Source organism: Musa acuminata, chromosome BXJ2-8 (genome assembly GCF_036884655.1).
Source record: "Musa acuminata AAA Group cultivar baxijiao chromosome BXJ2-8, Cavendish_Baxijiao_AAA, whole genome shotgun sequence".
In the NCBI taxonomy this organism is placed as follows: Eukaryota; Viridiplantae; Streptophyta; class Magnoliopsida; order Zingiberales; family Musaceae; genus Musa; species Musa acuminata.
In genome coordinates, this window is record NC_088345.1 from 1,766,017 (window position 1) to 1,827,177 (window position 61,161).

At 41.1% G+C, this 61,161-nt stretch overlaps 9 protein-coding genes across 12 annotated transcripts in view; 6 read left to right on the plus strand and 3 right to left on the minus strand.

Annotated features, from left to right (window-relative positions):
• Positions 1–3,962, plus strand: part of LOC103994048 (pentatricopeptide repeat-containing protein At5g65560) — a 5,336-nt gene extending 1,374 nt beyond the window's left edge. The window contains exons 1-2 of the mRNA XM_009414315.3: positions 1–600; positions 3,595–3,962. The exon at positions 1–600 is cut by the window's left edge and continues 1,374 nt beyond it. Coding sequence (XP_009412590.2) covers positions 1–536 — 536 coding nt within the window. The 3' untranslated portion in view covers positions 537–600; positions 3,595–3,962. The remainder of the gene's footprint in view (positions 601–3,594) is intronic.
• A 972-nt stretch (positions 3,963–4,934) lies between these two features.
• On the minus strand, positions 4,935–10,369 carry LOC103994047 (uncharacterized). The gene is made up of 8 exons (XM_009414313.3): positions 10,264–10,369; positions 8,447–8,508; positions 5,996–6,139; positions 5,774–5,847; positions 5,606–5,660; positions 5,477–5,539; positions 5,279–5,406; positions 4,935–5,169 (listed from the first exon to the last, which is right to left on the minus strand). Exons 1-8 carry the CDS (start codon positions 10,307–10,309, stop codon positions 5,091–5,093), a joined length of 651 nt encoding a protein of 216 aa, XP_009412588.1. The 5' UTR covers positions 10,310–10,369; the 3' UTR covers positions 4,935–5,090.
• Positions 10,370–10,772: 403 nt separating this feature from the next.
• LOC135618575 (uncharacterized WD repeat-containing protein C17D11.16-like) lies at positions 10,773–19,180 on the plus strand. 2 transcript variants are annotated; one of them, XM_065119556.1, is made up of 17 exons: positions 10,773–10,900; positions 11,477–11,608; positions 11,734–11,924; positions 11,997–12,076; positions 12,164–12,262; positions 13,597–13,720; positions 13,828–13,886; positions 14,024–14,089; positions 14,495–14,565; positions 14,647–14,743; positions 15,667–15,741; positions 17,175–17,273; positions 17,746–17,886; positions 17,965–17,994; positions 18,067–18,129; positions 18,535–18,612; positions 18,688–19,180. In XM_065119556.1, exons 2-17 carry the CDS (start codon positions 11,490–11,492, stop codon positions 18,772–18,774), a joined length of 1,479 nt encoding a protein of 492 aa, XP_064975628.1. In that variant the 5' UTR covers positions 10,773–10,900; positions 11,477–11,489; the 3' UTR covers positions 18,775–19,180. The 2 variants fall into 2 exon arrangements, with proteins under 2 accessions (XP_064975628.1, XP_064975629.1); XM_065119557.1 differs by having other exon boundaries at positions 10,809–11,186.
• A 1,008-nt stretch (positions 19,181–20,188) lies between these two features.
• Positions 20,189–22,537, minus strand: LOC135618578 (ras-related protein Rab11C-like). 2 transcript variants are annotated; one of them, XM_065119560.1, is made up of 3 exons: positions 22,398–22,537; positions 22,083–22,283; positions 20,189–20,811 (listed from the first exon to the last, which is right to left on the minus strand). In XM_065119560.1, exons 2-3 carry the CDS (start codon positions 22,245–22,247, stop codon positions 20,326–20,328), a joined length of 651 nt encoding a protein of 216 aa, XP_064975632.1. In that variant the 5' UTR covers positions 22,248–22,283; positions 22,398–22,537; the 3' UTR covers positions 20,189–20,325. The 2 variants fall into 2 exon arrangements, with proteins under 2 accessions (XP_064975632.1, XP_064975631.1); XM_065119559.1 differs by having other exon boundaries at positions 22,083–22,278; positions 22,398–22,536.
• A 3,042-nt stretch (positions 22,538–25,579) lies between these two features.
• Positions 25,580–26,620, plus strand: LOC135619389 (L-type lectin-domain containing receptor kinase VIII.1-like). The gene has a single exon (XM_065121350.1). It carries the CDS (start codon positions 25,580–25,582, stop codon positions 26,618–26,620), a length of 1,041 nt encoding a protein of 346 aa, XP_064977422.1.
• Positions 26,621–27,977: 1,357 nt separating this feature from the next.
• Positions 27,978–30,502, minus strand: LOC135618577 (reticulon-like protein B12). The gene is made up of 4 exons (XM_065119558.1): positions 30,314–30,502; positions 29,685–29,865; positions 28,670–28,881; positions 27,978–28,299 (listed from the first exon to the last, which is right to left on the minus strand). Exons 1-4 carry the CDS (start codon positions 30,405–30,407, stop codon positions 28,112–28,114), a joined length of 675 nt encoding a protein of 224 aa, XP_064975630.1. The 5' UTR covers positions 30,408–30,502; the 3' UTR covers positions 27,978–28,111.
• Positions 30,503–35,523: 5,021 nt separating this feature from the next.
• Positions 35,524–36,965, plus strand: LOC135618368 (transcription factor DIVARICATA-like). 2 transcript variants are annotated; one of them, XM_065119250.1, is made up of 3 exons: positions 35,524–35,712; positions 35,812–36,234; positions 36,319–36,965. In XM_065119250.1, exons 2-3 carry the CDS (start codon positions 35,849–35,851, stop codon positions 36,806–36,808), a joined length of 876 nt encoding a protein of 291 aa, XP_064975322.1. In that variant the 5' UTR covers positions 35,524–35,712; positions 35,812–35,848; the 3' UTR covers positions 36,809–36,965. The 2 variants fall into 2 exon arrangements, with proteins under 2 accessions (XP_064975322.1, XP_064975320.1); XM_065119248.1 differs by having other exon boundaries at positions 35,524–36,234.
• A 9,819-nt stretch (positions 36,966–46,784) lies between these two features.
• LOC103994041 (uncharacterized) lies at positions 46,785–49,350 on the plus strand. The gene is made up of 2 exons (XM_009414305.3): positions 46,785–48,603; positions 48,796–49,350. Exons 1-2 carry the CDS (start codon positions 47,093–47,095, stop codon positions 49,037–49,039), a joined length of 1,755 nt encoding a protein of 584 aa, XP_009412580.2. The 5' UTR covers positions 46,785–47,092; the 3' UTR covers positions 49,040–49,350.
• A 7,617-nt stretch (positions 49,351–56,967) lies between these two features.
• Positions 56,968–58,666, plus strand: LOC135619391 (transcription factor MYB119-like). Its single transcript, XM_065121353.1, has 3 exons — positions 56,968–57,431; positions 57,533–57,659; positions 57,944–58,666. The coding sequence occupies exons 1-3, from the start codon at positions 56,968–56,970 to the stop codon at positions 58,664–58,666; spliced, it is 1,314 nt and encodes a 437-aa protein (XP_064977425.1).
• The last annotated feature ends 2,495 nt before the right edge of the window (positions 58,667–61,161 follow it).

Here is a 61,161-nt window from a genome sequence, read left to right on the forward strand (position 1 = left end):
AAAAGGGCATCACTCCTAATATTAGGACTTTCAACATTGTGATCCATAGCCTTTGCCATGGAGGAAAACTTCACATGGCAGTTTGTATGATGAATAGTGGAGAAATTATTGCAAACGTGGTGACATATAATACTCTACTTCATTGGTTTTACCTAGATGGAAGGATAAATGAGGCTCAACATCTGTTCTCTTTTATGAGTGCCAATAACATTTCACCAGATGGAATTACCTACAATACGATGATCGATAGTCTTTGTAGAGTAGGCAGGTTTTTGGAGGCTACTGACTGCTTTATCAGATCCTTGGAATACAGATTCTCAACTGATCTTCTTCTCCGTCTAATCCACAGGCTGGTTAGAAATAGAAGGTTGAAGGAATTGCTAAAGCTATTTAAAGGAATTGAGAAGCACAGTATTTCCCTTGACGTTCTCGTTTTTGACTCGTTAATTAAAGCAGCCTGCAAGGAAGGTTTTTGTGGAAGCACAGAGATCTATGTACTTTGCCTAATTCTGGATAAAATGCTTGCACGGAGATAGTGTTGTCTTAGCTGTTGCTCTAGACATTCCTCAAGCTGTGATGGTCTTGAAATCCTGAACTTAGGTCAGGTGAATTTTTTCTTCGATACGGTATAAAGCAACAACTAAACCAACTTTCGATTTCATCAGCAACAACTTTAATGCTGTTTTATAATTTTGGCCTCCATGATAAGCTTATTATGCAGTATAATTCGACACCTATTTATGGATCTATACTGATATATCTTGGCTATCTTGGTGTGAAACATGAAAAACAGTCAGTATTCACTTGATTGGTGCTTTTACTAGGAGACATTCTGTAATTAATTTCTTTATCTTATATTCATTGTTGTTATGTGTTTTCTTATGATTTTTTTCTATTATAATCGCTGCAAAAATGCACATGTTTTCTGTATTAACTTTTTTAATGTTCGTATTAGTTTTGAGCTTATAGTGCTTTGTGTGGAACCTGCATGTTGAGTTATATGTAGCATTTTCAGTAATAATAAACCTCTTCAGTATAATATTATATATCAGAATTATTTACACAGAAACACACAGAGAGAGTTATCGGCAATGCTGCTGCTTCATCATTCCTTGTAACTATATTGTCTATTTGGTGGTGCATGCTTGCTCCAGAATCTTGCAAGGGACTGATTTTAATTTAGTATCTATCTTAAGTGGTTGGTCAGCAGGCTTAGTTCTATTTACTCGGTTACCATCTGAAATATTTACCTGTTTATCATTCTGTGTCATATTACTTCTTATTTGATAACTCAGAAGCCGCATGTTACATGTAAGAAAAATCATATACTTTATTATATTATGTTCATGTTCTTTGGATTTCTTACATTTTAAACCCTGGAAAGCACCAATTGATAGCTCTGTTATTGAATGTGCCTCGGTGCCATCTCTTGTTCAGGGTAGACATATTGCCTTTTGTATTTGTAATTTACAGTCAATATTTGTAATTTACATTGCCTATCAAGTGTTTACTAAAATAGCTTCTTGTGAGATCTTGAGTTAAATGTTTCCACTAACTCGTATTCTCTTTTGCAGGTCTTTAAGAGACCATAAGAGGTTTCAGATAGGTTGATCCTTTATAGACGGACACTTAAAGAGTGTTGTACGACATAGGCTAAACTAGCTAATTCTATGACAGAATGGCATCACCTAATTGGTTTCTACTTAGAGACGTCCTTTTTTCATCAATTTGATAAAATTACCCTTGATCCTCCATTAATCGTCATTGATCGTTGTCGCCATCCCTTGTTCCTATTGTGAGTGGCGCCTCCTCTCCTCTTCCTCGTTACTCACCCTTACTTATCATAGTGGGAGCAATGGGTATAATAGAGGCGCTAATGTCCTTATTGTTCCGCCCTTTCTTGTTACGACAAGAGTAGTGACTAGGGTGGTGAAGGCAACAATAAGACGATAAAGACCCTCGCCACTAGCACCCTCGTTGGCTTACCCTTTCTCATTGTGATGAGAGCAGTGATGAGGGCATTGATAGGTAGATTCCTTGTTTGACGAGAGCACCCTCTAATAGAAAGACTAAAAGTCTCGATTCAAGAGAGCGAAGGAAAGGTTTCTCCTAATAATAAACTAGATTCCTTATTTGACAACCTCTGTCGGACCTACGTAAAGTTGAAATTTATGTGTTAGGTACCTGAACAGACTAGGGCTATAGAGTGGTGCTTGAGCTTGGTTCTCCAACCTCGCTCAACTCTATCATGCTCTCACTATCTCCGCCAAAAATGTGTTCCTTCTCAAGGAACACTGCTCTCTTGGCTACAAAGACCTTTTGATCCTCGAGATGATGGAAATAATACCCATAAGTTTCCTTTGGGTATCCCACGAACTTGCACCGCTCTGTCCTCGATTCTAACTTATCGGGGTTGTATCTTTTAACGTGGGCAGGGCAGTCCTAAATCTTAACAACCTTAAGATTGAGCTTCTTCCCTTTTCATATCTCATATGGTGTAGACACTACCGGCTTAGTTGGAACTCTGTTCAGAAGGTAAGCTGCGGTCTCCAGGGCATATCCCCATAATGAGATGGGTAGGTCAATGATGCACTCCAACAAGGTTTGGAACCTAGTTGATGCACCCGAAGGTATTGTACCCATCGGTTGCAAGTGAATATTTAAGAAAAAGATCAGAGTAGATGGAAAGGTAGAGACCTATAAAGCAAGGCTAGTAGCTAAGGGGTATTGTCAAAGGTAAGGTGTTGATTATGACAAAACCTTCTCACCCGCAGCTGTTCTGGTCATGATAAAATTTTCTTTACATTCACTATCTAAATTATCATAAAGTCATGTGCCAATTTTAACATGATTGCTCATTTTTTGTCAAATTAATTATGAAGTCATTAGTTGCATATCTAACTATTTAACGTATCGATAGATTGTCGTCAAGAAGTCAGTAGTTGCACAAAAAATGATTATGATAGAATCTCCACAGAAAAAAAGAAAAATATAAATAAATGCATGGACTTTTCTGAAGCTGTGATGTGTCATTAAATGTCTCAACTATTTTTGTTTCTTGTAATAGGAACCTTGTTTGGGAAACACTATAAAATACATGTTGTTTCTCCTTTGTTCATGTTAAAAGATGCCATGCATGTGGCCAAATTGCAAGGCTATCCGAAACACTTATTGTTCATTATAAATTATTCAGAACAAGGATTTTTCTGCCTGTTTGATTGTTTTTTTTTTTTTGCTTTTCTAATTTTGCTTCTACGTTGATTGGTTTTATTCTTTTCATTTAATCTTCGACGCATCATGCCACAATGTTGTAGCAGGACAAATGCTAGCTTAGTTATTGTATATTTTTCCACTTCGACACAAGATAAAACTAATATGTATGTTCGGAAAACATGACCACTTTTTTTGTCAGTACCATTATACACCACCAATGCAAAATTATGCATTCAAGTTTCTTTCCATGAAATCATCGAGCTGTATCTTTATTAGCAATCAACTTCTAATTTGATCATTAACGAGTAATTGGACAAACAGAGCCATCTGTTATTAGGTTACAACTACAAACACATTAAACTCGGTTTCCTTCTCTTGCAGGTGGGCAGAAGTTGACACGAAAGCTTTGTGCCTCTCTCTGTGTTCAGGCTTGTAATATTAAGCAAGATTTATGTGCAACTCCCTGTAGGCTCAGGAGAGGTGGAGGGTTTGCAACTCTACAGGGAACTACTTTTGTGGTATATTACGAGCAGCTATGCTTGCCCGTCTTTGGAAGTAAGGTTGTTCTCTAATGTCCAATACTTGCCTATCTCATCTTGAACACCGAAGGAGGTTAATATACATTCGGTGAAGGTGCTGATTAGCTTAGCTCTTGATAATTTATCTTAAAATTCATAAGATCTTGGGTTTGAATTTTGCATGTAGCTCTTATCTTTTTTGAGATGATGAGTATTCGAGCCCTTCATCAATTGTGGTAAGAATGAATAGTCGGTGTGTATCACTGGCCACGTTATAGTTGCATTTTGGCGCCAAAAAGAATGTAGTAGTCTGTCAGTCTCACCGGCCCGCCAAGACGAGAGAGAGAGAGAGAGGATTGTTTCCGCTAGTCGAGCTTTGATTGTACAGAACCTGAAGTCGTCGATTTGTGATGTGTACACCCTTAGATTCAAGAATGTACGGTTGCTGATAGCACAATATCATTGCTAGAATAAAGCAAAAGAAGAAAAAGGCCATTCTGTGCCTCCACGCTTTTTAAATAATCATCGGCGACAGCCTGACGACTTGGAGATGGTCGGAGATGTGTCGACTTGAACACATTTTAACGGGTTGGAGGCTGCTACATTTACAACCCTTTCCCCCTCTCCCAAGCGAAAAATATTGTATAATTGTTATCATTGCTTGCGTCTTCGGTTCTTATGCTTCACAACAACAGCATGTGAAGGCATAGATCTACCAATTCCAATCAAGATAATGCAAAATTCCGTTTGCAAGTGGAATATTTGTCGCGTTAGCTAATCATGGCAAAACAAACAAATGGGTTTGTTCTTACACTCGAGCACAGCAAGAGTGAGAAACTAACTCACTTGACTCGATCACAAGTATAGAGAAAGCGAGCATTCAACCTCCATCCAACCTTTTGGTGAGAAGAGAAAAACATGATTTTTTTTTAATAAAAAATAGTTTTCTTTTATTATACTAAACAACATGCAAGGCGTCGAACATGAAAGAAACTTATCGAGCGTAAAACAATGCCCTAACCAATAATAAATAAGATGTCAATAGAGCTGAAAACATAAGGATTTTCTATGTTGAGAAGATCGCTTAAAAAGGGTTGGCTTGATCAACTATCTCTTATTCTTAGCCCACAAAACCTGGACAATGATGCTGTTTTAGGATGACTGGTCTTAATCATGTTTTGAATGACACATATCTAGACACGATAAGCCAACTTAAGCTCCGACAAATAAAAGGCCAAATTTCAACATGTTTAAACCATCTAAGCAGCTTGGGAAGGCTTTAAAGTAATCAGAACATGGTTTCCAAGACATCCAACTATCTTTACACAACCCACAGATCTTTATTAGAAAATAAGACTTTTATAGCAGTTGATACGACGAGAAAGTATAACCTGAACAACCCCCGGGGATACATTTCAACTCAAGCTTCTGAAAAGGACTGCAGTTTACCAAACAAATGTTTGTTAGAATCAAATAATGTATTTTCAGGTTTGCAATGAATAATCATGTATAATGCAGATAGAAATGAGGGAGATTCGGGATGCAACCTGCTATTAGGATCGTAATAAAAGCCATTGATGGAACCATCACTACAGGAAAAGCAAACATAGTAGAAGCCCGCAATAGTCAAGCCACAGTCTATTCCGACATTAACAAAATACTGCTCCTTCCATCGCTGCAATATGTATGGCAAGTCAAGATATGATTTTAACAAGTACAAGGATTAGGATTAGGTAAGAGGCTACCATAAATATGTACGGATAGTTACTCAGATCCATGTTTTTACCACCATCAGCCTCAACCTGACTCTGACAAAGAAGAAATTTCAACTTGACAGAACCATATAGATCAAATTCGGATCAATGTTCTCTTACCAGAAGTGGAGCAAAAGATGGGAACTTGGACCAATGTCTAATATCATCCTCTGGCCTGTAAAGTGAGGAAAGGGTTTGCTTGTTAAGGAATATAAGTAAAGCTGATTATACTTTACAGTATAATCAATCAGCATCCGTGATAAATAAACTAAAAAGAAAGGGCCATACGTTGCTTCCCACTTCCTGGTGAAAAAAGTGAAATTATTTCCATCAACTAGTTCTCCCTCCCAAAAAGTAACTACCTGAATATGTGCAAAAGAAATATTTGCTTGTGAAGACTGCTTTATGTTGATAAAACGTTCTGGTTGGTAAGTAACAATCATGTGATAAAAGATGTTAAATAAATACATGTAAATAGCAGAAAAGATAAAGGTTGGTAAATCTTCTTACAGGCGTGTCTGCTAAGGGAACATTTAGTGCTTCCATTGTGCCACATAAATAGCCATTATCAAGGTCAATTCCTTGGATCCGCACATTAACCTTCCACGCTTCATCTTTTTGCAAACTTGAAACATTCTGAGTTCCGGAAAAAGCCTGCAATGGAAGCTAGCCGCTGAATTCCAAATAGAGGAAGAATCAAAAGGAGTTCTCGAGTTTGCCAGCAACCATTTCTATTTTCTAGGAAGTATACTGAGGTGAAAGATAGCATAACATAACGCAATATTCTTAATATGCGAAATATATCTTTAGCCTTCATAAGAAGGAAAAACCTCCATAAATAGTAACATTTGGAAACCTTCAAAGCATAATTCGATGGACAATACAGTTACCAGCATGATCCTTGGAAGCATATCCTGAAATATAGAGCATCCTGATGCTTCTTACCTATTATCCTTCATAGTAACCTAGAAAACTGACCAGTATAATAAAATGTAAGACTAACTGCACCAACAATTTCAAATGGTTTTCTTTTTTTCCATAAAAAATTTTGTTAGTTTATGATAAGACCTTTCAATATTTATTTTCTTTGATTGACTTACATTATTTAATAACATTTACTCTAATACATAATACTAAGAGACTCTTTCTTTATTTTGTGACAGAGTGCTCACCGCAAGAGCATCATATGCTTGGGGACACAAACATCTGCATAAAGGAGTTCTAAGACAAAAATCTACAGACAAACCCTGCCCTCAAACTTATAAAGGCAAGTCGATCCAATTCATAATCCCAAAGACAAATTGCAACCAAATGAGTGAATTAACAATGACAATGAATTATATTTTAATCCAGTAATTTGCTACAGTAAAAATTCACTATGGACTCTTCTATCATGAAACCACCCCCCGACATAGCTAAATACAGTAGGAAGAACTAAAGAGAGTACTCAAGTTGACAGCATTTGCGTTCTCTATTATAGTAGCCACTTCCGCTGTATGATGCAATAGTCAATTATAATAGGTTATATTTGTTTGAGATGAGTGTATTGATACATAGACTTCCTTTATAGAGATATTAAATATCCAACATTAGATGATCAATAAAATCCCAGCAAGGACTTCCTGGGAAGGCTTGTCCTTGGGTGAGACCTAACCATGTGTGAATATAATGATCTCAAATATTGGCAACTTTACTGGTCCATGATCTTTAGATCTGGTAAACTCATTCTTATACATCTGGTGACCCCATCCTCAGAACAGTCTAACTTACCAGCAAGCTTTTTTGTGCTGGTTATGTACTCCAGCTGCTTTCTCCTTTAAAGACATGGTATTTTCTACATTAACACTAGTTTATGACATTAAACTACCATTGCAAGCATCACACTGCGTAAGCTGAATTAATGCATATGAACTGCAGCTATGGAAAAGGTCTGAACTCTTCATTTTGAGTTTAACAAGATGCTCCATCACAAACAGGGACTCCAGTCATAACAACACTTACCCTGAATTGAAGAGAGTTCTTAAATAATATTCTCTGCGGGTGGTTATTTACACAAATTCATATGATGAAGAATTGTATGCATGTTTGACCAATTACCCTGACACCCCGATTAGTCTCACATTGGAAGTAGGTAAAAGACTAGGGTTGACCACAAAGGTATGATTGATGTACCACTGTAAACTTGAGATTATTAAGCATATTAAATCAGTAGTTCGGGATCAATGAGAGGCTCAAGTATTAGGTTAATAGGTTGGATCGTGATAATTGATATCAAAACCAAGTATTAGGGCAATATGAGAGGCTCAAGTAGGAAAGAGCTACCCGTGGACGAGACCAGAGGGCATGTCATTGCATGGAGCCACTACTTGGCTAAACCTCACATGCACTAGGATCTGATTAATGACGCGGACATCAAGCCAATCGGGGAGATTAGAACATCCCGATTAGTCCCATATTGGAAGTGAGCAAAAGATTAAGATTAACTAATAATGGTCTCATATTATAATAAACTTTGACTTAAGTATTTTGGACCAGTTGTTCAGACTCAACAAAATTAATGGATTAGTTATCCTATAAAACCAAGTCGTGACAATTATGAAGTGGTGAAAGGGAGAAATTGGGACAAGATAATAAAATCCATCACTATATGGATCCACGTATAAGTTGTTTGTCAAATAAGCAGCACAAAGCATCTGCCAATGTTCCCATGGCAAGTGAAGAAAACAGGCAAGCACATATTTTATAAAGAGAATGCCTCTTCTATCAATCTTCTCCAAAGGATGCCAAGTAGCATTATACAAGTATTACAGTAAAAATTTGGAGGTAAATATCTAAAGAAACAAGATAATAACTCTAACATGTGAAAACAAAGATCCCCTTGCATCACAGATAACTGAAATACCAACAAGTTTGATGAAACATCTACCCGTAACAGAAATTTTACAGAACTAAAGTACTCACCCTCCCAGCACTTAAAAGTGAACAAGAAGGAGGTGGAGGACGTCCAGTTCTTGATTCTAGTCCTGTACATGTTTTTATTCTTCAATATGGTGCCAAATTAGCTTTAAATATCATTAGAGCAGAAATTTGTTCACATGTCATGAAGATTGCATGCAACAATATGCACGTCATCTAAGAGTGGCTAACAAAAAATCAGCTCAAATAAGTGGCATCATCCAATATAATAAGATCCACATGCAAAACCAAACACGCATCAGTATGAAAGGACAGTGTTCATGTGTTTATCAATGTAAAGGAAATGTTAAACAGACAATGCAACCTCCTTATCAATATAAGGAAGCTCGAAACTTCATTCTAACAAAATCGCATTTCAAGATATATACAAGCAAAGAAACATTGTCCTAATACCCCACCATCATTTTTTAGTTCTGCAAAGGAATGAGAAACGAGAGACTACATGCGATTCATACTGAACAATGAAATCAACCCAAAAAATTTGCATCACATGAACAGGTTGAAAATCAGTGCCAAAATTGGTGGCATTTAGTGCATGTTTGCAATTGTATGAAGTGGATAAATTGTTATAATTATTTTTCGATTTAAATTATCAGCTTCATGTTAAACTCAAATTAAGAGATCTAAAAACTCAAAACATTGACTCAATATCAAAATGGGATTTCAACTTGCAATACTAGGAATCTAATATATTCCAAATATCACCACTGACGACTTCCATAGTAGTCCATGATCAAACCTATGCTTAATCTAGGTTAGCTACCCATCTTTTCCAGCTCCTCTTACGTCAATCACGATAGACATGAAGGCAATTGTCTGTTATTTATTCAAACTATAATGGGTCCCTCCAAGTGCTTCTTCAGCATGTTGTCATTCCATGTTCAAAATCAATGGATAATGTACCAGAAGTCATAATCTGAATCCCACTAATTTCGGCAAGCAAAACACAAACTTCATAGCTGATATCAACCAAAAAATAACTCATATCTCTTTCAAGTCAGAAATTATGAAAATATATAGACCATAGCTTATAAGCTAATCATCGTCAAATTCTGAACAAATAACCATATAGCTATTTGTACATATAATTTGAAAAGATACAAACTGTAAAGACATGTTAAGCATGAACAAAATGATTTAATCAATCTGCTGAATCAATGCAGAATTACAATTGTACATTTGAACAGTTTACCACTGTAATTTTACAGATTAGGTATTTAGAAGTCCATAAAATCTAAAAGTAATTGCTAATAAAAGGAAGCGGTTATGTTAAAAGAACACTACTTAAGGTTCCAGCAACTTTCTTCCTTGCTGGCACACCATGATCGGCGAACTCACGTACCTAATCAATCAACAAAGAAAATCTAAATTCGAACTCCCACAAGCACAGAAACATGGATGTAAAGATGACAGGATCGGCCTGAAGCAGCAAAATGGAAGTCTCGATGTCCTAATATAGAACAACTCTTCAAATTCCCGGGCAAAAGATGGTCGGTTGCAATACAACTACAACCTTATAATTCCACTCATCATATTTCTGTCATAACTGTGAGAAAACTTAACTGACAATGAGAAATCGACCACCACAAACAAACTCGTCAAAATGCAGTACAATCCTACGAGACACATCAGAAGGGCTAAAGTTAAGAAAGCCCTAAGAAGTCTCGTCTCAATGCAAATACAATCCTAAAATCGACATCAGAAGATCTAACCCTAGCAGACGATCGATCTAAGAAAGGCCTAGAAATATCTAGTATCGAAAGCAAGAAAAAGGAGGAAGCTCCCGGAAAGTAAAATCTAACCGGAGTCTTGCGAAGGCGTCGAGCTCTCCACCACTCTCACAGGCATCTTCAGCGACCTTTTCGATCTCGGTCTGAGGTGGAGGTGGGGCAGGTGGGCGTTTTATTGGCAGCTGCAACCTTCGGTCGAACTTCAACCGGTCACGCGGTTCGCGCGATTCCGAGTCGCCCGAATCATTAGCTGAGCTCAGATCGGCATGGACCGGCTCGAGCTTTCCCAGAGTCGAACCGAATCGGGCGAATCGTCGCTTGGTCGATCTAAACGGACCCGGAAAAGGCATGGACCAGCTCGATCGCTACCAGAGTCGAACCGGTTCTACCCCGGTCGAAGCTCCTCCAGTTCGACAGAGAAGCTCGTTGTCGGTGGACGTGATTGAGTGTTTTAGATTCAGTGCCTCGTGATCAAGTTTCCGTTCGCGGGGGCCGCTATGATGTGTGTTTTTGTTTCTGAAAACAACGATTATTGAACCGTTTCCAAGAACTAAAACCAGAAATGTTTTCAGGAGTTAAACCCTATTCCTAAACTTGTCCCTCGAACTCTCAAAGCCCGTCGCACGCAGCCACGCACGCACGCACGCACTCCTGCGGTCGCAATCTCTTGCCTATTCCTTCCGTCCCTCCCTCCGCCATACAACCGTCGGTAAGCCTCGATCTCGATCTCTCGATCCCGAGGAAAGGTTGAGGGTTCGTGTTTACGGTGCGCGGGTTGAGATTTGGATGTTACGTGCTTTAGTTGGTTGCTTATCTGCTGAAACCCTAGCCGTCGACTCTCTCTTTACCCCGATCTTGCCGTACTCCACCGTCGCCCTCATCGCCATCGTTGAAACGTCGGCGAGCGGCCGCATCTTTCGTGCTATTCCTTCCACAAGTCGTTGACTCTTTGTCTGCCCCTCATCTGTTGTCCACCATCAGTCCATCTTGTCGAGGTGAGCGGAAAAGGATTGTAGGAGACGTAGTTATGTTTTTCTGATACTAAGCTTTTGGGCGGTGATACCTTTTCATTTTCCTATGTAGTTTCTTCAATTTGACATGGAACACACCGTATCCCGAGTGCCCACATTTTAATTCTAATCTTTTTAGCTGTATGCATCCCAATCATGATTCTCTGTGAAGTAAAGTTGGGGAAATTTTATTTCTTGACCATTTTCTGAGAAGAAAATATGAAAAAAAGTGCTTCTGAATAATTTTGTTGCTGAATCCCTTTGCCTTTGCACAGTTTCCACGCTAAAATGATTTCGGCAGTGACTTGGGTCCCAAAGGGAGCATCCAAGAGCTCCCCAGTGGTTGCCGAGCCACCCTCTAAAGACGAAATTGACGAGATTTTGAAAACGGGAGCATTGAGAAGAAGGTAAAATCTTTTGCTGGACTTCTTCATGTCCACTCAGTGGTTCCAAAATGTGATGCTTGACAGTAAATTGCATCGTTAATTTTGGTTGGTGGCCTTGCAAATGATTGCCTGTGTTGATTGTGCAGCGGAGACAGTGACGAAGATGAACAAGTGGATATGGACGTTGATGATTCCAAAGATGCAGATGAAGTCACCCATGCATTAGCTACTGCTGAGGCTTTATCGAAAGACCAGGGGGATAAGGGTTCTCATTTCCAAGATATCGCTGATGGCCTCCGGGAACTTGACATGGACCATTATGATGATGAAGATGATGGTACCAACTTTTCCCCACTAATTATCATGATTTTACATTTTTAGTTCATTGTTGAAAATTGTTACTTTTCAGGCATCGAGCTATTTAGTACTGGTTTAGGGGACATTTACTATCAAAGTAATGAGATGGACCCTTATCTGCAAAACAAGGATGTGAGTTTTTCGTCATCAGTACAGCTAATGTATGTTTCTTTGTAATGTCTTAAAAGTAATAATTTTTTTAAAAATTTATTTTACTAGGACGACGATGATGATGAAGAGATAGAAGATATGACCATAAAACCAACTGATGCAGTTATAGTCTGTGCACGAAATGAAGATGAAGTCAGCCATCTTGAGGCATGTCTTTAACTTGATCTAAACCTTATCTTTTTTTCCTTTACCTTTCCAATATATATTTTGTCAACTTCCTCCATTTTTTTCCCACCTTTACTTGTATTTGTTCAGTACTCGTCTTATGTGTTTGTCTTTAGCTGTGATTTTGGCCTCGAAGAAAATAAGCATTTACCAAACTTACTAAGTCAACAGCTAATTGTTGAAATCATAGATTGTGTGGAAAACAACATTTGGTTTGATTTGTTGGAACATTGCATCTGTTCAGGTTTGCTGGCCTATATTTCTGCTGTCCTCTTATTGATATAATGCTTGATTACATGACCTAAGGAAGATGGTTTGCAGTAAGCTGGCATTCATGCAAGAGATGAACTGGGCTGCAATATCATAATCGGGCTTGCAGTCAGGACAACTTCTGATAAAAGAAAATAAATTGTGATGATTGATGTTAGTTATGGGTTTCCTCATGATCGGTCCAGTTACTGTGGTTCATGGACAGTTTCTTGTTTAAGTAGAGACAACTGAACTGGACCTAGAGGCATGACCTTGTGGTATCGTAATATATTTGATGCAATTTGCTTTTTTAATGTCCATACTAAAAATGTTCCTTTAGATAAAAAAAATTAATCCTTTGTTAAATAACTGCAATGCATAGTACATTTATATGGAGTTGTGACCCACTTGTGGGGAGCCAAAAAAAGGTTAAAATCACCTACCACCCACGCGATGTATCTTTTAGCACTGCTGACTTCTTGCCCTCTCCTTCCACGTTTTAATACAGAAATTGGCAAACACATTAAATCATATTTGTTATTCTTCAGGAAACATTTGATGCATGCATGCGGACTTGCCTGTTTTGACATTCTTCTCATCTTGCGGTAAACAAGGATGATGCTATTTCCTGTAATGGACTTGTGAAGGCATGAGATATGCCATACATGTTATTGTATCAATCCAGCATCTCTTATGATGTAAGGTGCTTGGATTGGATGATAGCTGGATAGTTGGAGCGGATGAGCCAATACCGCTGCTGAAATAAAGCCCACAAAAAAAGGACCTTTACTACCTTTTATAGGTAGTTGGTGTCTTGGTGAACTGGTTCTGTCCGCTTCATATTTGTGTTTCCCTCCTCTGGCCTAAATTGCATAGAAAGAAGAAGCTATCTAAATCTTTTGTAGGAATTACTGACATGAGTAGTTTTGATGTCAACACCCCGTTAAAACAATGCAAAGTTGCCGAAGCATGTATCCTATTTCCATATAAATTTTGTCAATGAGAATTTCTGCTCGTAAAATTCAAGCATGCTTGATAAGCTTAATTTGGTTTGAACCATATGGCAGGTTTGGATCTTTGAAGAATCAGAGGATGGTGATTCGAATATGTATGTTCATCATGATATCATCCTTCCAGCTTTTCCGCTTTGTACAGCTTGGCTTGATTGTAATCTTAAAAGTGGTGATAAAGGTGACCCATGCCTTTCACTTGTTCCTTATGTAATATACTATCTTTGTCTTACTATTGTTGAATAACTTCCTCAGTTCTTTGATTTTACATCATCATGATTTCTGCAGGAAACTTTATAGCTGTTGGCTCCATGGAACCAGCTATCGAGATATGGGACCTTGATTTGGTATGCATTTCCTGTTCATAATCTTATTGGTTGAGTGTCTATAATTCTGACAATATTTTGTGTCTGATTGTCTACATCCTTTAGTTCATTGGTAAGCATCGAGAACCTATTTACATTGTATAATATGACTTTGACAGATTGATGAGGTTCAACCTTTCCTAGTGTTGGGGGGTGTCTCAAAGAAGAAGAAAAAAGGGAAAAAGGTTTGTGTTTTTTTTTTTTGAATGAATCTGTAGCTGATGGCCTTGAGTTGCTTCAATCACCCCATGTGGTCATATTATTGAACAAATTAATGGGGCATATCTTGCAATCTTAAAGTAATTTACCTTGTGGTATTTCCTGGCAATTCAAAAGTACCTAATGCCCTTTTTTCCATCATATGCACACTTGAGGGATTAACTATCTATAACAATGTTATTCACTTGTCGGAGAGGACTTGAAGGTTCTAAATTCTTAGGCTATTAAACTCTGATGAATTACATTGTAATTTGATAGGTCATCTTATGCAGATTTCAATTCTTCATGTATTTTCATCTTATAAGATGATCTTTTACTGAAGCCTTTTACTCTGTTGGTTCTTACATGTTCTTTGAATGTGACATGTGTAGACATCAGTGAAGTACAAGAAGGGTAGCCATAGAGACTCTGTACTTGGGCTTGCATGGAACAAAGAAGTGAGGTGAGCATGTTCAATGATGATGCTATTCGTTTTATACTATGATTGCATCTGTTTCATAATGTTTCTTTTATGAAATCTCAGGAATGTTCTAGCTAGTGCAAGTGCTGACAAAACAGTCAAGATTTGGGATGTGGTCAGTGGCAAATGTGCTGTAACAGTTGAGCACCACAGAGATAAGGTAAATATTTTTTATAATGTACAGTGAAGAATATTGAATTTAATGTGTAGCCAAAACTTAATTTCTTGAAGAAAAGTATAAAACTAAAAGCTTAGTTTTTTTTTTTTACCTCAAATACTCCTTATATGTTTTAGGTTTGCTATTATTCTTTTCTTGTTATTGTTCTTCTTTCTACATTTCTGAGTAATTGCGTGTGTAAAAATACTACACTTTTTTTAGGTTGTCTTTAATTCATTGCATGCTATTCCAATTACAATGTTTATCTTAATCATTCCACAATATCAAATAAATGATCTTTGATTCTAGGAATTAAAAAAAAAACTCAATGAACGTTTAAGATCCAATGATGTTAGACAAAATGGAATAACATGTTATAAATTGATAGAGATTTCAAACGGCAATATTGTGCTAAATTGAGACAAGTGCCACAAAATTAACACCCAAAATTAGGTCAATAATTGTAAAGGTTTAAATGCAACTAGATAAAAAAACTAAAATTATCTTAGGGAAGAAACAGGGCTTATCTTTGGCAAGACATTCTGAGTTCTATTTTCATGCATCTCCACTACGTTGGAGCTCCTAGTCAAAAGTGGTCTTCATCTAAGTCACCTAAAAGAATCAGTTTAAATGCTCAGCCCTTGTCTGGGCAGAGGAAAATCTATTTTTCCCTTTGTGTGAACCAGAGTTAGAACATATTGATCTGACCGAGAAATGCTAGTCTTTCTTGCTTTTAGCTATTTATACTATGAACCTAAAGTTTGATGAAGCAAAAAAATGTTAAGTCTGTGAATCTGTCTTGTATTTTCTGTTTTCCATAGCGTGGACATTGTTTGGTAACTTATGACAGTATAATTTTTGTTTGGTTTCTCAAAACTAAATGACATTCTGCTGCATAGTTTGATAATTACTTCACAACTTTACAGGTTCAGGCAGTTGCATGGAATCATCATTCTCCTGAAGTTCTTCTTAGTGGTTCGTTTGATCAATCAGTAGTCATGGTAAGGGATGATTATGTTTCTAATTGATGCAGAGCAGTTCCATCATAACATTGCATAGGGTGCATAGGACACATGCAAATTAACCAAGTCGCTCATGAGTTGCTTGCTTGTTAGCTATTTGTTGATTGGTTGCTTGGGTTGTAAGCTTGATGAAAGCAACTGTCTGCTAGTTGTTACTGGCAGCAGTTTGGTTAAGAAAAGAAGTAACAGATGAAATTACAAAAAGGAAAAGAGTAGAGAGATAATTAGCGGAATAAGCTAAAGTACACTTTATTACTTGTAGTAATTTCTCTGTCTGTTCCTTGTTCTTCCAGCAAGTTGATCCTTGTAATAGACTAATAATGATATGATTTTGTTAAATTGGATGGGGGTCTATATGCTAAATAAATGAGATAGCATTATGGCTTATTTTAATTTTTTCCCCTCATTCAAAACTCTCTTTTATGATAATTCTGAGTCCTTTGGAACTCTTTTAGCTAGAAAGAGTAACTAGCCTTCCTTTTTTTTGAATCTTTACATCTACTAAATTCGGAAACAGTAAATATTATAAAAAAAATCAACAGACACTTCAAGAAAAAGAAGACAGAAAAATTATAATCTAAATCGAATTGATGGTTTATGAAATAATATTGACTTTTGAGCTTAAGACCACCAGACATATCATGACTCTTTAAGTTTGTTTAGAAAAAATAAAATGACCTCATTCATTCCATCATATAGATAGATATTGCAGAAATAAGTATAACAAGAAAGAATTGTTTACTTGTGCTGGGTTTGTTTGCAGACAATTTATAGTGCTTCTTTCATGTGCTCTTTTTTATGACCATCTGTTGCATCATAAAAAAAAAAGGGAACAAGCAGGGTGAAGTGTGCTGCAAATGTTGCTTGACAGCGGAAAACATGATTATGTGCATTGTACTTAATCAGCTCCATTTAGCAGCATTTGCATCAAGATGTAAGAAAATATTTAAGTGAGGACTAGCACCGTTGCTATTGATATTTGGTTGGTTGGCAGTGTAGCCCAAATGGGTACTAGCAAAACATTAACACACTATAAGCAATTTTTGGATTTCCAAAAGTTGTTTATCTAGAATATGCTAATATTTGGTTTTTCTATAGTTCCTGGTTTGTAAATGCTTGTTCTTTTTATCATCAAAGTCACATCAAATTCTTAAAATTTGTTCTCCAACGAGTTCCAAGAATCAAATTAAACTTTATGGACCATCTCTTAGTATTTTTCTTGCTGAGAAGCTTGCGTTTTCAGATTCTTTTTTTCTGGTCTAGAAGTGTTAGATTTTGAGTTTCTTATTGAAAATGAATGTTCAAGAACATTTTTTTGGCAGTTTCATGTAAATTGGTACTGTCAATGTAAATTGGCCATTCAGTGGTTGCCTTAACTTGTAACTAATTTTCTTATACCCTGTTATTTGCAGATGGATATGAGATCAAGTAATCAGGTCTCTAATGAATGGCGTGTCACAGCTGATGTTGAGAGTTTGGCTTGGGACCCACATTCAGAACATTCATTTGTGGTGAGTTTTCTTCCTCACCATATTAACTTTTTCTAGTTGTGGGATGTCTGAGACTTTGAATCTCAGAATATGGTTAGTGGTTCTCCCACCAACCCTTTTGTTTATCAATCAAAGCTCATCTGGTAAATGATATTTGGTGGTGGTGGCTTCACCATCAGACAGAATGACCTATCTCTTGATACCTTTATAACTATCTGCATAAGCTGATGGTGGACTTTGCACAATCACGGAAGATATCAGTTATCGGAAAGGAAACTTGTGTTCTATGACTGATGAAAATGTAGCTTTAGATGTGAAAGAATCTTGATCAAATTTGTAGAAAGGATTTTTATATTGTTGCTCTGGTTCTGGATTTGTCTAACTTGTTTAAATAATTCACAATTTAGGACAAAAAAAGTGGTACTTTATTTGGTGTACAATGCTCCTTCAGCTGCTTATGTGCCTTTTGAATGACCTGTCTAATATGCTTCAGGTGAGTCTTGAGAATGGTACTGTTCAAGGTTTCGATGTCCGGGCTTCATCAGATACAGATTCCAGTTCCAAGCCAAGTTTCACTCTCCATGCACATGATAAAGCTGTTTCTTCAGTCTCTTATAATCCTGCAGCTCCAAATGTATGTTGCTATTAATTCTTTTGCTTATTTCCAAGGAATTAATGTTGATGATGACTTATTGGCATATTATTCATGCAGTTTCTTGCTACCGGATCAACAGACAAGACGGTAAAAGATGGTCCTTATTTCTCATGAATTTAGATTATAAAATAATATGCTGATGGCCAATTGAAAAAACAGGTGAAGCTATGGGACTTGTCAAACAATCAACCATCATGTGTTGCATCTCAGAACCCAAAGGCGGTAAGTGTGATGTTACAGTTTAGTAGTTAGGAGACTTGATGTATCTTGAAATTTGTAATTAGATACGATAAATCTTTGGGCTGCATTCTTGTAGAAAACACACAATATTAATTTCTCTGAATCTGTGTTTTCATTCACATGTGATGTTAATACGCTGCCCCATGCTAGTTTGATGTTAATGCTATTATGTGTAGCAAAGTGCTTATCTTTCAAATGACTGCATTGTACAGTATCACAATTTTAAATGGAAAAATATGAAAATCCATGGAAAATAAATTGTGTCCTATAATAAGCAGATTGGTCTTTAAATGAAAATCATATGCTGATTAGTAACAAAGTTGTGTTCCTATGTTTTATTCAAGTTCATGAAGTGACAATTGTGATAATTTGATTTGATGTCATCAGGGAGCCATATTCTCTATCGCCTTCTCAGATGATAGCCCTTTCTTGTTAGCAATCGGAGGCTCCAAGGGAAGATTGGAGGTGAGTAACTACCATATTGAAATATTTATTTTTTTCATTTCTTAATTTCTCACAATTTGGTTTCCTTCGCTGTAGGTATGGGACACCTTATCGGATCTTGGGGTTGGTGGTAGATTTGGCAAGTACAGCAATCGAACAATTGATCCGCCACCAACCGATTGAACCTTAACCTTCCTATATATAGCCCAATACTAGAGATGGAAAATTAAAAGTTTTGTCCAAGACCAGAAAGCAGGCATATGCAGAATTTCTCCAGTGCATTCCCAATTGCACATTTTCCGTCACCTTTATTTAAGTGTGTGATTTGAATACCCATGTAAAGCATTTGAGTGGTGGCATGAAAATGTTTTCCCCATCTCAAGAACAAAACAGAACTGACGATGTGGAACTAAAATTTCGTCGCTTCATACATAAGTTGGCATATTTAGAGGTTGATTCAAATTGTTGGACCATCTAAGATATGTTCCTCATTTCTAAGATGTCACTGGCTTTGTGTAAAATTTATGCACTGAATTATGGAATAACGTTTGATAAAATGGAATGGTGATGTTTATGTCTTCTCATTGCATTCTTGCAGTTGTGGTTCCTCAAGTACACGAAATATGTATGTATTAGAGACGACTTGCAATGATCATTCTGACGGATGTCTCGTTACAGCCATGCATCACAACACGGTCAAATCAAATGCCTTCATCCTGCAGGTCTACCTGAATGGCTTGGTCGTCCATTGCTGAGGTCCATAGATCCCAAGACTGCCGTCATACCCGAGCACAAGTCTGTGGTGGAAGGACGTGGATCTTGCACCGTCCCTCCACAGAACCTCCCGGCGATTATGCTTCACGAAGAACTCCCCGCTGTCGTCGAGCGTCACAAAACAGTCGTTCGGCGAGCTCGAGGTGCTCCATTGCCACTTGATCTCCCCACTGTCTGTGTCTTGCAGCACCAGCATGTAGTGCTCGTCAGCGGTTTAAATAGGTGCCCGGGTTCTTACCCCCCCGGACGTGACTGCGAGAGTATGTTGTTATCGCACGTGTCCAACGTGCAACACGAGGTAGGTAACTCCGTACGTTGGTTAATAACCTGATCGACGTTGATATACCCGTACGGTGAATGTGCTGTGTGGGTAGATCGCTGCACATTGTAAACGTGCGTGTTATCAAACCAACCTCGGCTTATGTTATGTTGCGAGGATCACCACCTTTATGCAATAACCGATTGCCCCTTCGATTGATGCCCCTGCGACAGATGCCCACAAGTGGGTATCTCCAGAGCCTCCATCAACTTGCTGGGGATGCTGCAAATGACGAATCGTACCTTTTGGTAGAGCTTTGTTGAGACACCACCCTCGTCATTTTGTCTCTACTCTATTTAGCTTTTGTAGTGCGACATTATCTATTCGCTTTTTCGAAACAACACAAGAGAACACACATACGATGGAAACCACAATTTAGTTAATGGGGTTGAAAAGCACAAAAAGGGGATCTGTGACTCTTATTCTAAAGCGTCTTCCACAGCAAGTTCAAGTGATACCAAGAAATCAACAATTTGTCCTACACATGAATGGGAAATTGCTCCCGACAAAGAGAAATCTAGTCTCGCTATCTCCCAATCACACGCGAAAAGCAGGAAGCCAATCTACAAATCAATTGCACTCTATAGCTCCTCACAGCAGAACAAGTTTCGTGTTCAAGAACTCTTCTGAAAGGCCATCACCTACCTTGAACAACAAGCAGCCCTTGAGCCCCCAGCAGAGTTGGATACATCGATGGTTGTCCCTTGAACGGGAGGGCCTGCGGTCCTTGCTGCCTCTTGGGCTGCAAGTGCCTTTTTGTTTATGATGTGGTAAATCTCTGCTATAATCGTCTGAAACGCCTTGTCGACGTTGAGTGATTCTAGTGCTGAAGTCTCCAAGAAAGAAAGCCCCTCCTTCTCAGCCAATGCCCGGCCCTCATCTTGCGAAATTGCTCGTAGATGCTTCAAGTCTGACTTGTTACCAGCCAAGATGATGACAATGTTGGAATCGGCGTGATCTCTGAGCTCACGGAGCCACCTTTGGATGCTGTCAAAAGTCTGCTTCTTTGTTATGTCATAGACTAGGAGTGCACCCACTGCACCCCTGTAGTATGCACTGGTTATGGCTCGATACCGCTCTTGACCAGCCGTGTCCCAAATCTGTGCCTTGATTGTCTTCCCTTCGACCTGTTCATTACATCGATTTATTACTGTAATTAACATTTAACATACAGAAATGAGAGCAAAAGGTACTACTAGTATAAGAAAGCAAACATCACCTTGATTTCAGATCACACCATTTTTGTTGTGTCATACGGACACCAGCAACTATGCACATGACACTCAACTAGAATGCAAGTAATGTGCTTCCAGAATCGTGAAGCATCAACTTAAATCTATTTCACTCACAGCCCAAGGATCAAGGAGGTTCGGAACTCAGGATGAAACAGAAATGATGAGCAGATTACAAGGGTGATATACTACACATCCAGCTATTGAAATTTACATCTCAAACTCCATTTGCTTGGGTATTGAACTATCCTGCCAACCAGCTTAAGGGTTACATGAATATATCATCATACCACCATGATCAGCACCTCATGGCTGCAACCTTAATATGCAGACACACAGATTATTGCTGTGATGGTGGAAGGTGGTGATCTCGCTTTTAAGGTTAAAAACTAATTGTTGACAACACACATTCCTAGTCATATGTCGTCAACAAGAAAATCTGCATTATTCATCATTTGTGTACAGGATGCAGTATGATGAAAAAGAATCAATCTAGCTCATTTCCTTCGAATGATTCGACAAATCCACTGAAAAAAATAAATTGTTTTGGAGTCGGTATATCACGAACGACAGCAGGTATTATCTTGTCTATTCAGAATGAAAACTGCGACCATCACAATGTCAACGATTGAAAATGGCAATTAAGGTAACAGTGTATCTATCTCCATTAACAATGTCATGATTGAAAATGTTAATCCTGTAATTAAAAGAAACAGACTGAAGAGTGTCAATAATTTGTATTTACGACATGTTCAAAAGGAACAAGATGGTATGTCATACAATACAAATGCAAATGACAATTTGGCCAGGTATCTATGCAAGTGTTATGAGATCTGCAAATGCATCAGATCACCAGCATGGAACTATATGTTTCATACACATGCACCAGACCCGGGAAGCAAAAGAGCAAAAGCTTTGGAGTTGCTCTGCTTTTTTGGGGTCTTCGATTAACTAATTTGTCATTGGTAAAAAAAAAAAATATTTTCCAAAACCCTGAGAAGATTCAAAAGATAAGAAGACCTAATCGACACTATTCATCATCATCATCATCATCATCCGTCAGCCAACGGTCCTAATTGCTAGGAGGCATCCACGAATTCGCGAAGTAAGTCAATTTGTTTGTGTCATGCAAAGGAGGAGGAGGATTAGGGATTGGAAGCAGTCACCTGAAGGGTCTTGGTGGCGAATTCGACGCCGATGGTGGACTTGGAATCCAAGCAGAACTCGTTGCGCGTGAATCTGGAGAGGATGTTAGACTTCCCCACGCCGGAATCACCGATGAGGACGATCTTGAAGAGGTAATCGTACTCGTGATCCACTCGGTGCGCCATCTTCACCTCCTCCTCCTCTTCCTCCCGCTCCCTTATCTCCCACCGATCCGAACCAAACAATACAGATCAACATGGATTCCGAGAAACCGAAACGGAACCGAAACAGAAGGAGAAAGGAGATAAGGAGCGGGTTGGAAGACGGAGCCGCACCTGGTTCCGGGATGTGGTCCAAGGAAAAGAACGGAGAGCCCAGGTTTTGATGGGCGTCACCTACGTCCACGGTGCGGAACCGAAATGACAGAGGGCAGGGAAGAGCTCCTCCTCCTCCTCCTTCTTCTTCTTCTTCTTCTTGACCCGAAAGCTAATCGCCTTAGTATATGAATACTCTTCTTGGTTTGTTATTAGCACTTCGATGGCACGACACCGCAGCTTTTTACATTTTTATCCTTGTAAAAGGTAAAAATAATTATTTTACCCTTATAAATTTTAATATATATCCTTCAATATTAAGGCAGTCCATTTGTGTACGTATACACATTCGTTTCTGACTGTGGTTAATATTAACTAATTTTAAGTAAAATAAATAAATGAAATATATAAATTACTTCTAATCTTCTGTTAATAAACATTAATTTAGTGACATAAATGCAAAATTTTACTCACAAGAGCGCAGGAGAGCCCTATAAATATGCGAGGTTAATGGCATTTGTTACCCCTATGATTCCGCTCTCCGTTTCAAAAAACCCCTCTTCGGCGCCCAAATCATCTCCACGACGCCTTTCTTCTTCTTCCTACCATTTCCCCTCTCGCTTTGGAGGCGCCGTCGACGCTCTCAATAACCCGACAAACCCTAGTCTCCGATGGCTCACTTCACGGATCGTTGAGTTCTAGGATGGCGGCGGCCGCTCGATCCGGTGCGTTCTCTCTTCCCCTTTCTCGAGTGGGCTTTGGTTGCTTTCTTGGGTTCTGAAATGTTCTTGTGGGAGCAGATCGATGGTAGATCGCTGACAAACGAAACCATCGAAACGTCACCGAGACTCGTCTCCTATGGCTAATGTCTCGTGTCGTTCAACCTCTCGCAATAGCCGGCAGGGTGCGTTCTATCTTCCTCTTCTTTATCGGGACGCTGTCGGTTTCTTGGGTTCTTTTGAATTCTGAGGTGTTCATGGGAGCGGATCGTCAAGGATGTCGTTTTCATGCAGTAACGAAACGGTGGGCCACTTCCTGAAGGTCCCTACGAAACCCTTGAAGCCCCACGGATAAGGTCTCAGCTCGTCGAGCTCTCGCGACGGTGGCTTCTCGATCTAATGCCTATCTCCCTTTCATTTCTTGATTAGGATTGTGTCCGTTATTGAGTGCTTTTGAGTTTTAAGATGTTCTTGGGAGCCGATCTTCGAGGAAGCAATCGCCGTAGCGGCATGCAAGGCTCATACAGCTCGCCGTTTTCTCGACGGCGCCGACAAAATCCTTGAAACGGCAATTCCCGCTGGCTCACGTTTCGGATAGTCGTGCTTCCGACGCAGCAACTTGTTAAGGTCCGCTCTGTCTTCTTTTTTCTGGATGGAGATTTGATCCGTTTCTTTGGGTTCTGAGATGTTCTTGGGAGTAGATCGGTGCGGCCGGCAGAATATGATCGTGATGAAAGTGGTGACTAAGGCTTGCGTTTGTTGCTGTGACAGTTTCTACACGCTGGGTGCTTGAGGATACGTCCAGGCTGGATGGCTTCTGTAGTAATAGAATCATTATCTTTATCTTAAAGCTGGATGGCTGCAGTGTGGATCAAGTCTTCTTCTGGATCTTGTTAAAGGTAAATATAGAGTTGTAATTTATTGCTCAGGCTTTTGGTCAGTGAAAAGGAAAAGCAAAGGAGGCAAGAAATCAAGATTATTAACAAGACAACGAAGTGAAAAGAGGGCTAGGGTTTTGATCTGCGCCAATCTCGCGGATCAATACAAGGCAGACAAAGAAGAAAGAAAGAAATCAAGAGAAATAATAACGACAGAACAAGATGAAAAGAGGGTTAGCCTTTCGATCGATCGACATGGAAGATGATGGGCTTTACCCAAATCGGAGATGGAAGGGATTGCCCAGCTGCCGCCGGCTTCCATCTCAACCCCTTCCTCCACCGCCACAATTCTTGCTACATCGAGATCGGAGATCGAGTCGCATCCTGGGAAGCGAGGGCGGGAAGGGGAAGGGGGTTTCAATCAGGCTCGGAGGAGGCCATTCGATGCGTGATGTGCTCAGGTTTTGTAGGAAGGCCGCTACACGTGTTCTTATACAGGGCACGGCGTCTCTCTCTCTCTCTCTCTCTCTCTATATATATATATATATACACACCTTGTATGCATCATTAATGTGCTGTGTTGCGTTCATGTGTGTTCTTAATTGTGTGGTGGTCTCATATTGCCTTAGTGGATTGTTGGACCCGATTTATCATTTAATATTTTATTTTCACATCATATATGAAATGAATCTCATCGAGCTTGTAAAAATCTTGCACGAAAACTATTCATTTGATGAGATTGAGCATCAAATGTCCGGTGCATGCACATAAACTATTCGACGAAATGGGGATCCCACCGCGACTGATCCAGTATTATTGCATGTGAAAGCATCCATAACCAAACCTGCTCGTTATATCCATAACCAAACCTGCTCGTTCACCTGCTGTTGTAGTCCATTCGTGGAAATAACGAGGAACACTGTTTGTTCCTTGCATTCTTTTCTTTTGCATTTGGCGTGGACCTGAACAGCAACAACGAGACGCGCACGATTATGAAACCAGCTTCGGCTACCACCGTTGTGCCTCCTCCTCCAATGAGATCACATGAATTCCCGCAACACTGCGAGACGCAGAGCCGCGAATTCGAGCAGGAAAGGAGGAGGACCAGCTCGCCCAGCAGTCCCGTTGCTGGCAGCAGCGTGGCATCGAAAGCTAGAAATGTTAAGAGGTGGCGAAGCGGTAAGGTGACCGGGAAGCGCGTTAAACGCTGCATTTCTATTGGTAAATGGCTGGGTCCCACGATGGTAACCACGTCTGGAGACGGTATAGCAGGATCCGGACTTTATAGTGCGAAAAGATAAAAGTTCAACGGTACTCAGCATCCGTCCGTCCATCTGTTCAAGTGAGAAATCAGACGGATGCCCAGTCCCATCAGCGTCGATACTCTTTCTTTTCAACCATCGGAGATTCTTCTTGGGCTCTGTCCAGTCTCGCACGCCATTAATGCCCCTTTCTCTTAAGCACGAGCCCTAACCCTACCTCTTACCCACCCGCAGATCCACCGCTACAGCATTTTCTGGAATTGGGGCTTTCGTACCATGGAAGAAGAACACTGTGAGCTTTGAAAGGGAACTTACCCCTAGGCTGCCAGATCTTTGCGCTGGCGATGCCGTCTCCGGCCTCCACCTTCGTCGTCGTTGTCGTCTTTCTCTTCGTCGTCTCCTTGTCCGATAGAAATTGCGAAGCGGCTGACAAGGACCACGATTTCTGCTTCTCTTTTGATGGATTGGAGAAAAATCGGAGCTTTGACTCGGAGTTCGCCCTCTACGGGGACGCCGAGATGAGTGGCTCCGCGGTCAGGATCGCGCAGCCGGCGTACTCGAGCTCAGGGCGGATCGCGTACAGGAAAGCCATCAGATTCTTGGGGACCAAGCCTGGGTTTTCCTCCTCCTTCTCTTTCTCCATCTCCCGGGGCGACGGTGGTGCCCTAGCCTTCTTCTTGTCACCGAGCGGTCTTCCTCTGGTATCAGCAGAGAGGGATCGGCTTGGGCGCTCGACCGGTGATGTTGCAGTGAGGTTTGGGAGGTTCAACGTCGAGAAACTTGGTGAGTTAGGTGGAAGCTTCATCGAAATCGATGTCGAGGGAGAAACATTGACGAGGAGCAGCGACCTTACTGAAGTTGGTCTGATTCTGAACAGCGGAGAAAAGCTGCGTTCTTGGATTGACTACGACGGGGAATCGAAGAGGATAGAGGTGAGGCTGAGCCAAGCCAGGAATCCAAGGCCGAGGAACTCTTCCATCTCTTACTCGATCGATCTGTCTAATGTTCTGTGGCGGGAGGCAGTGTTTGTGGGCATCGGCTTTTCCAGTGGGAATTCAACTCACACCAGCAGTATATACTCGTGGAATTTTGCAGTGAAGCACGGAGCTCCGTATCTGATGCACTCGGAGCCTCTGAATCCCGATTCATTCCTTGTGCGATCCACCGAGAGCCCTTCTGTCCATCTAAGGAAGGCCTCTCCTTGGGGGGTTTTCACGGCGATGGTGTTTGCTGCTGCTTGTGGTGCAATGCTGGCGTTGTTCGTGATGCTCGTGTGGGCTGTGCTCGCCGCTCGGCGTCCGGTGGCTCCCGTAGAGTCTCCTGTGGGTGTTGCATATGGAAAGATCGTATCGGCTGGAGATACGTGTCTCGACAACGTTAAGTAAGAATTAGGCATTTGGAAGGTAAGAATGTCTTCTGGCTTGTGTACATTTGTGCTTCTATGGTACGTTGAACTTTCCATGTTGGTCTGTTTGATGGAAACTGTAGCTTTTGTAGCAAACTTCATCGAATGCTATGATCTCCATCAAGAAATTAACTGTTGCATTTGCACTCTGTTTATCCCTGTAATAGAAGTCAGCTGTTTCGTGCAATATTTTGTTAGACCTGATGATCTTGGTGTGGTAGTGCATATGCATCTCCAGACCGAAGTATGCAAAACAATCAACCTATCGATATTGGAAGACCAAAAAGATTCTTCCAATGTATTAACCCTCCATGTTTTGGCATGGATGGTGGATAGATTTCTAAGTTGAGGAAAACAGTACAAAGAATTGTTTTTTGGTAGATGATAAGTGTTTGGATTTAATCTAACCCCTGGATGAGACGACAATTCTACTTGGATCATTCGACTTTGCATGATCTAATCCTTACAATTTTGCATCATTCTCAAGATTTCCTAACATCTATTCATTGCTGCTCTGCATAAATCCAGCTGCTAATGTGGAGAACAATAATGCATTGCTCATTTTCACCAGCAACTTGCATGGATTGATACAATCTCAAGTACTTGTTTTGATCCAACCTATTTTGCTCGAATACCATGACTTGCCACTTCAGCCTTTTGATGTGGTGGTGAATCGTATACTGACTGATCTGGTACCTAGTCTCTCTACAGCCACAGTTCTTTGTTTTGCTGCTACCAGAGTTGACTCTGTTCTTGCTTTTATTAATATGAGCATTTCATTTTGCTTTTATCTGCATAATGATTTTTGTTTGACCCAAACATGAATGAGCATCAATTCACTCAACTTGAGTGAAGCGAAGTACCTGCTGCACAGCACAGCACAGCACAGCACATTGATTCGACATTGAAATTAAAGCCGACATTTGGGGAAGGAGTCAACGAGGTTGGGACCTTTTGTCCCTTTTTCTTGGCATCCTTCTCGAGAACAAATCTTGTTGTCTCGCATTTAATTGGTACGATATGACATGGCAGTGATTTGGGTACCGAAGATCCAGGCTTTTGTAGCACATGCACTAAGAATGTACATTTCAAGCTTTCCTCCTCGCCATCGCAGACTATGATTAGCTTTTGGTCGAAGGGCTTGCTCTCTTTCAGTGCACCAATCGACTTGTAATCCACATTTCATGTTCGTTTGCGATACTCATTTTATTTTCATGAAATTTTGAAGGCAAAAAGGGCTCTCTATTTGTTTGCTTCGGATGAGTTTGTTCTTGAAACCCCATCAAATTTCTAGTTCTACAACAATTTGCTCCCTGCCAAAGATATGGATGCATAGCTTTCACCCCTAAAATGGAATCCATTAAAATCCTTCCTGGGAAGGCCAGTTTGTTCCGATGCTACAGACTTAACTCAAACCCTCCTTGATAAGGTGCTAAATGGGGAAACCTTGAATCAAAATTCCCTAATATAATCATACATCAGTGAGTAGTTTTTTCTTTTCCAAAGCCCACTTCTTAGCTTTGGTGAAGTATTTGCCAAGACACTCTGAGTATATCCTCTCGTACATCTGCACCTCCTTACAGGCAAACTTCGTGAGTCTGTCGAGGCCATCTTCGTACTTCTCATACAGTGCCGGAACTGTTAGCATGACTACGACGCCTGTTAGGAAGAAAAAGAACGATATTGAAGTTAATACCAATCAGCAAGCTCAATAATTTGCAGAAGAAATTAGTGTATTTGAACATGCCCTGGCATTACATTTCATGAGTCATGATAAAATGATGAAAACCAGATTGCCATCACTCGGTTCATCTATCGATACCATGATTTCGTGTATCGATGGATCATTGGACCATTAAGAACCACTCTCCATCTCTCAAATTTGCAGTTTACTAGGGAACTGCATGAGGTTACAAATTAAAACTAAGACCACCTCACACACAGCACTTTGTAACAGTAATCCATGTTTAGTAGTTCTCCTAAACATTCTCTCAAAGATTTAGAGGCATCTAGTGCCATGAGCACTTACTTGTGTAACCCAAAGTAAGGATATCAGTCGAACCACCAACAAAAGAGATCAGCCATAACCATAGAGCTATCGTATAGAACAGTTTCGAGTCTTTTCCTTGCACAATATCATTGAAAGCGGACAGGACCATGTTCATGTGGAATCGAACAAAAACTGCAGCTTCATGTGTCATTTCTTCTGAGAGGTGCATCTCTGGTATGGGTGGAGGAGGCCTGCTTTCATGTCAGCAAATAAATGGAGATCACGATACGAATGGACGAGAAATGCACCTAGTAAATCTATATTCGGAGCAAAGCACCTAAGTCTCAAATAACAAGTGAAAAACAGCTGGTTAGCAAATTTGTTTCAACTTCAAAATGGAAATCATATGCTGTACTTCTCGCGCACAAATAATTAACCTTTTTTTTTTTGTACTCTAGAGATGATGCTTTTCTTTTCCCTTCATTTCAATCTTCCTGTTGAGTAACAGATTTGTTGTTCTCAGAGTAAAATTGAGGAAACTCGATTTGAATTGGATCAGCTGGTTGGTAGGTTATTGTGTTTGGTTATTCTCATATAGGAAGTAGTGAGATCATACTTGGTTAAGTTCTTTGACAAAAATCATCAGGGATTCAGATCAGCCTACTTTGTTTCGGTTTCAAGCATGAACATCCTTTGCTTTCCAAAAATCATCAGTGTTGATGTAATGAAGTAATTGTTGCGGTCGATCTTCCACCAGGACGACAAATGAGGGACACTGAGAGTTATTTCAGAGTTGGTTGGGGTCATTCCTAACCAATTAATTAAGAGTGACTGTTGGATGAACTGGCCAGAGAACAAAAAACAACAATCCTACAGTCTTATAGAACTTACAAAGATGATCGCAAAGTGCTTTTTATATCAGAATTCAGATCATATAGAAAAAGAACAGCTAATTTCTGCATTTAATCTATAAACTGCTTTCTAATCCTCAAAAGCTACAAGAACATAATGAGGTGAATCAAACGAAGTCCTACAGTCGAAAGAGTAGGTTTACCTGTTTAGGATTCCCGCAGCCTTCGCCCATGCAAAGAGGACACAAATCAGCAGCAGCAGAACGTTTGAAACAAGAGACAGCAGAGTATATCCGGCTGCTTCAAAGACCACCCAAGAAGCCAGTGCACCAACGAGTATCCCTATTGTTACATCCTTTCTCCTCCAAAGGATCACATCCGCAACTGTCAATCGCAGTTCCAGTTATTCCACTGATCATGATACATGCATTAGTAGCTAGAAAAGCAGCTGGCTATTCTAATTCCATCCCCAATTCTGATATCGACTCTCAACACAAACCCAAACCGAGGAATATTTGCAGGAATAGGGCAAGTTTCGCCCAAGTTCTGAGGATTTAAAGGCTGATAGAGACAAATTAAAACGGAGGAGACGAACAATTGACATAAAAAAGCATAGCTTTATGTTCTCATAAACTTCATCAGAAAACAAGAGTTGCAGTTGCCCACTACACTCTACAGCAACTCTGGGAATTTGGAAGAACAGTCCCGATGCAGAAGCTTGATGATCGGATCGAAGCAACCGATGAAGATAAAGAATCGGGTTTCCCAGGAAGCGAAAGCAAAACAAGAAAAGAAAGCAAGAGAGATGGCAATCTGCATCTGCGGGACTTACCGATTCCACTTCCGAAGATATCATGAACGGATCGTTGCCTCGCTAGCGATCGAGGAGAGGATCCCGCAACGGGACGATCTGGGTCGGAGATCATGATCGGGCGGCGACGAAGCAGATCGTTCTTCTCTTCCTACTTCGTTCTGAGAGACCGAGGGGAAAGAGGTCGGTGGTTTGCTTTTTCGTGGGTGGAAAAAGGACGAGCGAAACTCTGTGCAGACTGAGCTGTATAAAGAAATTATAGAGGCTTCATCAAAACCGTTAATTCTATGCTCCCTTTGATCTCAACCACTCGAATGTTTTAGCCAAATCAACTTATAAGCCATTGCCCTTGAATAAGTTTGGACGGATCCGATCAACTTACTTACAAGTAATATATATATATATATAAATAACGAAAAAATATTGTTGATGTGTTGATTAATATGAAAAAGTCCAAAACTGCATACATAAAATTATCTAAGATATCTCTAAGATTGCCAATCGAGAAAAGAAGTCATATACATAATTAGGAAATCTATTTCAATATTCGCAAGTTTAGAGGAACTCTACCAAAACCTACAAAGGCTTCTTAGGATAGAGAACTCATAAGAAAAAGTATAATTTTAGATTGATAAGGTGGAGTCCCTAACCGATCGATTGACAGAAGACACCAAAAACTCCATGCAACATCTACATGAAGTTATGGTGGAACTCATGTCTAGGGTTACATTACTCACAATGACTCTAAATACGGGAGGGAGCAACACTAGTTTTACTCCACCACAAACTTGAGGTCACCAGAGCTACATTGTTACGGAGGTGCCAAGGATACGAAGGAGCTCGAGAATCTCCTATTTGACATGGAAAAGAACTTCCAAGTTACAAGGCCTGATTCTAAAAAAAATCAAAGTTTCGATAGCAATCATGTATCTGAATTAGGATGCAAAACTTTAACGACGAATATATTGGAAAGAGATCCAATAAAGTTGGTGTTGAGTTGACACATATGTGAGGACTTAAAGCTTGAGAACCTAGTTCCTACCTAATCACAAAAAGAAAGTTAAGACAACTCTGCCAAAGTACTTTTATTCGGAACTATGTGAAGTAATTTTCTATACTAATGTTGGACATACAAGACATGTCCAAGAAGGATAAGTTGTTCAGCTTCCTTGATGGCCTAAGGCTATGGGCATAATAGGAACTACATCGAAGGAATGTCATTAATGTGATTTAGGCAATCATAGTCGCGAAAAGGCTCACTTTATTTCCTTGGAGGACTTGGGGAAGAAAAGTCATCGACTTTGTTTCCTCGGAAGACCTAGGGAAGAAGAAATAATCTCCAAGAAATCATCCACCCAAATATTCCTAAGGGAAGGAGCCTAGAGGCAAGCAAAAGAAAAGGAGTTCCCATAAAGGGCCAAACTCAAAAGGCAATGTCACTAAACCTAAACCTAGCATATGCTTCTTGTGCGAAGGACTACATATGGTGAGAGAGTGCCTATAAAAGTAAGTACTAAATACCTTAACAATATCAATCCAACCCCCTAGATCGAATAAAAGCAAGGCCATTGTCCTAAGTAGTTCGAAATCTAATAGCGATGATGAGAAGTCGTAAGAACCTCGGATGAGAGCAATACGTTTATTAAATGCGTTGTGGGGTAAAGTGAGGGAGAACATAAAGATGAAGCCACAGAAAGCAAAGAGTAGTGAGCTGATATATATGAACATCAAGCTAAATGACTGAACAACCCATGTGAAGGTGGACACGGGTGCTACCCACAATTCCATTACCGATCGAGAAGCAAGGCGATTTGGGCTGAACTTGGAGAAGAACTCAAGTCGGATAAAGGTGGTGAACTCGAAGGCTAAGCGTATCTTCGAGTTAGCAAAGAGGATACTCATCAAGATCGAGATATGGAGCGGAAGCACAAACATAATGTCGGTGCCACTTGATGGCTTCCAAGTAATTCTTGAAATAGAGTTCGTGTATGTGGCGAAGTTAGTGCCAATGTCGTTCCTAAACTCCCTATACCTAATGGGAGGTGACAACTCCTATGTGATTCTGGTGTCTCGAGGACGAATTAAGGACCCATAATAAATATCAGCATTACAATTGAATAAGGGGTATAAAAAGATGAATTAACTTTTGTAGCTATTGTGAAGCTGGAGCTACTTGATGTGGAGGTCATTCATAAATCTACTATAGTGTCAAACGTTTTGAAGGAGTTCACAAACGTCATGCTACTTGAGTTGCCAAAAACTCTACCACCGCATAGAGGTATAGATCATCACATTGAGTTGGAGTCAAGAGTTAAGCCTCCAACGATATCATCATACTGTATAGCCCCTCTAGAGTTGGCAAAGCTCAGGAAGTAGTTAGATGAACTGCAAAGTATTGGTCTCTTCTTTTGCCCTTGAGATCGGTCCACTAATGAAGATATCAATTTACCTTTTCTCTAGCCCATGAGGTCAAGGTGAGGGTTCTTAATGCTTTCAGATGAACTACTTGAGATGTCTCTATCGTATGAGCTCTTCAATCTGTTATTTTATATCATGATAATCTTTAGTGTTGTGGTTATAATCTTGATAAAATCAATAGTACTTGGACTTGTCTCTTTTCATTAACAAGGCCTTCATTGGGTGAGTCCCTTAAGAGACTTTTCTCCTTTATCTGTAGAAAAACTATAATTTTAATCATATTTAGAGGGGTTAGCTCGGACGTTGGGTGAGGTAACTCGAGTTGCTCATTTTTCCTCCATCGTGATGATTTCAAGATCGGGGTTGATTGTGGCCGCTAATGCTTTGGCCTCTTGTGTGACTTCTTATGCTTGCCCGAGACTATTGCCATGATAGCAATATGTTGATTGGCCCTTTGAATTGCCTCGAGTATAATTGCTAGTGGTCTTTCTATCAATAACTGAAAGAGATGAGAGGGCCTGAGCCTCATTATGAAGGTCTATATTATGAGTGATGAATAAGTATCTACTACGTGCCTCGGATCTCATTAATGACTTATACAACGAAGTTTGTGAATGTTTCTTCCTCTCACTACCTAAGTCTGAGGAGTGTTACCATTGAAGGCCGAGGGCATGCGTACTTGAGAAAGTAAAGTTCGAACTCCCTTGCTGGCTTGGTGAAAGAGTAGATGGACACTAGCATTAGACGAGCGTATCATTCTCATGCGTGACCTCTTAATGATAGTGAGAAAGGCATGGCACATTAGAACATCCGAGGTATTATATAATAACATATGAGTATGGAAAGCTATAAAGTACTCCATCGGATCAGCACTATCATCAAATGCTTCCAAGGATGGGAGATGAAAGTTCTTTGGAATTGATTCCTCCTGAATTTTTTAAGTGAACGATGATTGACCTGAGGTGGAGTTGATCAATGCTTCTCCTTTTGGCCATAGAACTCTCATCGAATCTCCTCCAAGCATCGATATATTTGCTTGAATTAGATCCATAAGGAATCCCCCATCGAGTCTACTGATTCGGCTTTGAATTCAGAGGAGGCAAACTAAGAGTGGTGCAGTCTACTGAATTCTATAATCGAGGATCGAAGTGCCTCGTCGACTAACGGTTTAATAGGTCTCGGGCGCTCCTGGGATGTCAGCACCACGTCGGGTCAGGGAATCTCGACAGGTGTCGATGGTGGTGGAGTTGAGGTCTATGATTGAGTTGGTGGTTCCGCCTATTGGACCAACTAGAGCAAAAACAGAGTGATGACTTATATCATGCTTATTAGTATATGTATTTCTTGAGTGAGATTTAAGAACAACTTGACATGGATGAGTAGGTGGCTTGGGCCATCCTTGGGGATGAGAGAATTGGGTCATTAAATAGGCACTAGTATTGCATTGATATCTATGCTAAGGTGAATACACCAATGTGCGCGAAAGGGTGGTTGTTATCTCTACTCGGATAAAAGTACTATGGGTTTGGGGCAAAGTCTCATCGCTCAAGCATTCATTGAGGGGATTGATGGGTGGGCTTTCTTATGATATCGGATCATATTATGGGAAGATATCATTGACGTCTTGGTCAACTTAACATAATCCAATTATGCATATGCAAGATTGTCCAATGTGTCTCTGATGTAAAAACATTGAGCTTCCGATGTGCCACTTACACAAAGGCTAAGATCGAAAGAAGTTTCTTGACCCGATCCATTCGATACTGAAGTTAATAACCCTAGATAGGTGCATATGAATGGGAAAGGTGAAAAATGATCCCTCCTCTTCCACTATGCTAAAAAAAAATGCTTTTATATATAATCATAAATGAGCAAAATATTCTATGGATGCTGCCCTCAATCGCCCCTAACAATCTCTTCTTGACTTTTTCTCCATATGGGCGATAAGGATGAGACGACTTACAATCATCTGTCTTGGACTCTTGTTCATACGAGTGGTCTAGTAATGGATAACCTTTTTCTTTTTCTTTCAACTTGAAAGTCATGTAGTTGGGTTTGAATCCAATAGAGATTTATATAAGGGAATTAGCTGTCAAAAATATATAGCAAGACCCGGTAAGAACTACGTCGGTGGCTTAACCCCTTCAACATTTAAATCGGTAAAAGAGTCGAATGATTTGATCACCTATCATCGGTCCGTGGAATCACGTGGCAAATATGAGAATTGTGAATTAGTGATTTTGCTGGGTCAATCTCTATTGGCGCCACATCATCATCCTCATCGGCCCTGATTCCTGATGATGTGTTGGATATACATTGACTGAATGTTGTCAAAGTAGGATCCATCTGTTGACATGTTGATCAAGATGCAATGAAAAGTTGACTTAGTGTTGGATATTTTATCGACTCGACTACCTCTTTTCCTGCTAAATCTACTTCAAATCCAATTAAAAGATTTCAGAATCCAATTTAAATGGATCGAGAATAGATAATACTAACAATAATAAATATAATACCGATATTACTCACATACTTTTAATCTAATTAAGGATATGTCTTTGATTCTGTGTCTCGATGCCGTACACGTAATCGCGTGGTGTCCGAGCTCGTGACGCCGCGAGGTGGTTTCGGAGGGTACTTGAAGGCCGCGGCGATTGTTAGGGAGGAGGGCGTGCCGAGAGAAATATCTAAACCGAATTAACAGACCTAATAAATTCCAGTTGCTCCGTTAAACATGGGGAATCCAGAACAACCTGTTGGTTCACGACTTCTCCTTTTTGCCCCTCCCCTTCCGTTGCTGATATAAACGGAGACGAGAGCGTCGTACTCTTTCGAGAGTCCACAAAGCTCCGCCAATCGCCAATCGCCAATCACCAATCACGGTCGATCGAGGAGGAGGAGAGAGAGAGAGAGACAATAAATGTCTCAACTTTCATTCCTTTCCCGTCTTCGATCTCTCTTCCCTGCTTGATTTCCGTCTCAGTCCGACGGAAACGATCTTGGTGGGTTTTGATTTCTCTTGTTATTGTTGAGTTTGTTGCTGTATTTGCCGTCGCAATGCCTACTCCCACGTTGAGTCGAGTTAAAGATTCGATTTTTAGGCGAAACCGGAGAGGGTGCCCTCCGCGAGATCTCCAGATGTCGACAGGATCGATGACGGAATCGACGTGCTCGAGTCGGGTCCCTGACCGGAGTGGTGGGGGTTGGACCTGGGAAGAGAACAAGCTATTCGAGCTCGCCCTGATCGACTTCGAAGAAGACACCCCGGACCGCTGGGAGAAGGTGGCGGCGTGCGTGCCGGGCAAGACGGTGGAGGAGGTGAACATCCACTACCAGCGTCTCATCGACGACTTGAATGCGATAGAAGCTGGGCGGTCCTCGTACTATCCATCGTTCGCGTCCAACTCGGAGGACTGCTACGCGCCAAAGCAGCCTTCCTGTGCCAGAGGAAAGAGGTCCGCGCCGAGGGCACCATCGGAGCATGAGAGGAAGAAAGGAGTGCCGTGGAGTGAAGAGGAGCACAAGTACGTTTCCCACCCACATCCTGTTCGTCGTATTGGCATGTGTTTATTGTCTAAGGTCATCTTGCTCGTCAACATATTTTGCAGGCTATTTCTGATGGGTCTCTCGACGCATGGCAAAGGGGACTGGAGAAACATATCTCGAAATTTCGTGACCACCAGGACGCCCACTCAGGTGGCCAGCCATGCCCAGAAGTACTTCAACAGGCAAAACTCGGGCGGCAAAGACAAGAGGAGATCCAGCATTCATGACATTACGATTGCCAGTTTGTCACACGACGAGCTGCTCGCCGCCGCTCGGCTGCGGGCTCCCACACCGCAGGCGCAGGCTACTTCGACTACTCTGCCAAGGACCTTCTCCTTGCAACGAAATGACGCTGCTGGTGTTTCTAATGCACCGGTGCGCGCGAACCAGTTCATGCAACACCAGTTTGGAGCAGCACCATATGGGATGACAATGCAGGTTCAGAATCCGCAGGATGCCGGTCTCCATGGTAATGTTGTTTGTGACGATAGTTCCCTGTTTCAGATGCAGTCAGACCAGCAGTTTCATGGACCCGATTTCGGACAATACTGACCAGAATAATGGAGCGGTGTCACCGCTGCTCGTCTCTGGGTATCGTAGGGCAGTAGATGAGTGGGTCATGCAAACTCGAAGAACTAAGAATTGGTTAGGCAGTCAATGTATAGGGCATTAAGTTTATCAACGCTTGTTTTCTTATACTTTATGCCATTTTACACCATAGATAGTCGTGAACATGTCCTACGTTGATTATGTCCTTTGACTCTGAATGGTCTGTGTTCGCTTAAACAACCGTAAGCCGTGGCCTCGGGACCAACGTGGTTTGGTTCGGGTCCGGATGACGGGGATCTCCCTGGGACGTGCCTCGAGACTGTTGAGGTGGTCGATCCCGGTGCTCCGATCGAGATGGGGTCGCTATCCTCTCCGGGCAAGAACTCCTCACCTGCGTGTCCTGTGGGGACCTTTGGCTTTGCACCTGCACAAAGGTCGGGTCGGGGGAGCTCGGCCCGACCCCTCCGACGATCAAGTTAGTGAGCAGTCGTAGCGGGTTTGTTGGTTGTCATCCTCTCTTTCCCGTTTAGAATGCGATGGTATTTATAAGGAAGCTTACTGTTTTCTGATGTGCCCGCTTGCAGGGGGCAGTTGGTAGCGTCTAACACTGGTGTTGGCGTGGCGTGAAGGACCGAGCCAGGATATTTAATGTGCCTCGGTCGACGTTTCGATCCGTTTGACTAGGTGGTGTCAGGCCAACCGAGGCGTCATCTGGGGCAGCTGACGTCAACCCGAGTCTTATCACCATTATTACCCTCATCATATCCCCCCCCCCGAAGGAAGCTATGCGTCGGTTATTGTAAAGGGGGGTCCGAGGCATGGCTTCGGCTTTGAGAAACTGTCCCAGCCGGGCGTCTTGTCGGTCCATTGCCAGGGGTGTGGGAATCGTGGAGTTTAGCAACTAAGAAGGGTTGGATGTGCAGCGGTGACCCCGAGTAGTGTGCAGGTGGGCTGGCCACGCAAGTGTGGTCTCGGGCAACATGCAGTCGAGGAGCACGACGCAGGCGGGCTGGCCACGCAGGCGTGGTCTCGAGCAACATGCGGTCGAGGAGCACGACGCAAGCGGGTAGACCGCACAGAGGCGGTCTCGGACAGACTGCGGCCGAAGGACACGGCTCAGGCGGGCAGGCCGCACCGAGGTGGACTCGGGCAGTCTACGGCCGAGCCGTGTAGATACATAAGGGGGTTAGGCTGGAGCTAACCGCGAGCCGGGAGGCAGTCAGGTAGATACTGAGCCTTCGCTCAGAAGAGATTGAGGCAGGGCCTAGATTCCTTTTACGAGGACTACATCGGATAGTCACCACGGGTGCTTGACTTCTTCTATGGAGCTCGCTGCCAAAAGTCACTCCTCCTCACGGCCACCCAGGCTTCCGTCGCGACGTACTGGTTAGCCCGCTGGAGCATATCTGGTACTATGGTGGGGGGTCGCTCCACGAGGGACCAGAAGAATCTGGAAGGTTGCAAGCCTATCATAAACGCCTGCATCAATAGAGAAGGATGAGTGTCTGGTAATCCCCGGATCTGCGTTGCAAAACGATTCACAAAATGGGAGAGGGGCTCGTCCTCCCTCTGGTTAAGTCCAAGGAGAAGCGCCACGGAAGGCTTCAGCCGTGTATAGGCCACGAAGTGGAGCTCGAAGTCCTTAGCGAGCTGGTCGAAGGAAGCGATCGTTCCGGTCTTCAAGCCGCTGTACCACGTGCGGGACGGACCTCTCAGGGTGGTGGGAAACGCTCTGCACATCAGAGCATCAGAGGTCCCGTATAACGCCATCTGGGCACAAAAAGCGGCTACATGGTCCGCTGGGTCGGTGGAACCGTCGTAAGCGTCCAGGGAGGGGGAGTCAGAAGTTCGGGGGGACTGTCTAATCTTGTATCTCAGGCGCGAACGGAGACCCTTGGTGTGCGTCCTCCCCAAGCTCTCCCTTTGACCTGCGAACCTCCTTCTCCACTTCGTCGAGCCGCTGACTGACAAAGCGTAGCTGGGCTCGCAGGGAGTCCGTTGAATCCGAAGACAATGCCCCGGGTTCCGGGCGGCTGCTCGGGTTTGCTATCACTCGATCCTCGAGTGGGGCCGATCGGACCCGAGGCGAAGTGGTGTGTGGGCCCGAACGGGTGGCTCCTGTTGCCGCAGTGGTTGGATCACAGGCGGGTGCATCGGATGAGGAATGAGCGGGATAATGGTTTGTACCATACCTGTCAAAGCTCGGACTTGATGAGCGAGGTCCTGAAAGGCCTCGGATGACACGGGCGATGGGTCGACTGGGGCTCCTTCGGGCGGCGACTTGCCCGGGTCGTTGAACAACCGCCAATGGCGCTCTGAGGTCGCAGCGGGGTGTTCGTCACGAAGATCTCCGTGCGGGGGATGTTCCCCTGAAGCTCCAATCGGATGTGACCCCTCAGCATAGGTTCGTCCGAGCCAATCGGGTGATCCCTTGACATTCCGGCCCTCCTTCTAGCGAAAAAAATGTTGGTGTAAACATCTTTAAGCCGTGGCCTCGGGACCGACGCGGCTTGGTTCGGGTCCGGATGACGGGGATCTCCTTGGGACGTGCCTCGAGACTACTGAGGCGGTCGATCCCGGTGCTTTGATCGGGATGGGGTCGCTATCCTCTCCGGGCAAGAACTCCTCACCTGCGCGTCCTGTGGGGACCTTCGACTTCGCACCTGCACAAAGGTCGGGTCGGGGGAGCTCGGCCCGACCCCTCGGACGATCAAGTTAGTGAGTAGTCGCAGGGGGTTTGTTGGTTGTCCTCCTCTCTTTCCCGTTTAGAATGCGAGGTTATTTATAGGGAAGCTTACTGTTTCCTGATGTGCCCGCTTGTAGGGGGCAGGCACGTACTCCTGGTAGCGTCTGACACTGGTGTTGGCATGGCGTGAAGGACCAAGCCTGAGCAGGATATTTAATGTGTCTCGGTCGACGTTCCGATCCGTTTGACCAAGTGGTGTCAGGCCAACCGAGACGTCATCTGAGACAGCTGACGTCAACCCAAGTCTTATCGTCATTATTACCCTCATCGGTTTGCACGAGAGAGAGAGTCTTTCGTGAAGAACACAAAAACTACACTTGTTTCCCGGACTGATGGACTGTGGGTAATGGTCCACGAGGGACAGTACGGGTCGACCATGGTGATTGCGAGGGGCATATTGACACTTTCGCAAGTTAATGTCGTAAACAAAATCATCTCAAAGGAGTATGTGTCGCACTAAAAGATGTATCTCACAGTTTAATTCAACATATTATTAAACATGTTTAAGGAAAATTATAATTATTATTTTTCTCTGAATGATGATTAGGGCAAGTTAGAATAAATGCAAGAAAGTTGAAGGTTACAAAATATTGACATTGGGAAAAAAAAAAAGTATAGCTCGAGTTAAATCATTAACCTTGAGAAATGAAATTAATTTAGCATCACAGTCAATGCTGTTCAGAAGTCAATGCAATTCATCCAGCACCAATGTCGAACCCAATAAGTCAACCCTCGCGTCCGACACAGATCTGCTATAAAAAGAGACAGATAGAAAATTAACGTGCTGTACCTTCTCTCACTCAAACATGAAACTTTCCGAAAAAGAACAGGAGCACAGCATTGACAATGGCTCATCTTATCCTATTTGGACTTATAGCATGTAATATAACAGAAAGCAAAAGCAAGAAGCGGTTCTATCATCTGACGAATGGGCATATGGATGTAAACCCATTTCCAGTCCTATTAATCCGTATACGTGAAGATTCATAGTGGCAACAATAGTTTTATGTCTGGCTTTTTAGATTATATGATTTTATTTAATTAAATAAAATATATTATAGATATGATTGAATTCTGATTATGATTATCGATCAATAAAAAAATTTAATTATGATATAATTACTTAAAAGATACTTGACGAGAGAGATTCTTCTAATTACTTATCTTGGACCCACATCCTCTACTTTCATATATAAATAGATATTATCTTTTATAGTATAATATCTTTTCTCGTCTCCTATTGGTCTATATTTTATCGTTTATAGTGGTCCTGTGAAAAATAAAAAGAAAAGATAAAAGTGTAGCTCTTTTACATATCATTATCGCTGCTTAGTTCCGATCGAATAACGGTGGAGTTGTAGATCAGATAAAGATTTTCTGAATAACATCAAAAGATACTTAATCCTAATATTGATTTATCATTATTTGATTTTGATTATGACATTAAATATTTTTAGCTTAACAAAAATATGATTATAATTTTGTGTTTACAATTGGTATTAGATCTATGTTTGAAATTAAAATATTTTAGATCGTAAAAGTATTAGATCTATTATTGTTATCGCCTTTTGCTTGCGAAAGGGTTATTAAACTTGTCAAGGACGATGGCCTACTATGGTCATCAAACTTGTCAAGGACTACTGCTGTTGTATAATGGCTGTCTGTAGCAATGAATTGAAAGTGAATGACAATATTGAGGGTAGTGGTCACGGGCCTTATGATGGGTCATGCTGCATGCAGGGGTGCGATAGCCAACAATGGTCGCGAGAAGTGTCACAATGATAGCCCAAGTAAGAGTTGCAAGTTGTAGGTGACAATGCAGCACCATAAGCAGCATCCCCAAATTCAATTCTCGTAACATTTACTGAAAGCTAAGGACGAAAAGGTGTACGCAAAGAAAGGCTTCTTCAAGATCCACAAACAGAGTAGGTAAGGGAGAAGGCCAGAGATGGAGTCCACGAGAGGACCCATTGGGACGATTGGTTGGAGCAAAGGCAAACATATTAGGGTTTGAGAGCGGATCTCTTCAATTGAACTTTGCATTACAACCATCTAATGCTATTATAAAACGTCAGATCAAATGTGATCGGTTAGATTAGGGCTAGATTCAAACATATGATAAGTAACTTATGTCTTGATCATGCAATTGATATCTGACTATAATTTGATAGTCTCAACTCTTTATATATATATATATATATATATATATATATATATATATATATATATGGGGAGCATAACATAATTTCACTGTAACAACCCATCATCATCATCAATTCATCAATATTGTTTATGGATCTTTTCTTATCATATAATCATATCTTTTCTCATCATCACTATATATGGTCTATGAAAGCACAGTTTCTATTATACTTATCCCAATACTTGAGAAGGATGACTAGCACCATCATATGCTCCAAGTGTAGTGTTACGGTGGAGGAAGGATCATAATAAATTTATCTTGAAAGAAATTTGAAGAGATTCATCTTTATGGCAAATCAAGATATTACTTTTGTCTTTTATCATTACTTTTAAAGAGTCCCTAAAATAGAGCCATCTTGTTTCATTCAATTCTACAAGGAGATTTTTGTAACCACACATATAATTGCTAACTTTGGTATCCCAGTACCACTTATATATTTTTTTCTTTATGTGCTAGACAAAAGAGATTCTTCTTTCTTCTTTTCAATATAGCTAGTATTTTCTTCTACTTGACTGTTTTTATTGTAATAGTATTTGAAAGAATAATAACCATATTTTTTTTGCAATAATAGCATTAAACTTTCAAATGATTTTACTTTTGGCTTCTTATATTTTTTCTCTTTTTGTTGAATCTCGTATTTTGATGATAAAACTAAGTGATAATTATGTTTATATTTTAATCTACGTGATGAGATAATTAAAGCAGGAAAAATTATGTTGTGCCAAAGGAAAATATGTCAGAAGATTGGATGTCGGGGCGGAGGAACGGTCGACGTATCAACAGAAGGCTTCGGGCCGTGGATTCAGGCATTAGGCCAAGAAGAGCGGATATTGCGCCAAGACTATCAGAGTTGCGGAGTCAACTGGTCGATTGGGCAATAGGCCACAAGAGATGACGATGCGTCGAAGAATCGGACGAAGCGTTGAGAGACCAATGACATATCGGACAACTTGATTAATGCTTAGTATTAATTGTCTAGATCGAAGTGTGTTTTATATGTGCAGGATTAACTATGATAACAAGACATGAAGTAAAATGAGGTCCCGGAGTCAAGATCGAGATCACGTTGGAAGTTCGAGAGTTCGTCGGAAGTTCTGAAGGAACCGACCAAGAAGTCTCGGAGCTTGCCAAAGAAGCTCATCGGAACTCGCTAAGAAGATCGTCGTGAAATCCAAGAGCTTACCGGGAGTCCGCCGGAATATTACCGAGAGATCGTCGAAAGTTCGCCGAAAGAATAGACATAGGGACTTGTTTAGCTTAGCAAATGTCTTAGGATTTCGTAGTTAGCACGTAATTGGGCTTGGACTTGGGCCAACCTAATTAGAGGCCAACAAGGCCCATGTAAGAACTGTGTTGAGCCCAATAAGAGGCCCAAACAGTGCCCCAAGAAGTCTCACCGTCATGGCATAGTCTTCGAGACTATCAGACGGTGGTATCGTTAGTCTGGGAGGTTGTACCACCCCTGGCAGGGTGCCAGGTGGTGGTACCACCTAGCACTGCTCCCCAAGCGATGGTACCGCCCAGGACAGTGTCAGTGTCAGACTGACACTGGGCGGTGGTACCGCCTATGCCCGGGAAACCCGGGATGAAAAAGTTTTAGACTCCAAGTTTGAATTAACTTAAAGCCTATAAATACCCCTCTTATCCCTAGTTAAAGTACATAAGCACATAAAAGTTAAAGAGAGAAAAACGCTATTGAATCTCTTATGAAAATCCTCAACTTTGAGTCTAAATGTTAGAATAGTTTGAGATGAGTGAGTGCTTGTAAGGGTTATCTCCTAAACCCATTAAAAGGAGAAGAGGGGTGTAAAAGGTGATTCGCCTTCGCCTATTGAAGGAAGGCCTCTAGTGGACACTAGTGACCTCGTCGGAGGAGGAAGCCGAAAGTAGATGTAGGTCACGTTGATCGAACGACTCTAAAATTGTCATGTTCTTTACATTTTATTCTTGCTATTACCTTACTGCAAACCTTGCTTACTGCCTTCAATACTTTTAGATACGCTTTCAAAGTTAACATTTTTACAAAACAGCTTTCGTCGAAACCTGATTTTATCATACGAAAGTTTTTTAAACCGATATTACTTTATCGTTGCACTACCCTTCTTACTGTCGATTCTTGATCCTAATAGTTTTTGTTTTGGATTTTGATCATTTTTATTATTTCTTCCTTTTCCTCCTTAGTCATATCTTTTACCATAACAATAGCCTTTTCCATATTCTCAGCCTCTTCATGACTATGATCACTTGAGCTTTCATTTCTTTTTCTTTTTTTTTTTAAGTGTAGCTTCTTCAAAGAACTTATTCTACTATGGTTTCTTCATATTAACTAAATATTCATTTGCTTGCAAACACTTTATTAGCTTATCGATAGTTATTTGGTCTAAATCCTTTGATTCTTGGATAGTGACCATGATAAAATTAAACTTGATTGAAGTAAATTTTCAATCACATAAATTTCTTCTAGATTCTCACTATTTCCTTTTTTAGTTGATTGACAATGGTAACTTTTGCGCTGGAGGTGTTGATGGTTGTAACTTTTTTTAATTTTATATTAGTAGATGAGAAAGAGTGTCTTCTTATTTTTTATTTTCTTATGTCATTCAAGAAATCTCTTTGGCTCACTATAAGAATGACATCATCGTGAGGCTCCTCATAGTCTCTCTCTAGCACCCTTGGTATGTATCTAAATATGACTTTTATTGGAATGCTTTAATTTTTATAATTATCTTTTGTAAGACGAGACAGTTATATATTATTAGTCATTTTGACTTGAGATACCATATTAAAGGGAAAAAAAAAAGAGATCGAGAAAGTTAGAGAAGAAAATTTGAGAGATGAAATAAAAGGTAAATTAAAATTTTTATTTCTCGTAGATCAGTCTCTACACTTTTTCTTTCTCACTATTTTTCCCATGATAAAGCTCATCTATTTGTAGGGTCATAGATGAAAATTATAAGGCTAAATTGTAAAGGCTACATTCATATACTTTTATTGTATATAACGTATTTAATTTACTAGTAGTTTATTATTTTCATAACCTCCTTCTTCACGGTGATCTTTTGCATAACCTTCTTCTCCATTCTTACTAAATTCTAGAGATTATAATAATTTTCTCTCTTGTGATCATGAAAGGTTTCAATCATCTCTTTTAAGTAACGATAGCAAATCCTCTTCAATTGTACTTCGAATTATAATCATCCAATACCATTTTAAAGCATCATATCATATGTGAGCGATTCGATCAAGACTCAAAAAATATTATAAGCAACTTGATATCTTGATATCATTCGATTGATATCGAACCACGATTTGATAGTTCCAACCGGTAAATAAATAAATATAATTACATAAATATATTATTTATTTATTTATTATATTTATAAAAAATAAATATATTTTTTATTAGATATATCCCAACTCAAAGTCTCTTCTGTGCCACAGAGAGGGAATGGGCAGAGGAAAGGGGCTTACAACCCATTGGGGGCCCGAACCCCAATGGGCCTCTCGGGTTCGAGTCCATCACAGAGCTGAGGCCTAGTTGAGTCGACGACGAGCTATACGGGGTTCAGAAGGAAGGGTTAAAGTCGGACCAGATCGTCTCTCATCGGAACGCTTCAGCACTCGGACACATAGGCTCGCGGCGGAGGGAGGATCATCGGCTGGGGCGGGCGGGCGTATCGCTGATGGGCGGCTCCTCTTGTGCCCAAACATCAACATCCGGCCGTCACTGCCGCCCCGCCCTTGTTGATTATTTAGGTTTTCGTTCCTTCTCGCCCGAGTTGTTTCTCTATCGTGTTCACTCATCTCCAGATTTAACATTTGAGGTCTGAGACTTGTTCTAGTTTCTGTGAAATCTTGGCGAGCGTCTGCGGGAGATGTCCAAGTTCGACACTTTTGGAGGTAATAGGGACGTGATCTTTTGGACGAAAAGTGAGTGTGGGCATCGGAATGAGATAAGGAGTTTGAGACGGAGAGTTAGGGGACTGCAAAAAACAGAGAGAGAATAGGGAGGAGGAGATAAGGAGGGTGGCGTCGGAGGGGTTGGTGTTTGTTAGAGTCACTGTCGTGTGGCGAGACCACGTGAAGCAACGCCGCCACGTCTTACGTGCTCACCATCCCTCCTGCCCAATCTCCTACCTTGCGGGGCCCAGATAGGATGTTACGTCGGATTGAATACATCACTTCATTGTATACCTCCTATACCTTAACAATGTAAAGGAGGAGGACTATGCTCAAGCAAGGAGTGGGAAAAGATTTGCTGCTGATCTCCGTTAACTACTTTAAATTAATAATTGATTAACACTTAATTTACAAATTACCTTTAAGAAATTCATTATAATGGTAGAAATATCAGGAGGTATTTTATTAATATTCTCGGTTTTACTAAAGAAATATTTTTTTTTAGAATTTATAATGTGATTCATGTTTAATGTTTATCAGGGCTCCGAATAAAAAAGGAAAAAAAAAAAACGTGATGAATATGCCAATGAAGAAGAAGAAGAAGTATTAAGAAATTGTAAGTATCTGTGTCTTTTCCAGCGACGTCGAAATTTCTTTTTCCTTTTTTGTGACTCTGTTTCGCATCCGTCCTTTTCTCCGGAATGGCAACAATGTCCGGCAGACTAACATTAGCCGTCCATTTGGGTTTCCACGAATCAGAACCACCCATCTCCGAGGTAGGAAAGGTATATACGCATCGTGTTCAGCGTCGTCGACCCTCTCCGTCTTCTCTACCTCGGTCCGTTGCCTCATTAGATATTTTCCATCTCCTTGTCCATTTGGGCGTCAAAGTCCGAGCAACACAAGGCTCATAGCTTCTCATGGCGTCCGCGTTGAAGGCGGGTGCCGTGAGGAGTACTAAAGGAGAAGACACAATGGAGCTACGCTACGTCACGTGAGGGGCACGTGTTTTGATCAGATAAATACACGTATATGAATTTTCTATGTCCTCGATATTTTCTTATTATTTTTATTCCCATATGGGGATAGAGGGAAAACCTTGTGTGGTGTGTATATATGAGAAGGTGTGTCAGAAGATATGCTTAGGGAGGAAAGAAGAGTAGAGCCGCACCTGAGTGAGGCGAGGCGAGGCGGTGCAGGTCTTCTTCCTGTTCTGGTGTTCTGCAGCGTTAGAAGAAGGGTCGAGTGAGGGACGTATGACCTTTTAGACACCCCCTTCACGGGCTCTTCGAGAGGAGATGGGGATTTGGCCGTGAGCCTCTGCCTGTTATTTTATCAAATACTCGTCAAGCTTTTCGCAGCCTTCTGTTTGACCAATTGGGTTTGGGGAGGAGAAGGAGGAGGTGGTGGTGGTGGTGGTGTTTGGGCTTGGGGGAGGATGGGAGTTCAGGTCGGCGGGACGTGCTTGCAGTGGCCGCAGCTGTCGCCCACCAACTCCACGGCTCTCTCCCAGGCCGCCTTCGCTGCCTTGGTTTCTAGTCTCGGGTGCAGCCAGAGGACCCGTGGCTGCGACCGCGCCCTCGCCTCGCCCTTCCTCGGCGCCGGCACTGCCAAGCTGTTGAAGTCCAGATCGCTCAAGGTTCGCAGAGGGAGAGGAAGGCGAAGCGTTGATCAAGCCTTGCGCCGAGCCTTCAGCGCCAGCCTTGACCGCTTTGCGACTGGTGATGATGAGGAGGAGGAGGATGAGGAGTTCGTGCTGAGGCTCGAGGAATTGGCCCTCGAGCTCCAGCGGCAACAGGGAGACGGCAGCGAGGAGGTGACCGTTTCAGAGTCGTGGAGGAGTGGAGGAGGTGAGGCCTTGTCTTCCTCTGCGTCGTTTTGCTCTGATTCGAGCCCGGCGCCTTCTCCTTTGCCCTTGACGAGCAAGCAAGATCCGTCGACCGAGGCACCGTGGGTCCCGGTCCGGCCGGAACCGCCGGAGTGGCCCGACCAGATCGTGCCGGCGAGCGTGGAGAAGAACGCGAACAGCGTGGAGCTACCGCTCTCGCTCCGGATCATAAAGCGGAAGAAGCGGTGGGAGGACGGTTGGTTCCGGGAGGCGGGCGAGTCAGCCTGCTGCTCCGTCAAGCGGGCCTTCTCGTCCATGGTGTTCATGATCCGGGAGATCCAGAGCTACACTCTCCAGATGCGGGAGGTGATCTTCCGCGAGGATCTCCAGGGGATCCTGTCGCGGGTACAACGGGAGATGAACTCCTCCTTCGTCTGGCTCTTTCAGCAGGTCTTCTCGTGCACCCCGACCCTCATGGTCTCTGTCATGCTCCTCTTAGCCAACTTCACTGTCTTCTCCATGGGCCACCTCGAGGCCGCAGCCATGGCCGCGCCCAACCCGCCGACCCAGTCGATGGTTGAGACCATCGTAGTGGAAGACCATCGCCAGACCCATCACAACTTCTCCATCAAGAACTTCTCCTCCACTGGGAGGACCGCTTCCATCGGAGGTGGCGGTGGGGGGAAGGCGAAGCCGGTGGCCGGTGCCACCGGCGACGGGCGGTCGGATGACAGGTCCCTCTCATACAGGACGATTCTCCCCGACGGCGTTTCGACAGCGCCAGGGGCGATGAACACCGAGGAGGGAAAAGGAGCAAGTGGCGAGGGCGAGTCGGAAGCGGTTGCGGGGGCAGAAGAGCAGCAGGAAGAGGAGGCGAGGCTCTGGAAGGCGATACTGGAAGAGGCGTCGAAGACGCAAGCGAGGGACGAGGCGTTGATGGACCCGGAGACGCTACGCCGCTTCGTCTCGCCCGTGACGGTCGTGCTGGAGCCCGACGACCTCGCGGACTACCTGCGGATGGAGATAATGTACCATCAAGCCCTGTCGCAGGACCCGGAGAACACTCTTCTCCTCGCCAACTTCGCTCAATTCCTCTATCTCGTCCTCCACGATCACGACAGGTAACTTGATCTCATTCTTACGTACTAATTACTCCTTTTGTGATCCCCGCAAACTGTTCGACTATTTGCACTCACAGAAGGCAGTTTTTTAATCCTTATGAGGCAACTGTTTGTCTTAATGACTAAGAGAAGATGATACAAAGGAGATTACATTGGACTAAAATAATGTGTTGAGCGACGGCCATATGACAGGGCGGAACACTACTACAAGAGGGCGGCGGGGACGGAGCCGAAGGACGCGGAGGCATTGAGTCGCTACGCGAGCTTCCTGTGGCTGGCGAGGAAGGATCTGGTGGCAGCGGAGGAGACCTACCTGGAAGCCATCGCCGCGGATCCCGGCAACGCCGTCCACGCCGCCAACTACGCCCATTTCTTGTGGAGCACCGGCGGCGAGGACACTTGCTATCCCCCGGAGGGCGACAATGCATGGCGGTAGCAAACACAAGCTAAAAAGCAAATGAGAAACAAAACCAACAGTACATATTTGAGGGAAAAAGACAAAAGTCGGGCTACAGTGGCGATACAACACTACATATTTATATATATTATCACTAGGGAGGTATTTGGTGTCAGAAAAGGATGAACGGACGGAGGAATTGGCCTTTTGGTGGGGCAGAAGGGCTGGTCTTTTGAGAGTAGTGTCTGTTAAAATGGGGTTGGGCCACCCATTGTGTGGGATCTGCTCCCTTGCTTGATGTGTGGTATAGTTTTGGCAAACTGCATTATGTTATTGGTTTATGGACTAAATCTGAGGCTTAGCTAAGTCCAAGAACTTCGAAAGCAGAGTCGAAGGACTTGGCTGTCATATTTAGCTTCTCTCTCAGGTCATGGCTGCGTACACGACTCTAAAAGACTATGCAGTGCGCGTGTGAGTGCAAAAGCTGCATCTTCTTGACATCCATCCCTACAGAAGGACGTCGTATCGTAAAGAAATTAACAGTCTGGTTGAAGGTTTTGGAAGGCAGAAGAGAGGGGGAGCTTATGCGGCCGATGGACTTAACAGAGAACTCTTCATGCGACCGACTCTTTACAGTAACTTTGGGTTGAGGACAGCTGATGGAAGTACTATATCAACACCCTCTGTGAGTGAAGGTTAGCACCTCTCACCGCGCACACATCACGAAGCCGACTGTTTGCAATGAGTGCTTGATGACCTATGTATTTATCCAGCAATCAAGCACATCGTTATTTGTAAAATAATTTGATTGATTGAGATAATATATATTTATATAAATTATAAGAAACGATTTTTTAATCATATATTCAAATATGCATTCAAATTATATATTTAAATATGTAATTATCCTCAAATCATATATTGATTAAGGATTAGAGTAGATATGAATAAAATATTATAATTTGATATTTATTTATATCATGATTTTTTATCATGCCCATGCAAGATTAAGTTTTTAGCAAGAATGTACCGATACAACTGAAATATCATGTGGATGAAAGACTTCGAGAGGGAGACTGCTAATAATATTATAAGTTGATGTATGATAACTTGATCTCTAATAAAGTAGAAGTCGATGACAATGTGTTTCATGTATGAATGAAATATCGAGTTGGCGCATAAATTGGTGACACCGACATTATCGTAGTATATTGTAGGAGTAAATCGGGAGGTGATGCCAAGTTCGTACAATAGATTAGTGACCTAGTTGAGTTCTATAGCGGTAGGAGGGATAGCTCGATATTCAGCTTTAGTGGTGGATCTTGCGATTGTATTCTATTTCTTAAAACCCCAACTAATCATATTTGCTCTAAGAAAAATAATATAGGCTGACTTAGATGCTTTATCATTAGTATTGTTTGTCCAATCAGCATCAGCGAAAAGCATGAAGATGAAGTGATGAGTATTTATGAAGGAGAATTCTATAATTGAAAGTTTGTTTAAGATATCGTAGATATGTTTTAGTGTAAACTATTGTGTAGTAGAGGGTTGATACATAAATTATGATAATTTATTGACTTCAAATAAAATATCTGAATGCGTGAGAGATAAATACGGTAAGGAATCAAGTACTTATCGGTACTCTGTGATATTCGTAACAAGGTTGCCATCATATAATTTGAGTGACTCAGTAATGAAAATTAGGATGACGACTTTTTTTGGCATTCTATATGTTCATATTTCATAATAAATCTCAAATGTATTTCTTTTGAGATAAAAAAAATTCAAAAGATGTGAATATTACTTTCACTATAAAAAAAAATAGCTTAAGGTTCCTAGGTTTTTGATAAAGAATTAATCTGCTAATTACTTAAGAAATTATTTGATCTTTATAGAATTATTGCTTATGATGATAATGTCATATACATAGACCGGTAGATATATTGTATATCTCTTTTATTATCATACGAATAAAGAGGTACCAAACTTGGAGTTAATGAAGTTGATTAACAAAAAAAAAAATGAGCCAAGTTTGATATATCAAGCTCTTGAAGCTTGGCGAAGTCCATAAATAGTTTTTCATAGTTTACAAGTTTAGACATTGATGATAAATGAAGCCAAGAGGTTACTGCATAAAGATATCTTCAGTCATGAATGATAACCAAACTTAAGATGAGCCAAGTTGGTATATCGGGTTCTTAGAGTTTAGCAAAGTCTATAAATAGCTTTTCGTAATTTACAAACATGGGTCAGGAGGATGAATGAAGCCATTAGGTTATTGTATAAAGACATCTTTAGTTAATGTCCCCTGTAAGAAAGTATTATTAACATCTAATTGCCATATATATTGGTCTTGAGTGATAACCAAACTCAAGCTAAGTTAAATTATCGTCGGTTTAACAACTTGATTAAAGATCTCTATAAATTCAACACATGATCATTTGTGAAACTCTTTGGTCATTAAATATGCTCTGTATCTAATAATGGATCCATCTAGGTTCATGTGGGGTGAAATTTAATTTGAAAAATTCACTTACACCCGATGATATTTTATGTGATGTGAGATAATACAATGGTTCATATGGTATTATGGAGTAGGGCATCATATTCCTCGTATATGACTTTATGTCAATTTGAAGATTTTTAGACTTGGGTGATGATTGTGGGATCAGTAGACTTAAGTGAAAAGCTTATAGTAGCATGGAGATCAATGATTTGATATGGTTTGAAAATATCATTTTTGGAGTATATTGTTGTGTAGTATAGTTTAAAAGGCTATTGACCAAAAGATTAATAACATAAACGCTTTGTGTAGGAGGGTGAGATTAATCTTAACTATGTGTCGATGCTTTCGTTTGATAGAGCCAACTAGTTAAGGTATGTATGACGGTGACTTGATCTGTATACCACATAATGAGATGTACGTTGTTATAGATTGATATTCACCTCTTCCATCAGAATAAATTATTTTAATGGTAGATTGAAAGAAATTCTCAACTACTTTTCTAAAATGAGTAAAGGCCATGGTAACTTTAGATTTATGTTTGAGAGGATATAATCATATATATTTAGTAAGTAATCTATAAAAATAATATAAAATCTAAAATTATCAAAGAAAATTGTTGGAGTAGGACCCTAAATATCAGTGTAAATGATTTTAAGTGGTTTGAAGCATGATACAAAGGTAGTCTACGATTATTATTACTAAAACAAGCATCACAATGAGCTATAATTATGTTTGATTTGGAAGTTAGAATGAAGTAACGAGAAATTAGCTATTGTTAAATAGAAAATGATGAATGACTAAGGCAACGATGTCAAGTATCGATTGAAGTAGCAATTAAAGCAGAAGCAATTAGCTAGGTGTTTTGTAAACCTGATGACCACTTATAGATGTTGTCTTCATTTTAGCTTCGAACCAACGATTCCCCTATGCTCAAATACGTTTCACAATCAATTAGCTTATCATATAATTTTTTAAATGACATTGGTGAGTCACATGCCTGAATTATTATCACAAATTATTTATATTCGTCTCCTAAGTGATATTTCTTCATCACTTAAGCGATAACCAAAGCTAAATTACCTATAATAACTTTTAAATTTTATATATAATTAATAATAGTACTTTCCTTTTATGTTAGTTTTATCAAAGTAGGTAAAAGACTTAGCATGCAAGTGCGAGAATGATTGATAAGGGTGGTTTATAACTTAGACAATGCTTCTACTATATGTTGTATAAAGAGATTAATGGTACTATGAACCAACGATTGAAGCTTGAATAGCTTATAGAATAAAATAATCTTATCATAGCCATAACTTATGATTAGGATTTGTCATTGGAATAAGTTCTCCTAATATTTGGATATTTTCTAAAAGACAACTAAGAGAATCATCGATGTACCCTAATAAATCATATTCAAAAAAGAGATCGACGAATTGTGCCTACCAAGATACATAGTCATCACCTTTGGAAAACTTGAAAGGGATCAAAGTTACTGTGTTGATAGATATAAGTCTCATAGGTTGAGATGAATTATTGTTTCATGAGGAAACAATAATTGGAGCGTTAAGCATAGAGGAGGAAGACATGCTAAGAATATACTATGGTCTAATAAGGAAAATCCAAAACCAACTGATAATCTAATTTGTACGCATAGATAGTGGAGATATGATCTATTAGAGAATATCATATTTGAGAAGTGCACAGGGGAGGATCTGATAGAGGAGATCATATCTAATAATTATACAAAGGAGGAACTAATATGAGATATGAAGTAGAGGGTGATCTCTTCCTTCCTCTCCTTAGTTCTCTCGACCGCAAGTGCTGACGACATATTGGAGAGGATGGTAGACAACAATAGACTATCGTTGAGAGGTCGACCTTGGATCCGAGGTGCTAGTGAGTTCGACAATAAACAAGAAAGGGATGAGGATGCTAGTGAAGACGTTGGGTAGTAGATAGGAGCAAAGGGAACGCTCACCAAGTATAACTACACAGTGATGGAGGATCATCAAAGTAAATCTACTATAAATGAATCATGTTAGGAGATTAGCAGGAAGGAGTCACACGTCATCATCTTTGATGCAATGCCAGAATATGAAAGTGAGAAGCACAAAGCAAAAGTCGTAAAGTAGCAATAGCAAAGGCGAGAAAGAAAAATAACAATAATAAATAAATAAATTAGTAGGATAGGGAGAAAGAGGGAGTCTTGAAGCAAGAAGGTTTTATTATAAAAGGGATGATTTTATTCATTAAGGTAATATGTATTTATCCGGTTGTGAGGGAGAGAATATTTTCAATCATGAATCAAATCATACACTCAAATTTATGATTAATTCTTAAATCATAGATTAATTAAATATCAAAACATATAAAAAAAATTAAATTTATTATTTTATATTTTTCTCCATCATATTCTTGTAGGAACAATCTAGCCTGATAGCGTTCAGAGTCTATTCACTTCCACACTGCTTTGAGCACAGCCAGTCGCGTCCTGCCACTAAGAACATCCAGATGCATGATGAAGCAACGCAATTGGTGGGAACTCCACATGAATTTGGAGTCTAGCGCATATCCATACCTCGATAATCTGAGAATATAATTCCAAGTCTCGATCATCACAAGAGTCGTTCGCTAGAGGAGAAACGCAATCGAGCAACCAGCATCTGCCCACAAGCAAAACTCCCAAGCTGATGTTATAGACGAGTTCATGGGCCCTGATCGAGTACCTTCCTCAGTGTTCCTGAAGTGCCTTCCCCTCTTGCAGTCGGTAGAACTCTTGACCTCTCAACGGAGACAGCAGGGAGTGGGATCCTGCGCATGCTTTCGCTCGACTTTGGACCGAGCAAGCACATGGGCGAGTTTGTAACGTACGAGGCGTCCGATACGAGGCTTCGGGGGCCATGCAGATCATGACACGCCGATTTCGACAAGGTTGGCAAATCACTGGGACTCAAAAGCTCCATTGCTTCCTGCTTACATCTCTCGGGAAGAGGACAATAACCTACAGCAAAAAGGAGCATTCATTTCACTTTCTGCTGTCTAGTCCGTGACTTGTACAGTACATTACAAGAACACAGTTTAAGTTTTCTGGCCTCCCGTGGGATAGTAAACTGGAGTTTCTGGGAAGTGATCGATAAACCAAATGGCTTCTTGATGACCGGTTGTTCTCGGTGTATGCCGGATTCCTCCTGTACTTGGAGGTGGAAGACAAGTTCGTTTTCTTCAAACAAGGTGAGGATAAGAGTTATTCTGAAGCACTTGGGTTTCTTGTCTTCTTCGAACAAACGAGGACATGATCTTCCTATTAGTTTCACATTATCTTTGATCATATCACACTGTTACTGAAATCATCAAGTTTGACAACCGTGCTCGGCTTATCCAGATGACTGTGATATAACAGGAAGCATTCCCATTGGGAAAAGTTATGTACCATTTGGATATCTATGAGAAGATGATACAGAAGAAAATGATGTGCCGTGACGTACGCTTCAAACTTGGTTTCCCGTCTTTCCACGTAGGTATTGGTCTCACTAGTCACTCCCGAGGGTGCTAATTTTCATTATTTAGAATATATATATTCTTTTGTGTTGATTTCCAATTGCACCAAAGGTTTTAGTTCAAGTAAATAAACGAGTAACCTTCTCCAAGAAATGCCTTACACCTTAGGGAGGGATGGTGACAGTGATTTAATGCGTCCAATTAACTATAGAAATGTCATCCATTGTGTTATATGAAGATTTTAATGATGTTTAGTAGTAGTTTTGACTCATGTATGTACGGTTATTCAAGATGTCTTTGAGGTATAAACGTCGAGCTTCCAAGAAGATTATCCGAAGTGTCCCTGAGGTGATAACGTTGAACTCTCAAAAAGGTTATTCGAAGTGTCATTTGTACAAAAAAAACCGAGGTTAAAAGAGGTTTCTTGACCCGATCCCTGACTCCTAACCTGAGTTAAATAATTATAATTGCCAATGATAAATAATGATATCTTGATTATGTTAAAAATGAGTTTTTATACATTGCAATAAGGGAATAATATATTTTATGAAATATTCTTTAGGGGAATAATTTTTTTAATCATTTTTAATAATCTTGATTTAGTCTCTTTTTTACATTGGCAACAATGGTGGAGACAACCTATAACTGTCTATCTTGGACTGATATTCATTTTAGTAGATTGATGGGAACAACTTTTGTCTCCTTTTTTTCATCCTAAACGCTACGTGAAGAATACATATCAGATGGTGGTTGATCAATAATATCCTTTCTATCATTTATCCCACTCAAAGGTATGCTTTGAGGTTTTTTAGTGAGGGTCTTGAAGCATAATATCTGGCCCATCTAACACATTGGTCTTATACTCCTTTGATCACTTCTTTGAGGGGTAAGCGACAAGGGTAAAAATAACTCATAATTGTCTATATTAGACCAATTTCTATGTACGGAGACCAATAAGAGATAACTATTATCTCTTTTTTTTTCCGTTTGGACTTCGTATGAAAGAACGTATCAAATAATGATTAATCGATAATATCCTTCCTATCACGTCGAGTATGTCATCCATTTATAACAATCATATAACAATGAAAGCTATAGATTGAGCGAAGAAAGAAGTCAATTTATATGAAATCTGTGTGTTGACCACGTCGTCGTTTGGTGTTCCATTACATGTTAGCAAACTAATTTGAAGTCACTGGTGCGATTGGGCATGGAGAGAGTCTCTTCTTTCAAATGGATGCGTCATGTAAGCCCATTTCTTGATGGAAACTTTATGTCTTCGAAACATGCAAGATGACCCAAGTTAACTGGGCTCTATGGTTCATATCATCACTCTATAAGCCATCGTTCTATAAGCTATAGTATTGGTTCAAGCTAGTACCGGATAAACTATCGGATTAGCTTCAACTGTTCCCTGCTCTATATTGATCGGGAAGATATGATCCGTCCGATTAAGATCATATAACGGATACGTTATGTAACACCCCTTGATTAGTCTCATATCCAAAGTGAACAAGATTAAGATTGACTTATAAGGATTTGATGAGTATATTATTATTAACTTTAGTTTAAATATTTTGGTTAGTGATTAAGTCCAAACAAAATTGATAGGTTAGTTAGCCCATCAGGCTCGGGTCATGACAAATCGAGCGGTGTTCACCGAACAAAATGGATCCAAGCATCCTAATAAGAGAATCGTACCAAATCCATTACGAAATCATTCATTACATATGCCGCAAGGAGAACTCAGAGGAGGGCCATTTTCGGAATAAAAGATATGCTTTTCCTTTGTTGTGCCCAACGGAGACTGTGGAGGAGCTGAAGCGTTACAAGCCATAGAACCTCCACAGCCGTCCGCTTTGTGGAATCGAACGGCTATGTTCAGCTCATTGGTAGTGCTAATCATTTATTACAGTACATAAACTGAACCCCCTCTTTTCTTCCTCCTCCCCTTCCCACGCTGATGAAGAGTTCCGGCTTGTGTCCCACTCTTGACCGTGTCCTCTTCTTTGACATGGACCCAGCAGCTGCACGTCCCCATGGCTTTGCAGGGAGGACCCCTCCCTGTAGTCCTGTTCGGCCGCCTCCTCCTTTGATGTCTTCGGAGAGGTTCCTTTCCGGTTATGGCCAAGAGGAGCCATGTGTTTTCCGGGGTCCTGCAGAGAAGAGGGCACAAGATCATGGAGATCCAGAACGGTCGGCTGGTTCCCTGATTGGTGCAATAGGTATTACTCCTAATGCTGGTATTCTGTTGAATGCTTCCAGCTTTTATGGCGATCTTGTTAGCGATAGCTGCAAGAATGAGGTGGTGAAAAAGGAGGACCGTGGAGGAGAGAAGCAGGTGCGAAGCAGCTCATGGTCCTCGACTAATGGTGATGCTACTGCTGCATATGTCGTCAAAGGACAGTGGACAGCGGAGGAAGATAGGTAATGAGATCGATAGCAGGGAGTAGCCTTCTTATTCATTCCTTTAGAGAAGTGCAGGAGATAATTAATGGTGTTGCAAGTTCTGCTCGTTTGTGTTGCAGTCAGTTAGTTCGATTGGTGAAGCAACATGGCGTCAGGAAATGGTCTTACATTTCTAGGAACATGTTCGGTAGGATCGGGAAGCAGTGCAGAGAAAGATGGCATAATCATCTGCGCCCGGACATCAAGGTTCTCTCTTCTCTTCTCTTTCTGTCGATGCATGCGTGTTTCATGCTGATTCTTTCTTGCTGCCATTACTAACTTTTCAGAACAACCAAGAATATCTATCGAATATGTGAATATATACGGAACTCATACATCTTATGCATGATAGGTCATAGATGTCTAATAACTTAACTGGCGCTTCAATCTCCAAACCATATATAAGCTTACTACAATGATCATAGCTTACCCAATCACAATTCTCTGTCCATTATTTCCCAATAATCCACACTTGTGCTTAGTACTAGCAGAAGGCTATGTGGACGGAGGAAGAGGAGAGGCAACTAATAGAAGCTCACATGAAGTTCGGAAACAGATGGGCCGAGATCGCAAGACATATGTCAGGCAGATCTGAGAACTCCATTAAGAACCACTGGAATGCCACCAAAAGGAAGATGAACGCCAAGACGAGCCGCAGAGGAAACCCAGACAACGGCGGAAGATGCCCTCCCTCCGTTCTGCGAGAGTACATCCAGAGCAAGAATACCCTCGACTTCAACAAAACATGCAGCACCAAGACAACACCATCATCCACATCAACTCAAGATTCCACCGGCAGCATGGAAGAACGTCTCCTACACACGCGGTCAGCGGGAGGACTCCAGAGAGGGGAAACCCATGGTTCTTTCATGCATGGCTCGGCACTCAATCGTCTGGCCTTCGATGCGTGTCACTGCATGCCAACGCCTTGCATTGGCGGAGGTTGCTATCAACCAACTGCACACAGCTGCAGCAACAAGTTCAGTGAGTCCAGTCGCAGCACTCATCTACATTCCCGGAATTACGCGTCCGCTTCAACGACTGATGTGATTGGAATGGATAACACTTGGGAGCTTCTGAAAGCTCGAGCTTCTTCGACGAGTAGAAACAGAGACTTGGATCTGGTAGAGATGTTATCCCTGCAGTTCTCTTCCTCCTCTCAGAGTAGCAGCAGCCACAGTGCGTTACACGTTGCTAATTCCAAGTGCTTTTGAATCTTCAACGGGTCCACTCGGTCAACTCATCTCCGTTCTTTCTCAAACCACAACAGGTGGAGTTACGTGCATGCATGCAATGTGTGTCAGTGGCAGCACAGACGTGACTTAAACTTCCAATATGATTCAGTTGCTTAGCGGTATAGATAACACACAGGACAAAGACTGTTGTTGGAGCAACGCCATGGTCTTCTGTTTAAGCTTTTGTCTCCACTTGAGTTCTTCGGTTGGGATTTGTATGACATAACGCGTGAACTGCGAGGCGAGGCGTCGATTGTAATTTGCTTCCATTCACGCGAATTCCCCCTCGAAAGCACTTCCAGTAACGCTAATTATAGTATTTTCAATAATACCAAAGGAACACTATAATGTAATTTAAAATAATTATTTTTATAATATTTTTCTGATATTCTTGAAAATAGTATAAGATATTATAAATTCAATATTCTAAAAATATTTTTATAATATTACTGAAAATATTATAATAAAATGTTTGATATACACATTTCATACATCATTGATATACACATTTTCGAAGCATATCAATGACATATGAAATATTTTTAAAGCATATCAATGGCGTATGAAATGTTTCGGAATATATCAATGGCATATGAAATATTTCGGAGCATATCGTATGAAATGTTTCGGAATATATTAATATCATATGAAATATTTCTCAATTTTAGTATCAAAATACAATACAGGGATACAAGAGTTCATAGATAGTCACTCATTGAATGTAGAATTGTAATATCGTTTCATTGAAAACTTATTTTCTTCATAACAATTGAGGAAAGTTAAGATACCGGGCTTAGTTAATGCCCGAAAGTTAAGATCCAATCTTAGTATGATAGCAGCTTTGCTAGGTCAATACCAATTCAAATTGGAGACGGATGGATCCAAAATCAAAATTAGCTTAGATCAATGATTCGATGGTTCGAAACCAAACCAGAAATATGGATCGATTTCGATTCCTAAAAATTAAATTGGGACTGATAATTTCAAATCCACTAAATATAAATAGATTTTACAGTATATTGATTAATATCTTACTTTAAAACTTATTGTTTTGGGTTTAAATCTTGATTGAATATTTGTAATATATTTTTTAATTTAAATCAATGAGTCAAATTAAAAATCGAAACTAAACCATTTCCATAACCACAAGTTTGGATTTTAAATTTGATGAAATATTATTTAATTTAAATTAGTGGGTCAAATTAAAATCGAAACTAAATCAATTCAATAATCGAAATTGGATGGAAGTAAAACCGGCGGTTTGGGAACCGAAAAATCGTGGTCACCCTCCCTACACGCAGCCATGTCCAGCCAAAAGCAAGCTATAATTAGATACGATGAGAGCGGTGCACTGAGGGTCGCCATCGAGCGAATGCTTCTCTTTGAATCCTTCCCCTTTCACGGTTGGGGGATGCCTTTCATGGCCTCCTTAGCTAGGCATGGCGGTGCTTGACTTTTTGGTGCAAATCGTCGTGGTCCCGTGGTTGGTATCCGCCACTAAAACCCTCGATTTCGATCCCCCCACCACCCCACCACCACCACCACCACCACCTACCAGAAAGACGATACCTTTCGCTGCCCAATCTACCTTCTTTTGAACGAGGCTCGCCACCCGCCTTCCATGATCACAGATCTCATCTCCCAGTACTCCTGTCCTGTCGTAAAGCAACGCTGCAGCAGAGCACGAGCTGCGCGTACGTACGCAACCCTGGCGATTGCACCGGGTTGATGATGTCGACTACACGGGAGGAAGGCAGCAGGTCGGTCTTCCAACTCCTGTTGATTCTCTCTCTCTTTCTCTCACTCTCTCAAATATGCTATGAACATGCTGCGGTTTGGACCAGCGATGATCGAGAGTCACTCGGGTGCGCAATTATGGATGCATTTGGAGAGTTGCAATAGGTATATGTCTCGGTGTGTTGGTCAAATGGAGCGAGAAATGGACCATTAGTAGTTGTCTTCACTGTTTATGACCACATTACTCGACAGATTGAGATTGTCCACGCGACATGATCATACTCGTTTATAGATCTTCTGAATCAATCACACTAGTGTTGAACACACTTGAGTGGATATGCATAGAAGATTAATTACTTGGAAGATTGCTGTTGGTGGGTTATTGCTTTCTACTTGATGCTAATGTTGCCTCGGCAAAGAACAACATAGATCGATGGGATATTCTCAAGACTCGCTTCTTAGTTTACTCTAAAAACACTGCACTCAAATCTTATGCTAAATGATTCCTTTGAACAAAATACATATGCCATGTCCGAGGTAGTGTTGCTCTCTGTCGGTGCTCATATAGTACGTGGATGATGCATGTGGGAGTCACAGTAAGGAGGAGGAAGAAGAAGAAGAAGAGGACCAAATTGCTCAGAGTTTCTAGCAGGCAGTAGTTAGTGCGGAGGACTCTAAATTTGGTCCCTCCATTTCAATCAGATCGATCCACCATGGGGAGAGTGAGAGAGAAAGAG

What these genes read in the sequence shown, in the direction of transcription:
- LOC103994047 (XM_009414313.3), bottom strand. Translation starts at nt 10,309, where the DNA reads ATGCCTGTGAGAGTGGTGGAGAGCTCGACGCCTTCGCAAGACTCCG. An exon ending in GACGCCTTCGCAAGACTCCG is followed by an intron (nt 8,509 to 10,263) that starts GTTAGATTTTAC and finishes AAACATGTACAG; the next exon opens with GACTAGAATCAAGAACTGGA. An exon ending in TATTACGATCCTAATAGCAG is followed by an intron (nt 5,170 to 5,278) that starts GTTGCATCCCGA and finishes GGTAAACTGCAG; the next exon opens with TCCTTTTCAGAAGCTTGAGT.
- LOC135618575 (XM_065119556.1), top strand. Translation starts at nt 11,490, where the DNA reads ATGATTTCGGCAGTGACTTGGGTCCCAAAGGGAGCATCCAAGAGCTCC. An exon ending in ACGGGAGCATTGAGAAGAAG is followed by an intron (nt 11,609 to 11,733) that starts GTAAAATCTTTT and finishes TTGATTGTGCAG; the next exon opens with CGGAGACAGTGACGAAGATG. An exon ending in ATAATCCTGCAGCTCCAAAT is followed by an intron (nt 17,887 to 17,964) that starts GTATGTTGCTAT and finishes TTATTCATGCAG; the next exon opens with TTTCTTGCTACCGGATCAAC.
- LOC135618578 (XM_065119560.1), bottom strand. Translation starts at nt 22,247, where the DNA reads ATGGCGCACCGAGTGGATCACGAGTACGATTACCTCTTCAAGATCGTC. An exon ending in TCGCCACCAAGACCCTTCAG is followed by an intron (nt 20,812 to 22,082) that starts GTGACTGCTTCC and finishes TGTAATGAACAG; the next exon opens with GTCGAAGGGAAGACAATCAA.
- LOC135619389 (XM_065121350.1), top strand. Translation starts at nt 25,580, where the DNA reads ATGCCGTCTCCGGCCTCCACCTTCGTCGTCGTTGTCGTCTTTCTCTTC.
- LOC135618577 (XM_065119558.1), bottom strand. Translation starts at nt 30,407, where the DNA reads ATGATCTCCGACCCAGATCGTCCCGTTGCGGGATCCTCTCCTCGATCG. An exon ending in TATCTTCGGAAGTGGAATCG is followed by an intron (nt 29,866 to 30,313) that starts GTAAGTCCCGCA and finishes TGCGATTGACAG; the next exon opens with TTGCGGATGTGATCCTTTGG. An exon ending in CCTTACTTTGGGTTACACAA is followed by an intron (nt 28,300 to 28,669) that starts GTAAGTGCTCAT and finishes TCTTCCTAACAG; the next exon opens with GCGTCGTAGTCATGCTAACA.
- LOC135618368 (XM_065119248.1), top strand. Translation starts at nt 35,768, where the DNA reads ATGCCTACTCCCACGTTGAGTCGAGTTAAAGATTCGATTTTTAGGCGA. An exon ending in TGGAGTGAAGAGGAGCACAA is followed by an intron (nt 36,235 to 36,318) that starts GTACGTTTCCCA and finishes CATATTTTGCAG; the next exon opens with GCTATTTCTGATGGGTCTCT.
- LOC103994041 (XM_009414305.3), top strand. Translation starts at nt 47,093, where the DNA reads ATGGGAGTTCAGGTCGGCGGGACGTGCTTGCAGTGGCCGCAGCTGTCG. An exon ending in GTCCTCCACGATCACGACAG is followed by an intron (nt 48,604 to 48,795) that starts GTAACTTGATCT and finishes GCCATATGACAG; the next exon opens with GGCGGAACACTACTACAAGA.
- LOC135619391 (XM_065121353.1), top strand. Translation starts at nt 56,968, where the DNA reads ATGAAGAGTTCCGGCTTGTGTCCCACTCTTGACCGTGTCCTCTTCTTT. An exon ending in TGGACAGCGGAGGAAGATAG is followed by an intron (nt 57,432 to 57,532) that starts GTAATGAGATCG and finishes TTTGTGTTGCAG; the next exon opens with TCAGTTAGTTCGATTGGTGA. An exon ending in ATCTGCGCCCGGACATCAAG is followed by an intron (nt 57,660 to 57,943) that starts GTTCTCTCTTCT and finishes TAGTACTAGCAG; the next exon opens with AAGGCTATGTGGACGGAGGA.